The following is a 67,069-nucleotide window of genomic DNA, read 5'->3' as shown; positions in this document are numbered from 1 at the left end:
TGACAGCAGCCCGCTCTCGATGCTGACAGCTGGAGCTGCCGAGTTGCTTTTCATGCTGGGCAGGTGTCAGCTCGTTTTTGCAAATCCCAGCGAGAGATTTCCTTTTTCACAGCGATGTGTTGACGCAGCCCGTTCGTGACCCTTCATTACTCCGCAGTGTTTGGCTTTTTGCAGTTACTGCTGGACGGGCAGTTTCCTCCCCATATTTGTGCAGTTGTTTACTTCTGTGTCATCGTGTTATACTCATTCTGCATCTTATTGATCTTTTTTCCTAGATAGCTGCAAGTTCAAATCCTGTCCTCTGCCTCCCTGCATGCAGCCCCTGAAGGTCCCACAAGCATCCTTTGCATTCCAGCATCTAAAATCTTAATGAGCCTTTTTAATTCCTGTCTGGGACAAAGCAAGCAGATGTAATCCATCTCTAGAAGCCTCCGGTTTATTTAGGCTGCAGTTGGATGCACAGTTTGTTATCATTCTCATATTTCATTTTGTTTGGCAGTGTAGCTGCATAAACATCCCCCACGGCATCTCTCCCAGGGCAGAGCTCAGGGCTGGGAGTAAATCAGGGGGACAGCAGGGATGGGGGTGGCACAGACTGCACAGCCAGGGCTACTGCTGGAGCAAATGCATCTCTGAGCACTACAGTTATGTCCCGTGGTGCTTTTCATCCCTTGGTACTGGCACTGGCTTTGCCTTTTACTTGTTCCCCAATGCCTATGCCACAGCTTGACGTGAATCCGCTGGAATTTGAGCAAGTGTTGTTTCTGTCTGTAATTCCCCCTCAAACTTCAGTGGATTAAGGAATTCATGAGTAAGCTAAATTCCCACCACACTTCATACCCCCCCTTCCGCACTGGGAGACTTCTTCGTGCATTCAATATTTTTTCCTGAGTTGCTGACAACTTCTCCAGACTCCGTGTTCTCCTTAGGTTGACCTGCCTCGGGTCTCTCCTACTGCATCTCATCTGCCCCTGCTGACTGTGTTTTTCCCAGTTCCTCCTGTGCTGAGACCCAATGTCTCTCTGCTTTCCCCATCCCTAGTTTCTCATCATTCATCTCACCTTCAGAACAGTGGCAGGAAGGGGGTGCTGAGCTCCGTGGCCCTGCTGCTCATGCAGTGCCATATCCTGTGTTTATCCAAGTATTAGGAATCAACGTTTTGTTTCTGCCTTTCTGCCTTTCCCCATGTGCAGTTTACCCCACACTGTTGTTTCGCTCATATGCATTCTGACCTTCAGTGCGGGCTGAGCTGCCAAACTCCGTGTTTAGGAATTTCCCTCTTCAACCCTGACGCAGAGCAGTGGGTAGGACTGTAGGGCTCGTGAGGCTGGAAGGGTGCGGGAAAAGCAGCGATTCTGGGAAATCACGTGGCACTCCCAGCATTTGGAAACATTTGAGGCTGCCAGCCATGATACAAGCTCACAGTTGTGCATGCTTTAGGGCACTGCGTCAAGGCAAGGCTGTAGCTACTGCAGAAGGCAGAGTATGGCCCGAGTCATTCGTTTGGAAAAGCCACACCCTTCCCCAAAGGAGCCCCTCCATCCATGGGGAAATGACAGGCAGCTGCCATGAGGGAACAGTGCTCTGGTTTTACTCAGATGCTGTCTGATTTTCATTTTTGTGAATACAGAGATGTTCGTGTTAGCTTCAGATGTTTTGCAAGGCTGGACTCCCGAGGATTCAGCATTGCTGAAATTCTCCTTTTGCCTCAGAAATGCTGCAGCTGGATCCCTCTCTCCTGGCTATAAGTGAGGCTGGGAACAAGCTCCTCCAATGGCCTAGGTTCCCCAGGGCTGCCAGGCATTGCTGCATCTAGTGACAACTTCGTGCTGTGCAAAGGGAATTTTCCACCAAAGAAGGTCTGAAATACATGCAGTGAGAAGGGATTCCCTTTCTATTGCCTGTTTTGGGGTAGCCTAACTCTCTGCATTGCAGAAGACACTTTACCCCTCCTGCAAGGCAGCGGACAGTAGCAATAACTGAGCTGCAGTACATCGGGCAGGAGGTGGTTTTGTAGTTGATGGCCAGCCTATAAACCATAACCATCCATCAGTCACCACTGGCATCAGGATCCTCATGTGTGACACTGGCAGTCCCTGGAGGTCTTCCAGAAGGCTCTTATTTTTCTAGGGCAAGACATCAATGTGGGTATGGTCACCATTCAGGATCTACCCATCTTCAGGGGAGGCAACCAGGGAGCAAGCTCACAGCAGAACTCTTGCCTTGGTCAAGGCTGCATATTGCATGACTAACAGAGCAGCTCCTGGCCAAAACCTGCCCTGGGGTGTAACTGAGAGGTACAAGCACTTTAGGTCACATTTGGCCTGCTTTAAAGGAGCTGTTGCTTGAAGAAAACGAGCTGAAGCTGTGAGTTCTGTTTATAATTTTTCCCATTAGTGAAAAATTACTGTAGGTCAATGGCAGCAGCTTTCTTCTCCAAGTGTTACAACATCTCCTGCTGTACCACAGTGTGTCTCCCCTTTGCTTCTGGAAAGGCACAGAACTCCCTAAAGACATCCACATCAAAGGCTGTCCTCCCCCATGTGCCTCCGGTTCCCCTCAATATGCTCAGCTGATGTAAGGGACTTGCAGACAGTAGCAGCAGCCTGTCTTCTTAGAAAACCACAGCTGTTGGCCATAGGGATCTTCACTGAAGTCACAGATTCATTGACATTGGAAAAGACCCCTAAGATCATCTAGTCCAACCATCAGTCTACCACCAACATTGCCCACTAAGCCATGTCTCTCAGTGCCACATCTCCATGTTTCTAGAACACCACCAGGGATGGTGATTCCACCACCTCCCTGAGTGACACGTTCCAGTGACAGAAGGCTCCTTCAGAGAAGTTTTTTTTCTAATATCCAACCTGAATCCAATCCTTCATAACTTATTTGCTGACAACATGTGCAGGAGAGATTTGCCCCTGTGATGGATGTGCTGCCAGTGAGATGGTTCAGTGGAGGGGCCTAGGGCTCCTGGCTGATGAACAGAGTTTGCAGAAGCTGGGTTTGCTGAGCCTGGTAGAACAGAATAAAGCAACCTCTGTGAAGAGTGGTTGCAATGATAACAGAACTGAACGCTTCTCAGTAGTAGCCAATAGTACACCACAGGGAAACGGGCACAGGTTATGTCTCCCTGAGTTCCATGAACAAGGATGTTGTGCAGCCCCAGAGATGTGGTGAACTCTCCACTCAGAGGTTTTCAAGGCTTCATTAGGCAAAAGCACAGGTTGACCTGAGCTAGCATTGCAGATGATCCTGCTTTGCATGGGAAGACAGACTGGAGGCTGCAGAGCCTCCTTCCAGTGGTGCCAGCATCCTGTGAGCCCTACGTCCAGGCTGAGCTCATTACAGCCTGTCTGAGTGCTAATATGCAAAGATCATTATTTCTCACCCACTGGAAAAAAAATAGAAGGAAAAGGCTCTATGGCCTTTGTCTGAAGAGTTGTTTCCATAAGCATGATGTAGCAGGAGAGTCAATGGAGCTGAGAGCAAGGAATCGAAACCACTCCTGTTCTTCTGTAATCTTTAAACATTGACCTATTGTACTAAGGAAAAGGGCAAAGAGAGGGAAAAAAATAATTAAGGGTAGCTAGAATGGCTTGTATCTCCTCAGAATCATGCTTTTGTTTTGTTCACCACCCACCATGGTCTTGCTCCTTGGGAAGTGAGCCCGTGTAAGGGTGGGATTTCCTGCAAGGCCTCGCTTTCTTGTAGCGTTTCACCACGAAGCGATGCTCACTCAGGATGTTTGTTCTTCTTAATACTGGAGCATAAACACATCCCAGCTGCAAACAGGGACACAAGGCAGGGCTCCAGGCTCACAGTAAACTGGAGCACCGTGCAAAAAGATTTGGGAGTTTTTAGTGAGCTAAAGTTGACTTGAATTTGTAAGTGCAGTTGCTTTCTTTGTATTTTCTGTATTTAACATAATGTCAGTTTTTTCTTCCACTGTGTGACAAGTAAGAAGAGCAGAAGATAGTTCTTGAAAAGAACTATGAGGAGACTGATTTGCCAACCTGCCTTCCCAGACTGCCTTGGAGCATGAAGCTGAGTGCAGCAGAGGTTCAGCAGGGCTCGAGGGTGACCTTCACAGAGACATTCATTGCTCCTCCTGAACCTCTGGCACTACATTAAACTCTGTTAAACTAACCACAGAATGCAGACCACATGGAGCAAGATGCTTCAACCCATGATCCCAAGCAGCTGGGCAGCCCAGGATGTGGCACAAGACAGCTGTATTGCTTAGGATGAAGATCTCTCCAGCCCAAAGCTCTCTCTACACCAGTGACAAAAATAGATGCCCAGAGAAAAGAGAAACGATGGGAAGAAACTTGATATACCCCCCAAATACTCTCCCAGACATCTACGGTTGATGGCTTACACGTTTCTTGAGCCAGGGCAGTGTCTGCATTTGAAAGTGGATGGGAATTGCTAAGTTATGGTCTGAAGCAATCATTGAGCACCTGGTGAAGGGACACAGCCAGCCCTGGGAGCACAGGAGAAAGCAATTCATCTGTGTGAACAGGTTCCACCCCTCCCTATGCCTCATTTAAGGGTTGCCTGCCATGAGGGAAGGGTCTCTACCTGTAGATTCCTTTTTTTTTTTTTTTTTTTTTTTTTTTTTTTTTCCCCTCTCCTTCTTCCACTGGCTTTTGAACATCACTTTTCTAGGGGGTAATTCAGAACTTGTTATCTGCTATTGCTTTTGCTATGAAGGAACTCATGATGTTCTGTTCCTGTTTCTCTTTCTCCATCCTTGTCTCTTTCCTTCTGAGCACAGCTCACCTTTTGGCAGATGCAGTACCCTACACCAGAGAGCAGTTGTAGCTTATGATATGCTCTGTGGGAAAGCATGCTGTTTGTTTGGTACTGGGTCTTGTGCCTCCTGTTTTCATCTGATACCTCCACGGTAGAAAAGACAGTTTTTCTCTTTCCTCAGCTGTTTTGTAGACATCCATCTTCATAATTTCTTGTTCCTCTGTTAGTAACTCCTAGTGTTTCTATGGAAGGGGAGCAATGCTGTGGGCTGGATGCCTCCTGTGAGACCAGGCTGCCCAGGGCCCCATTCAGCCTGGCCTTGGGCTGGGCAGTGGTGTCAGGACCTCAGTTTCTTTCTTATACATAATCTAAATCTACCTTCCTTTAGTTTGATGCTATTACTCCTTGGCCTATGGGTTGCTCTTTGGGGGTTACTTAATGGCATAAACAGTTTCTCTGGTTGCTATGGGGAAATGATACAGTTGTGAGTAGGAGGTGGTGCACATGGCTGGGGACATCACTCATGTGGCAGTCATCCTCTGCCCCATGTGCAGATGATCTTGGAGATCTGATGGAACCTGTGGTCTTGAGGGGGAGGGGAGGGAGAGCTAGGGTTAGGATATTGAGCAGGATATGCTCTGCTACAGTCTAGGAAAATTACTTAAAATATCTCTAAAATATCAGATTGCTGGAAGCCTCCCAAAGCAAAGCTGCCACCAAATGGTAGAGTTTCTTTGGGTAGGTTCATGGGGTATGTGTGGAGATTAGCATCTGCCCTGGGGTATGTGGTGCAGTTTGGGCTGTACTATTCCCACCATGCTACCCAGTCTGGCTTGGTTGATGCGCTCTGCTTTGACAAAGGGACAGCAACTCTTCTCTGTTCCTTCTCTGCTAACCAACCCTCAGCCAAAATGACCCCGTACTGAAATGCCTTAATATACTCCATGAGGAGAACTCTGGTAGAATTGTGAGAAAGAAAAGTGTTTCAAGACCTAGTGCCTTCTACGTCCTTGTCCTTTTCCAGGATAGTCTGATGGCTGGCCCATGTGGCAATTAATGCATTGGTTGTGTTGCAGTTTAAGCTTGTGGTGTCTATAAAGACATACTTAGAAAGGAAGCATTTCCTGGATAAGCCTGGGTAGAAACCCATAGAGCATGGACTGAGGCCTTTCCTACTTGATGTTGCTGGCTGGAGGCTGCTCAATCCATAGGACTGAAGTGTCAGTCTCCCCTTCCAGATGTTGCATGGAGTGACACAGACTAGAGCAGTCATAGGCATGGTTTGGTGGTTGGACTGGATGACTTGAGTGGTCTTTCCAACCTTAGTGATTCCATGAAATTATTTAGCACTCTGACTCAGATTGTTTTGCTGGTGTTTAAGCACTGGGAGAACTGGAGTCTTTCATGGTCCTCTGGGTTTCATTCTCAAAGAAGAACCAGTGCACAAATACTATTTGGTATGCTTTGGTGCATAGGGGCACTGAAAAAAGTCTGCAAACCTGGCCCTCAAGAACCTAAATTACTGCAAAATCAGTGATACTGGAGAGCTGGAGCATGTGAGGGAAATCGGGGGGGGTTGAAATGTCAAGAAGCACGTGTGTGCCACAGACAGTCCAGATCAATGCAAAGAGCAGAGAGGAGAAAAGATGTGGTCAAGGGAAAGAGGAACCTTGCTGCTAGGTCCTGTGATGTCAGCTCACTGGTTTTGTTCAAGGTCAGCAGATAGATAACTGTGGGAGAAAAAAGTGAAATGGGTTTGTGCAGCAAATAGGGAAACTCAGAATTAACTGCTGAGTGGTCAGTGACAGTGACACAAGGAGAGTAAAAGAGAAGTAAGGCGTTCTGGGAGAGACGTGGCCTTGCTAGAGGAACAAGATTCTACAAAGCTTTTACATGGCCTCTGATGTCTGCATCTATCACTTCTGTTATTCCTTATTCCTGCTTCTGAGGGTGAAGAATGTCTCGCTGAGGGGGCTGCAGGCAGGGCAACAAGTGCAGAAGGGAATCACACCTAGATTCTTCTTCATAGTTGACCACAGCATGGGAGCGTGGAGCTGTGCTTCCAGGCTCGCTTCACTTTGCTCAGAGATCCTAGTATGCATCTGCTCACTGTCATGGTAGAAGTGGTGTGGGAAGGAGGTGGGAGCTGGGAGGACAGGTCACATCTGTGCTTCACCTCCTGCTCCATAAAGGACAGCACAGATTTTTTTCCCTGGTGCTCAGAGAGGAAGATCTGCTGTGCTGTGGTTCTGGGGGCAAGGGGCCACCCAAACAGATGGCTGTTCCAAGGGAACAAGGCTAAATGCCTCTTCCCTCAGTGAAGCATAATGCAATGTCTGCAGTGGTATTGTTAAGCATCTAGCTTGGCCTGGGGGGAAAAAAAAATAAAAATTGCAAATCACTTCTTCAAGAATTTTTTTGGCTTGGCTCAGTTCCACTTGCATTATGAACTGAGGCGTATCTTAATGTGCCTTGTGCTGGACATGTAAAGTGGACAGTTTTTGTAGAAACACAGCTTATCTACGTGCTTAAATCTGTGCAGAACATGACTTGAAATCACTTCTGTGATTACAGATAGGTATAGCTGTAGCAATATGGGCTGCATTGTGTCAACTCAGTAAGTTTTTGACTGTTCAGGGCTGATTTCTTTTTTCTTAGCTGGTGATAGCTGAATGGGACATGAGATGGCTGAAAGTTCTCTTGCCAGTACTTTACTGTAATGAGGGAAAAATTAAAGCAAACAAACACAAAGCAATTCAAACACAATTCAGCTGTGTGGAGGCAGGCCAATAAAAATAAGCTCTGATGTCCTAATTTTTTGCTAGCTGCCGGCTGACCCCATGGATGCACGCTGCATGCCAGCAGGATGGTGGCATGGCAAATCTGTGTGCCACTCTGTGCTGCTGCACAATTGTCAGCTTCAATCCACTTGAAAAGTGGGGTTCTCCAGGCACTGAGCCAGCCTTGTGAACAGCCACCTTTTCCCCAAAAAGTTACAGACCTGTGTTGAACAACAAGGGAGAAAGAGGACAGAGGAAATATGAGATGGAGGACTTGCAGGCTATGTGCGTTCCTGGGCTGATGAAATTGCCATCTGCCTTGCATCTGTGCTCTGGCACTTTTCATACAGTTCGTGGCAGAGGTGGCTGCAATCAGTCCTCAGCTCTCAGGGACAAAGAGCTGGTTTTGGTACTTGATTTCCCATTAAATACCCCGCGCTCTGTCAGAAATAATGGGGCAGTGCTCCATGCAGTGGTTGGATGCTGCTGCACCACATTCCCTCAGACCAACATCATGTTTCCCTGGTATCTGTCTTCAGTACAGCTTGGTGCAAATGTCACTGTCTTGTTCGGTGCAAATATTGGCACAGGCTACCCAGAGAGGTGGTGGAATCGCTGTCCCTGGAGGTGTTTTAAAACTGTGAAGACAAGGCATGGAAGGACGAGGTTAGTGGGTATAGTGGGGGTGGGTTGAGGTTGGTCCAGATAATCTTAGTGATCTCTTCTAACCTTAATGATTCTGCAAGTGTCCTCTTGCTTGATGGCCTCAGTCACAGCTCAGTGCCATCCTGCCTGGTGCAAGTCAACAGCGCTATTTTCCCATGGCACTGGCTTTGTGCAATGCCTGTTAGTGATTTGCTGTTTTGTAGTCATCTCCCCCTCCTTCCTGCTCTTCCCTTTACTGATCTGATTTACACACACATTGTGTATGGGCATGTATTTGTCTGCAGGAAATAAAAAGTTGTGTTTGATGGCATTCATTCACAGCACTTCTTGCACTCAGATGGATGAAGGAATGACCACGAAGGAGGAGCAGACACAGACTGAGCAGCAAAGCCTCTGCAAAGCAAGAATGCCTCACCCTGAATTCAGCTGCTCACATCAAGAAGTCTGGCCATGCAGCTTGGAAAGGGCCTCTTTTTGGGAAGTTGTGGCTAATTCTTTACTTTTATTTTCTTTACTATGAGAGTGGAAAGGTGCTGGAACAAGCTGCCCAGTGAGGTTGTGGGTGCCCCATCTCTAGAGGTGTTCTAGGCCAGGTTGGATGGGGCCCTGGGCTGCCTGGTCTGGTATTAAATGGGGAGGTTGGTGGCCCTGCATGTGGCAGGGGGTTGGAGATCCTTGAGGTCCCTTCCAGCCCTGGCCATTCTGTGATGCTGTGTAATTGCAGGGATGAGTTTAGGACAGGATGCTTGTGTGTAGGACTGCTCTTGCAGATCAGCCAAGGTGCATCTGTGCTGGGTCCCTTTTGTGGGGCCAAAGTATTCCTAACCAGGCTGTGTGTCTGCTGAGCTAAGCTTTAGCTTGATACATGCTGCTTTACCTCTGAAGGCATTTTGACCTCAGATGGCACAGAAGTTTCACAGATTAAGAAATCCTGGCTGCTAAGTATGTGGGGTTTTTTTTCTTTTTTTTCCCCCTCCCTGTGATCTCTGCCTCAGGTTGTGGAAATACTAAAACACTCCTTGGCATGGTTGGTGCTGTATCCCTTATTCCCCAGGGGAAGGGGAATGATCCCTTCTGCTCAATTTTTTCCAAGTGAGAAGTGAAACTGCATTAAGAACTGCTGACCACGTGGAAACGTGGCACTCAGCCAGCTGAACCTCTGCAAGGTATCATTTGTCAGCAATGGTGCTAGAGCTTTTAGCAATGGCTGCTCTGCCTCCAGATCAATGGAAAACAAGCATTTGCCTTGATTTCATCTCATCACTACCCAATAGAGAGGTGGTGGTAGTGAGCCAGTTGTGGTCTGACCATGTGGGTCATCTCTTGGGCTTTCTATCACAGCTGTGACATCCCTTCTGCACCCAAGTGTGTGCTCCTGGCTCCTGTTGTCAACCATGGAACCCCTGGTGTCTTTGCCCAGGCTGTGCCCACATACAGGCTTGCTGGTGGAGCTGTTGGAAAAATGAAACCCCAAACTCCAACAGCTCTGTGCAGCTTGTTGCTTAGCTCCAAGACCAGCCACACTGACCTCTGGGGGCTGATGTTCAGCCTTGGCCTTTCAGGCATACACTGATATATTTGTTCTTGTCTTACAAAAAGCTTCAGAAGTCAAGGGATTCAGGACTTTGGATGTCCTAAATTCCAGTCCTGAATACAGGAAGTATAGAGGTAAGACTGTAAAATTTTATCATATTTTCTGGTTATTAAATTCACTTGTACATTAAGTGAGAATTATATAACTGGAACATTGAGGTTTCTGAAGGCTCACAAGCCTGGAGTAAAAAGGAGTCTGCACTCTGTTTCTTCCATGATGTGACAAAGCTCCTACAGCACTGTGAACATGCACAGTCCCTGATGTATTAATCGAAGGCATAGTAAACAGGAGAAATAATGACCAGGACCCACAGTGGGAGCCAGTGCATGCACCATGGCAGAGCATGGGAAGAGGAAGGAGGTCTCACTTCAACTTGACTATATCGAATCCCAGATGCTGTGACTTGGCCAAACAAAATACCCTGATGTAGCATCTTTCCATGGAGGAAAAAATGTTCAATGTCTAGAGAAGTGTTCTTTGAAGGTCTGAAACTGGACAAAAGACTAGATATGGAGTGTAAGAGGGGGTAATGTGTACAAGTGTGATGCAAGGATGGTAGACTAAGAAATTACATAAATATCAAGTATTACTTCTCTTACTTAAAAACTATAGATTTTATTGCCTCCATTTCTGTCCCCATTAAGGATTTTTTTTCCCTGTATGCGAAGGGATGTAAACAGATTGCAGAAATCTGCTGTGTGTTGATTTTCCTAATGCTAATTTGCCTATTAGCATGGAAACATTGCTTGCATACTACTGAAAGCAGAAATTTGTTTTTCAAGTCAGCCTATATAGAAATGTATGAAAATAGGAGATTAGTGTCATTTTAGATAATGAACTGAAGTTTGTGGTAGTGAGTTGCTCATGTGAGATAGTAGAAACTTACACTGGAAAGAAGTACTCAGTCAGAAACAGTGCAATTTCATGCAGAATTAATTGACTGGGTTACATGGGGAGATGGGCTGCGTCCCTTGCTGACAGGGGACATGGAGACTGAAGTTCAGAGGGAGGTGGAAGGTGGAGACTATTTTTTTTCCTGTAAATTGTGGTTTCTACCCAAAAAAAGTTGGCTTCAGACATTGTTCTGGATGACAGATGAATCTTGTCTGTCTTTAAAAGCTCCTATTGATTTTGTGCTGTACATGCTGATCTGACAAAATGTTCCCCAAGTAAACGCAATCTGAGCTCCTCAAGAGAGGCTTCTGAGAGAAATCAAATCAAACAAAATTGGAACTTGGGCAGTCCCTGCATTCCCCTGTAATACCTCTGTCTTTATGGTATTATAATGGATCAGAAGGAGATCCTGAGCTGGAAAGTTAAACAAAGACCAACAAAAGACTTTTGAGTGCAGCTATGTGCACTGCAGGTACTTGGAGGCTGCTCTCTCATCCTCACTGTATTTCTGCAGCCTTGTTTCTCTAGGGCACCTCCAATGTTTTCCTTACTGCGGTACAGCAAAGGTTATGTGGATTACTGTTTGTGCCAGGCAGGATTAACAGAGTTACCCAAAAGAGTAACTTTGGTTGTCTTTTCTCTAAAAGAGTGGTAATGCTTTGGCACAGGCTGCCCGGGGAGGTGGATTCACCATTTTTGGAGGTGTTTGAGAACCATGGAAATGTGGCACTGAGGGATGTGATCAGTGGATGTATTGAGATGTGTTGGTACTAAAGGATCCCAAGGTCATTTCCAACCTTTACGGTTCTGTGATTCTGTGTGATCTTCGAAAGCTGCTAAGGTCCCTCTAGGAGCAGGTCTAATCTACCCAGAGCATTCAGGAGTTACACTTGTTTGATTTCCTTCCCTCTCTTCCCCCTTCCCCCATCCCTTTTTCTGTGACTCTTATGGCTCTCTTTGCTCCAGTGAGTGAAATCACAGTGCCAGTCTGTGGATCCTGCCTCTCTTGAATTACCCTGAACCCTGTGGTCCTTTGGAAGTGGAGTGGGTGCCCCTTACTGAGCATCCTGCAATACTTCCAGAAAAACTGCCTGTATTGGGTAGGGTAGCCATGGCACTTTCATCTCCGGATGACATTCCATTCACATCTGCCTCCTCTCCAAGGGATGTCAAGGCCAGTGTGTGGTACTGCAGGACCTCGTCTCAAGCAGGGGAAAAGCAGGAACCTTCTGGATTGAGTGCAATGAAACACTCGTGTCACTGCCCAAATGCTCAACATAGCAAGTGGTAAACTACAACCAATGTTTGCGAGTCTGGATAGCCTCATGCAGGGTACCAAGAGGCAGCATGTATGATTGGGGTTTGGACCGTGCCAAGGACAAGGGATCTTGACCGTGCAGGTAGGCGAAGATGATATAACCTACCATGCTTCTTGTGGCTCTGGTGTAGGGTAGAGGGGATGGTAGTAAAGCCAAAGACCAGAAACTTCATTAAGTAGGATGTAGCACTATTACCTTTGTCCCAATAGTTTATCTAATCTGTACTCTTGGTTGAGCACTGAGGCTGTGCTGCTCTTGCCAGTTGGGCTTAAGGGTTGGCCTCCAGCCTTTGGGGCAGGGCTTGAGAGCTCTTGAAGGCTCCAGGACCAATATTGTTCTACCCGAGAAGTTGTTATTGCTTCCTCCCTTTCAGAGTTCATCTCTCCTCCCCGTCACAGCTGTTCTGATGTTAATGAATACTTTTGAGAGCTCAGCTTTTCTGCTAAATGATAAGTTTTCTTCTATTAGTCCACTAGGAGAGTTATTGCAATTCAAGAGCTCTGTTCTGTTTGGGTGAAAATGACTTTGAGGAATGCACTGCTATTTATCTTCCTCAGTGATGGCCTTTCTGGGTGCTCAGTGTGCCCTGTTGTATCCCATCTGCTGAACAAGGAGTTGAAGTGTAATAGGAACACAGCCCAAGGCCACAACTGAGTGGTATTTGGAGGGGAGCTGGCATGAACTTCAGGGAGTCATGGAGAGGTGAAAGAAGTAAATGGAAATCTCTAAGAGGACAAGAGCAGAAGAGAGATAAAAAATGGATTTATAGGAAAAGCTTCAAGCTGATCAGTTCAAATGGGTTTTTTAAATTTGATTTCTAGAGGAGCAAGCCCTGTGTAGCAAACAGAAATGGTGTCCATCAGCAAGAACACTCACTTCACAATAGCATATTGCCTAAGAAAATGCAATCAGCCCTCCTCCACTAAGTGCACCCGGCCATCCTGATATGCAGCTGTTGTAGTGCATGCGCTCTGATTTTCCTGCAGGTGAGGTGTGCTGCTTTCCTAGCTGTGTGGATTTGTAGCTTTGCTAAAGAGGAAATCTGTGGTTGCTGCAGTGCTGAGTAATTCCTAAATCCCTTGATGTAAGCTGCCCTGTATTCATGTGGCTACAGAGGATCTAGTTTGTATTTTTAAGATACCAGTGTGGGTGATGCAGCCACATCCTCTTTTAAGTTGTGCAGGAAGGCAGCAATTACTCCTGTGGATTTCAACCCAAAGTGTGACAGTGCTTTGTGCAAGTGGGGTTTTGCTGGTGTCACACCCAGGCTGCCAGCATCCAACCTGCTCCCCAGACCATAGAATCAAACATAGCTTCATGGAATATCCCAAGCTGGAAGGGACCCATAGGATCACTGAGTCCAACTCTTGACTGATGTCCTTTCTCAGCCATGCTCATTCCTAGTTAATACTTGCTAAACTAAATGCAAGCTGGTTTTATTTGTATCACCTTGCCTTTTTTCCCCCTCTAAAGTAGGGTCAAAAGCAGTATCAACAGAAGCTGCATGATAAAATCCAGGCACCCTGGCCGTGGACAATTTTATTTAATTAGTTTGTAGGAGTGCTATTTGTCAGTATTAATCTACCATTGTCATCAGAAGACATTTGTGCGAACTTCTGCAAGTACCTGGCCATGTGTAATATGCCACACATGAATAAATGCCACTGTAAATGTTGAGTCATTTGGGAAGGTAAATAAATTGGCTTCCTGGGCTCTGAAAGCCAAAGCTTTTATAGCAGGATGAAGAGAATTGCACGACATGGTTCCATACGGCTTATAAAATGTGTATGAAAGCCATTTTGTCCTACCCATCCTAATTATGATGTATAAATAGACTCACTCTTCAAGCACTGAGTTAGTTGGAATCTTTTTTTTTTCTTTTTTTAAAGGCCAATGTAATCACTTATATGATGCTTTTCTCTAGGCCCTTAACAGATCTCCAAATCAAAATGTAATTATTTATAGCAATAACATGACCTTTCACTCAACTGAGAAAGAAAACATTGCACAATAGGTGACATTTGTCACGAGTGCTCAGTGCTGGTAGAAGTAATTTTAACATTTGACTATAAATTGTATTTGGGGTAAGAGTTCAACTCATGTGAAGCAAGTGTTGAGTTTACATGTATAAGAGAGTTTATCAGTGAGTGAAGTTATGGAAGGAGAGCCATGCACTACCCCTGGCTGCAGATAGAAACATAAGTGCTCTTTCACACGAGATATAAATAGCAAGTGCTAAAAGAGCAGACCTGGGCCAGCAGTGCCAGCTGGGGCCGAACTCTGCCTTCCCTACATATCTTTTGCTAACAGGAGCAGAAAACTGAGATGGAGGAACAGGAGCAGACAGGAGAAGATGCATCTCAAATACAAATCTTTTTATTATTTGACATTGAGGCTGGTAGCACATCAAAGCTGATCTTTTGGACATTGTTGTATTAGATGCCACAGACTCAGTATGCAGAATCATTAAGGCTGGGAGAGACCACTATGATCATCTACTCCAACTGTTGACCATCACCACCACATCCACCAAACTGTGCTCGTAACTGTCGCATCATATGGCAGTTCTGGCTCTGGGGAGCATGGAGAGCAGGGCTATGGGACCAATAAGCACTCTCCATGCCTGGCAGCAGTGGCGATGACCACTGGAGAAGGCTGGGAGCAGTAGCTGTGTTGGCCTTTGGAGGAGTAGGTGGGACTGTATGTGGCAGCACAGCAAACAACAGCCAGAGACAGAATAAATGAGTCAGTTTCCTAGCATGTTTGAATACTGTTTAAATATAAACACTGAAAATGAATATCTCTAACTGAGAAAAAAATAAAATTGGATGCAAAAATACACCAATAGTATGTTGCATATGCATATAAATACATTGTATGGTCTGCAGAGTCATTATGTCTTCCTTCCGGACTGACTTTCTACAGGCTGACACAGAAGTTGAAATAAAAGAAAATTGAAGGGAAAGGTTTTCAAGCAAACGCGGTGTTGTTTTGGCAAGGGATTCATTTCCCAGAAAAATGAGTTGTAAAAACAATGCATAGTTTCAAAATAGACCCATTTGTGTTTTCACATCTAATCTACCCTACAACGTGAGGGGAAAGAGCAAGGGAGGAAATGGTGATGCAAAGAGGGAGCTCAAGATATTTTAATGGCATTTGAGACCAGCTCCACCACCCATTCAAAGCCTATGCTGTTAACAGGGTCAGGAATCCTTTCCTCCAGAGGGAGGGCTTAAGAAATAACTAATGTGCTTTAACTACCAGATTTATTGCAGTGCACTGTTTCAACCTAAGCCCTGTTAGTGGGGTGGGGATGTGCTGAAAGGAGTAACTGTAGCGGGGAAGAAGACTGCCAGGTGCTCTCACCTCACAGAGGTGAAGGAAGCACTGCCTAGACCACCACTGTGAGGGTAGTCATGGCTCTGGGGGCTGATATGCAAACCCCAAAACCCCTGGACAACACTGTTCAAAGGGACAGAGCGTGCAGTTGGGGCCACCCCAAACCACTGGGGGTGCTGCAGCATGGTGGGAGGCAGGAATCAGTTACAAGATGGTTGAGGTTGGGAGGGACCTATGGCTTCATCTGACCCAATCTTCTGCTCAAGCAGGAACACCTACAGCAGGTGGTCCAGGACAATCCAGATGGCTTTTGACTGTCTCCAGAAGGGAGACTCCACAGCAGGAGTTCCAGAATGCATGAGCATGTCTTATCCTGACCCCAAATCTCCCACCAGTCTAACACAGCTGTCTCTGAGTGGCTCAGAGATCTACAGATAGAGAGCAAGCACTCTCACGAGACTTTCCCAAAAATCTCTGCTTTCTGGCTTCAATTTTTCTTTTCTTCTTTTTCCTTAGCAGACAAAAAGCTTCATAAGAGGTATCTGCTTGGTCTGGGGAATCAGTGACATGACTTCACAGCACCCGGTGAGGTAGACAAAGCTCAGAGCACCAGGGCAGTGATGTGATGACATCAAGAAGACCATGGAGGGAGCCGTGTCTGGTGCAAGGAGCATCTCTGGTCCTTTTGCAGGCACAGTCCTTCCATGGGCATCCCTTTCTCATGGCCACGCATGGTGAATGGTGATTCCCACAGGGACACTGAGTACCAGACTGGGACAGAGTATTTTCCGTAGGAAAAGGTGGCAGTGCTGTGCACTGCTGCAGGGGACAGTCTTGGCTTCAACCACACAGGGTGCATTGGCCTAGGACACGTTAACGCTGGAGAAGAGGGGGGTGCTGGGCGGTGCGGATGCTGTGCCATCTGCCAGGTAGCCCAGGATGCTTTTGAGTTCTCCACGTGACAAATTAGCTTTGATGTGCAGGAATGCTTCCAAGTGTCTTTTGCTGCAAAAGAGAAATGTCAGATGTCAGCTCGTCTGCACCAGCCTGTAGAGCTGGGCAGTCCCCAGGTGGTACCAGCATCGAGTAATTCTACACAGGACACAGCACCTCAGGGGAGGTGTGAGGAGTACCCAAGTCAAAGGAGAAGATCTGGCATATTTATATATTCCAAGTTACTGCCTTTCTTAATAGATTCCTTTTTTGTCCAATGGCACTGAGTGGCCATGAACTGACTGCAGCCTTCACCTGCTCTATCCTGGACAAGTTCAGATTTTTCTAAGTTCTGGTTATGGAATATCTAGGGAAAACACAGCTCAGGCTGTGTGCAAAGAGATATCCAGCTAACTGGGCACCATTTACCCTCTTGATTTTTTTATCTGACAGAAGTCAGCACTGCCCAAGGTGTATGAGCCTCACCCATGCTAATATGTGGTTACTGCATGGCTCAATTAAAATTCCACATGTGTATCTGCAAATCTCTTTCAGCTTCTCTTACCGGATATCTGGGTATGCCGTGGCGAGTGTCGCAACTTCAATTTTAATAGCGCCTGTATCTTGAAGCCGGATTATTTCAGCCAGTTTGGGGAGTACTGAATTCAGCCAGGTGGCTTTAGACCCCTGTGGAAAAGGAAGTGGTCAGACCCTGGCACAGCTCTTCCTCCCACTTCTCCAGTCGCCACCAAACCCTTCTCCTGGCACCTCAGATGAACTTGTGCTCCAGTTTCTAGCTGCTCAATTCCCCAAGGCATACCCCAAGGGTGCTTGGTCTCCTGCCCATGCTGAGTGCTGTTGAGACTTGCTCTGTCTCCTCTCAAACATGGGTGGGGTGATAGAGATGGGGCTTGATTTGTATTTCCTTTTCTTTTTTCTAGAGATATGGAAGGATGGAGGTGATCTCAGAAGACAGAGAAGGAAGTTGTGGCCATGCAGAAACACAGCAGTGAAAGCCAGAGCATCCTGGGAGAAGCCCTTGGCAGAAGCCCACTGCCTGCCCTTGCTAGCCCCAAAGGCACAGAAGCAAAGGGAAATCAGGCTCCATGCAAGTTGTACTGCAACCAGAGCAATGCCATGCTTAGCTTAGCCTCCTGCCCTTACTGATATATATCTGCAAAGGAAACAACTGATTACAAGACAAAGGAGGCTGAGATCATTGCTCTGTCTGGGAAGGACAGGGTGGCACTTGCAAAGCTCTCTCTGCCCAAGGCTTTTCCAGAAAGTTAAGCTGTGCTGGAAAGGTCAATGAGGGGCCACAAAAAGAGCATTCTCCTGTTTCTCAGTGTGCTCTACACTGATGTGGATGAAGTGAATGTTCACGTACATTGCTGGTGCAGAAGGCTTCCAGGTCGGCAGCATTCTTGGAGATGCTTTGGGCCAGGTTTTGCTGCTGCGTTGGGCTTTTCATGCTGACCTTCTTCTTCAGCAGCCTCACGATGTAATCTTTCACCAAACGGACATGGATCTTCTCAATGACGGACTGTTGGGAAGGAGAGTGGGATCATCCATCTGTCATTTGCTTGGCATTGAGGGACGTGGTTAGCAGGTGAGGTGGGAACGGGCTGATAGTTGGACTGGAAGGTCTCAGTGGTCTTTTACAACTTTAATGATTTGATGATGTATGTGGATGAAGGACAAAGACGCCTCAAGTGCTACGAAGGCTGTCCCCCCAAGAGTCCACTGCTGTTCAAACATGAGGGGCCACACTGACTGCCAACCTCCCTGTAACCTGCAAAATGACATCCTAGATACCGAGAATTTCTTTGTACTTTAATTAATGAGGTGTGGGAACTTCTGAAAGTTGCTTCCTTCTGGGAAGACTTCAATGCTTAGAAAACATCTCCAAGTGTTAGATAAGAGGTAGCGGTACTCCAGAGAAACAGGAACTCGCCCCCCTCCTCCTGTTCCTCTCTCTAATACACAAAACTTCATAATTTTGTTTTAACTACTAAAAAGACAAAGGCAGGAAATCAAAGATTTTTTATATGGTAAGTTTCACATATACTGAAGCATGAGCATGTGGTTGTGCCTGTTTCTCTTTGACTTACATGGTAAAAAGGGTCCTTCAGTGTCCGTAACTCTGAAATATGATTGCTGGTCGTTTTAATGATCTCATTCATAATTTCATTGCTGCATTCCCACTTATTTTCTGTAAATTTCTTATAAATTGGCTGAAAAATAAAGGAAAAACTACTTAGTTTCTATGCATGTTCAGAATCTCCCCCTGCAGCACTTCTCTTGGATGCGATCAGCACTTTGCACTTCCCATGCATAGCTGTACCTACACACTTTGCCTGGAGTTTGAAGACATCAGCTCAGGTTTTCTGGCAGAGCTGATGCTGAGAAGCAACCTGGCTAAGATCCCTTCTGAAGAGGGGTGTTTTCAGCAGGGAGTATCAGTGCTACCGGACTTTATTGAAGGTAGTCCAATTTTTTAGGTCAAATTCTTTCCAATGCTCATTCTAGTCCCAAATTAACTAATGGTACTCACTGATGATGTGGTGCTGAGGGACATGGCTTAGTGGGCACGGTGGGGATGGGTTGGACTTGATGATCTCAGAGATCTTTTCCAGCCTTAATGGTTCTGTGATAATTTCTATGAATGTCACCATGTTTGAGTCATGGATTTGGGTGGCCGATAGTGCAGTGCCCTCATGTCACCGCTGCTGTCCCACGTGGTGGAACTAGTGCATGGAACAACAAGTGTGGGCTGCGTGCATACCTTCAGCTGGGCAAAGAGCTGCTGAAGCAGGACATCCTCACTGCTGATCTCAATGTCCCTAAGGGTGCTAAGTATCCTCTCTTTGTTGTCATCCTTTTCTGCTATGTTCTTCTCTGTGTAGTCTCTGAAAGGAAATATTGCCAAGGTCAGAATAACCTGTCCCCAGAGAGAGGTTCCCAAGCTTTCCTCTGTCTACTCTGGGGCATCTTCCCTTTATCTCACTATTTCCCACTGTTGGCAGTGAAAGGAACTCTTACCTAAAATTGCAGCAGTTGTTAATATTTGCAATCAGAACAGGTCTGTAGTGTCTGTGCTTCTTGCCCTTCTCCTTGAAGTCTTCAAAAGCATCCTTGTAGCTGGAGGGGAGATGGGAAGACAGCCAGATGAGTGATGGCACCAGGACACTCAGGAAGCACTGCTGCCCTCCGGGGCCTTACCACACCTTCTCAGGAAGGCAGCCAACTCTGTCGACAGTCGGCACGACAGCTCCTCACCCAGTACAGCATTGATGTCCCTGGCTCTCATCTGGCTGTTGTAGACACTCTAGCAAACAAAGCAAAAAAAGAAGAATTGTAGGCAAAGAAAACCCATAAAACATCTGAGAAAGTGGGGAAGGAGTTTTTTTTCCTCTCCTTTTTTTCTTTTTCTGGTGTGGATTGTCCCAGCACCTGTCACACCAGTAGTATGGGTTTGGACTCTCTCATGCCACCCACTTGTGCTATGGCCCTATACATGCAACTTGGCCTTTTGTCTTCCTGCATTGACTACAGTTAGTCTCAGATCTTAAGTACAAACAAGATGCTTTTATTTTTAAATACATATCTGTATTACCTGGATAACAATTATTGCTAGTAGTTCACTCTGAAAATGTCCATTGAGTTTCTCTGGTTCTTTGTCTTCTTTCCATCTTTGGATTTCCTTTTCTAAGCATTTGCTCAGCACATTTTTGATGGTAACCTTCAGAGAACAAAGAACAACAGCATTTACCACAAAATAGATACCACAGTTGCTGCCCTCTGCAAGGGTAGTTTTCTTTACCCAGCTACCCATTGGTTTAGCAGTTTTCGTCTACCATGGCTGAGAAATAAAGGCTCAATATGACCAATATGTCAGCACTAGGTAGGAAGGGCACAGGCAAGTATACATGCCAAAATTTCAGTTTCCCCAGAGATGTGTTACATGTAACCTGTAACACTCAGTGCTACCTACTGAGCTCATTTTGCAATCTTTATCATAAGTACTCCTCATGTCTTACCAAACCTGGAGTGAATCAAGATGTCCCACGCTTCCCCTGAACGGACCCTTCTGCGTGCTTGCTGTGCAGCACAGCTGCTGTGCAATAGCTGGCACCCACCTCTGCTCACTGCCCCATTTGTGCATGTCACAGCCCATCTGCAATCCATTGTGAACTGCAGCAAAACCGGCCAAAAGTGTGTAACTTCTCATTTTCCAGGAACTCCAGCCCAAAGTGCCAAAAGCATTAAGCTATGGGAGGGATGTGAAAGTTGCTCTTTGTGTCCATTAAGGAGCAAGCGATCCAAATATCGGAGCAACTGTTGTTTCCTGCAGACCATGTGATTCTCTATCAAGGAGGCAGATTTTCCCAGACTGGACCTGTGTGCTTTGTGCTCACCCAAGTTCTGGCATGGCTGCAGAAGCCAGAAATAGGGCTGGGAGGATCACCTGCATGCGAGACTGTAAGCTCCTCCTTACGATGATTTAGCAGACAACTGGAAAGTTACCAGCAAAGCCCTGCTATTGAACTTCTTCCCACCTCCCTAGCACCAGTTTTACAAGAACAGAGCAGTAATTTTTGGCCAGTTCCCAGGGCAAAGAGATGGGCAAGCCAGGAGGTAGTGGAAAGTTTACTCTTAAAGTCCCATCCAGTAGCAGCCCACCTACAAGGAGAAAAAAAAACCAAAAAACTTTCCTGCTTCTTCTCTTTTGGAGGGTGTGTGGTTTATGGGGAGAGGTGGGAAGTGGGTACTTAGGATAAGTCAGATCTCCTCCCTATACACAGCATGTAATGAGAAGGAAATGAGCAGATTCTCACCTCTTCACTCTCAAGGTATTTCTTTTCAAGCTCTTTGGTCAGACTTAAAGGCAAAAGGCTTCCAAGCTCAAGTTTTTCCAGCTCCTCTGCTAAAACACGATCTTTTCTCATATCTCTGGAATGAAAAAGCCAAACGATCACATTTTCCAAGACCAGCATAATTCAAGACAGCTGCTGATGCAAATTGCTAACACTCCTTGAGGTTACCAGTGAGAAACCAGATGTAAATGCATCCTGTCCTTAGCACGGGCCACTGCACTGTCTTGAGGATAGGGTCCCCTGAGCAACAGTACAAATGAGTTTGGGGATACAGCCTCTCTCCATGCATACAGCAAGCTATCTAATGAAAGAATTACATTGGGTAATCCCTGGGCAACATCCTCCATGCCCAGGATGCTCAGGTTTTCCTATTTACTGGCTACCTTCTGCTCCAGGCTAGACTCTGGCTAGAGTTCCCAGATTTTCCAAGAATGAGATGAGGGCCACAAGCAAAGCTTTATATATCTGTGTGGACATCCACTGCCTGTGTGGTCTACTGACAATTGGTTACACCCTAGCAGCCCTGAGGATGTGCCTTCAGGTTATTCTGGCGAGCACAATGTTACTGACTCCAAAACCTAACCATGGGTTGGACTGCATCAAAGCAACACCAATCCATGAATCAAGCAAATGTCTGTTTTTGGCAGCCAGAGAACCTGTTGGTGAAAGAGTCACTTACTTTGGGTAAATGTTGTGCACCCAAGAGAGGAGAAGGTAAACATCCTTGTCATCCAGCTGGGACTCAGCAGCTTTCTTTGCCAGAGAGGCAAAATGGTGGTGATAGAGCTCTGCATATGTGCGGAACACATCAAAGTCAGGGGGATAAAGCTGTTTAATGTACTGTGCCACTACCATCAAATCTTCTTTCATTGTCTTCCCCATGTGCAGGAGGTTTTGGCCAACTGCAGAGAGGTTCTCAGTTCTAGGAGTATGACTCGTGTCTTTCATTCGAGTATCTACTGACTCCTTTACTGTGGCTATCCAAAGATCTTTCCATTTTCTAGGCCTAAATTGCATGTTTTGTTCAGGCAGATTTTCTGACATGCAGTTCTGATCTTCTTTCTCCTGTTCTTTCAGTGCATCTACAGCCTGCTGCAGCAGTTCTGGGTTTGTTCTTGCTAGAAGCACAGAGTCTTTCAAGACACTGAAGACTCTGTGTTTCAGGACATCGCAGATGGACTCGATGTCTTGCTGGGTGATGGTCAGTCCTTCCACACTTTTGCCAGACACATTCTTCTCCAGGGCAATCAGATTCTGGACAGCATCACAGAGCTTCTGCTTTTCCACGAGATCCATGACTTGTTTGACTGAGGAGAAAAGAACAGCCTTTCTTTACCCAACAGCAAAAATCTTCATTCCTGTTTTGTATAAAAACCGTGGCTTTCAAACACCATTTTTAAAATGTTGCCATTTGTATAATGCTAAGTCTTGGGCTCCTTTACCACACAAAAACTCTTTCTTTATTTAAAGATTAGGTTATTCCTAGTCTCCTGCTGAGTGGGCATAATGCTAATCTGGATGCTCATCCCTGCTCTGTTACATATCAGCAGATGTTCATGTGCTACCCGTGATTTTTTTCCTAAATTTAGAATTGTGATTTTGTTGTTGTTTCTTGTTTGCTTGGGTTGCTATGCAAGGGCCTGAGAGTCTCTTAAATTTTTTAATAGCCCTGAGGATACACTGTGAGTTTCCCAAGAAAGAAAAAGAATCAGGGAGCAAAAACTGTATATATAAGTACGTAACTGTTCCTCTGAAAGGAGCTGAAGCAGAGGAATAGGCACAAAGCAACATGCCCTGGCACTAGAGCTGCCATCTGCATGTCAGTCAAAGGGCCCATTCAAGATGGTTTGTTTTCCTGCACCATGTGGTTATTTGGGTCAAGGATTGGCCATGCAGACCAATGGACTATTGGGGGTTGGGGATCAAAGCAAGGAAGTCAGAGCAAAGCAGCTAAAATGTCTGCCATGTGGATGCCCAATCTTGAAAGTAAAGTCAAATTCCTATGGGTTTTTTAAGAGTAATTTTGGCACAGAAGTCCGTTTTATGGGGTTATATATTCTAATTAAAGAAATAGCTGATTAGGGCTGATAAACTCTGCAGCACAATGCTGAAGTTGTGAGCACAGTTTAAAAATCAGCCTTATCTTTTTTTAGGTATTATATCTGTGATATTAGGGCAAAAAAATAGGGCAAAAAATGCAAATATTCAGCATCATCTTGAAGACAACTGGGTTGGAACAAAATGTGAATTAACAAACCTAAAAATTTAAAATTTGCTAAACATAATAAAGCAAAGAGCATAACAAAGGGCATAATTGCACAGAGAACAAGAAAAGATGCAAAGGTTTCTGAGGGTGGCAGCAATGTTGGGGATTAAATAAAAAGCAGCCCCCAAATCTGAGTAAATACCCCAATAGCACACAACAGTCTAAAGGGATTTGAAAGGAATAAATCTATCAAAACAACCTGATAAAATCTGAAACTGCTAGAGAAGGAGTCTGATAACATACAGTTCTCCCAAAATGATGAAAGAAATCGCACTTTCATTTCAAGTCCAGAGCTGTCAAAGTGAAGAGGATATTTTGCTTAAGCAGGAAGTAACCTTCAGAAAGAATGAGCTGAGGGAGAAGTCCATCCAATTCATCCCCATTAATGTGACCTCAAGCAGGAAGCAAGGCTTTAGAAAAAGTATAGATGGAAAGATGTAGTTAAATAGGAAGTGCTAGAGGAAATACCATGTGGGTTTTCCAGAAATAGGCTGGATGACACATTTAGCAGGTGAGATAAATACAGTTAAACTATCCTGTCTGAACTGCCACCAGTTGCTCGATATGGTGTAATCTGGGAAATGATGAAACTGGAAAAGTTATATCCCAAAATAAGTTCTCTTAGACACACAAGGATTTTACTGAAAACTCTGGGTGGAGAAGGCCTATGTTATTCATGAATCTCATCTCACTTAATGTTCTCCTTAGTGACTTTACACAAAAGCTGGGAGTGCCCAATCGACATCTGCTGATTACACAAAGGCATTATCGAAACTGAGGGCTGGGTGCATGATACAGGAACAACGGGATTACTTCTACAGTTGATGGGCAGAAACTCAGTAGCACGAAGAATAAGGCACAAATCTAATAGAACATAAGTTGCTTAGCAACAAATAGGATTTTCTGCTGCAAGCTGGATGTGCATCAGCCTGAAATAAAGGAGGAAGAGAGATGTCTGGAGAATTAATAAATTGCTGCTGTGGGATGACGGTAAAAATGCCAGGCTTGATCTCAGGATGTATCTGGTGTGGGATTTCCTGTAAAACAGGAAAATGGTAATTTATTGTTCCAGGTATTAGTGGTAACTCAGCTGGAGTAATTTCTGCAGATATAATTGATTTATTTCAAAAGAGGGCATTGGAAATGGGGCAATGCAGAGGCGAGCTGAGCACTTACCGCTGGGCGGCCTGGGTTTCCTCATTTTCTTAAGTGCAGTCGTAAGTATCCCCTTTATTCCTTTCTTTCCCTTCTCTGGGCTCTCCCCAGCAGAGGCACAGCTCCCATTGCTGGTGATGGAAGATGCCCGCGAGGTTCTGCAGGCTGCCTCTGGCCTTTCATTCATTTTTTCCTGGTCCTTGGACCAAATCTCGTCTCCAGAAGTACAGCTAGGGATGTGCTCAGCTACTGAGGCCAAAGGATTTTCCAGCTGCCCATTTACATCACTGCAACCTGCTGTTCCATTGCGTATTCCAATGGGACCACTTTGGAAAAAAGGTAACATTTTCATCATTTTCCTTCTAACCTGTAAATTCAGAAAAAAAACAAAAACAAAAAAACCAAAAACCAAACAGTCAGGTTGTAACAGTTTGCATAAAAACTGCCACAGCACAACGTGATATACTACCATCAAAAGAAAAGCACGTCTGTAATAAGCCCTCTCTACACAGAATCATAGAATGGCTTTGGTTGGAAGGGACCTCAAGGATCATGAAACTCTAAACCCCTGCCACAGGCAGGGCCACCAGCCTCCATATCTAATACTATAGCAGGCTGCCCAGGGCCCCATCCAACCTGGCCTTGAACACCTCCAGGGACGGAGCATCCACAGCCTCTCTGGGCAGCCTGTTCCAGCACCTCACCACTCTCGTTGTGAAGAACTTCTCCCTGATATCCAACCTAAATCTTCCTTCCTTCAACTTAAAACCATTTCCCCTTGTCCTGCCACTATCTACCCTTGTAAAGCGTTGGGCCATGAGGTAGGGTGGGACAAGTGTCCTGCAGCTGTTCAAAGCAACTTACATCCCCCTTACTTTCATATAGAATCTGGACTGATTCCAGCCTTTCCTGGGAACTGTTTTTTGCCAGTCCCTGCTCATCCAGCTGCCTATCAGCTTGTGAAAACACCCACAAAGCAACTTGCACATCTTGAAACACAGAGTTGCAGCATGAGCCGTGGTTAAAGCAGAAAGAAATCATGGGTGGAGTGGATTTCTCGCCACCTCATTAGGGACTAATTGAACCTGGGCTTAACAAAGCTGCTGGCAGCCAACAGGGTGGCTGCACGGTCCTCTCCTGGCTCAGGGGACACAGGAACATGGCAGCAGGATTGGGGTGGCTGACATTCTCCTGTCACAGTCCCACTCCACCAAGATCCTGAATGCTACTGCATTACAAATCATTAACAAGGCAATCTTCAAATACCCTTGCAAGTTTATGCTGCTGTTATGTATCATGCTGATACAAACAATGGTACTCATTTCTGGGCAAACTGGTTGGAAGTACGTGGCTTTTTTTGTTTTAATTGCAATTCCTCCTTAGTCTCCCCACAGGTTGGAGCACTTTGAAGCACCACATCAGAGGAAGCAAACAAGCGTGCATTGCTGCAATGCTTTTCCTCTCCCTGCTCTGCTGCTTAGTCACCTTCAGAGTCCATAAAGCTTCTAAAGCAAAGGCAGTACAAAGCTGAGAGCTCCTTTGGGAGGCAGAGGATGGAATGCAGGCATGCAGCTGGCTGGCTTTGCATTGAGCGCGTGCCCAGTGACCTTGGGTGCAGCACAATGCAACCCTGAGCTGCTGCTACAGCTATGGACTCCAGGTCCCTATTCCTTCCCTGTGGGAGGAAGGGAGAAAGAACTGCTGTGCTGCACTGGGGCTACTCCGCTCATGGTGTTCCATTAGAAAAAGGAAAAAAAAAAGCAGAAAATGGCTTTTTTTTTTTTTTTTTTAAATTCTAGTAGGAAAAAATCTAATGGTAACAAGTAGGGACATTTCTAATTATTGTTGCTAGCCCGCATTTCTCAATACTGTGTTGGAGTTGGACTAGATGATTTAAAGGTCCCTTCCAACTCAAACAACTGTATGATTCCATGATTTAAGTTAATTCTGCCAAATTCCATCCTTCCTGTTTTTGCAAGCACAGAAATCAACTGATCCTTATCATCCCAAACAAAGCATTTTTTGTTTGTTTGTTTGTTTCTAAAAAAATAAGCCACTTCTCCCCTCTATGTGGCCAAAGGTGACTTTCAGGTAGCAGTCACTTCTGCCTTTTGTTTCAAGGAACAACAATAGAAAAAAAAAGGATTTCAGAATGGTTTTGCTGCTTCTTCAATAGGAAGAGGAATAAATATAATTTATCTTGAGAAATGCTGAAATAAGAATGTGCATGAAGGAATTTGGGTGTGTTTTTTCAGCTTGAACTAATAAAAACCAAGGTAGCTAAGTATCTGAGGAAGGCTGTAAATGCAATAGCTCTTACACTTGACCAGATCGAGCACTCACCCAGACTTTATCAGTCTGGCACTTCTGCTTTGCATTTCTTTGTGCCTCTCCAGCAGTACTGCAATAAGATGAGAGGGAGTGGCCTCAAGTTGCATCAGGGGAAGTTCAGGTTGAATAGTAGGAAATATTTCTTCTCAGTAAGAGTGGCAAGGCACTGGCACAGGCTGCCCAGGGGGGTGGTGGAGTCACTGTCCCTGGAGGTGTTCAAGAAGTGGAGAGATGTGGCACTGAGGGACGTGGGCAGTGGGCAGTACTGATGGTAGATGGACAGTTGGACTGGATCATCTTAGAGATCTTTTCCAACCTTAATGATTCTGTGATTCTATGATCCACTCTTGGCTGCCATGGCAGAGCAGACACACTGCAGGCTCAGCCAAGGGCTATCTGTGCATACTCCTCTCTGCTCACCGTCCTGCTCAGAACTGCAGCTGGCTCCTAATCACTTCAGCAGTCACTTCCCAAGTGATCTGTCATTTCCCAAAGCAGGAAAAGAATCCATAATTGAGTTCTGAGAAATTTAATGGTTTAAGATCATGTCTCTACATTGATCCCAAGTCATCATTACTGTTAATTTTCTATTTACTAATAACTTTTACTATCATCATCATCCTCATTATTGTTACGTGGCGTGAGTCTCCAGCACAACACATTCAATGTTACAGTTTCTAACCAGAAGAGCTGCACAACCCACACAGCATCCTCTGCTATCCCACTGAGGGCTCGTGCCACTGGGATGATGATGGTGCTGACTGCCAACGTGGCTGGACTGGGACCAGCTGGGTGCTGAGCCACCATGTCCATAGATTCATAGAATTTCTTGGGTTGGCCCCTGAAAGGTATCTAGTCCAACTCCTCTGCAATGAATGGGGACATCTACAGCTCCATCAGGTGCTCAGAGCCTTTACAGAAGCCAAGTGTTTAGGATGAGCTCATTGATGAGTAGTGGCAAAGATCTACTGGTTTCTCTGTTCTGAATTTTTTGTTTGACTGCTTTTTCCTGAGCTGCTGCCAGTGTAACAGGCATTTGTTTGGACTTGCTGCCCTTTTCAGCCTCCTGATCACATTCTTGTCTGGTTTTACTGGAAAGCCCCCCCCTCTCCTACAGAAGTTATTCAGCAAAGTTTGTTTCCTGTATTTCCATCAGCCATTCTTTCTGTCCCTTCTCCCTGTGGAAGTGGAAGAGAGGACAGCCTACATGAGAATACTGCAGTGGATCCGACCATTACTCAGACCATGCAGCAATACCTAAATAAGCTGCCAAGAAACCAATGCAAAGAGCCTACTGAGTCACCAGTTCCAACCTTTGCAAATTGAGAAGCCATCCTAAGAAGTATTTCTCTTTTTCCTACCAATTTTTGTTGTCTGGATTGGCACTGAATAAATACACTGTGAAGCTGGGAGCTGGCACTTGGTTCTGCCTGAGAGATGCAATCCATTGATGAACCAGGACAGTACCACCAGGGGTAATGGTGATGAGGGACCCTAGGAAGCAGGAAAATGGCCCAGGCATCTCATCTGGCATGAGGTGCTTTAAATTGCCTCCAAACTACCTCCTGTCCAGGGAACAACACACAGAGAGCCACACAATGCCTCTGTCATTCTTAAATGAGGGTTTGGGTTCCCTAAAGTACAGTAGCACAATTGGAAACAGTCCTGCAACCCTGTGTTGGGAGTGAAAAAATTTCAAGCAGCAAAAGATAAAATTTACACATATATATTGGCACTGGGTAAATAGAAAAGGGAAAATGAGGTGTAATCAGCTCTTTTCACTTCTTGCTTTGGATGCAGGTAGTATCATTTTAAACTGCTGCTGCTGAAAGGCAAACTAGATGTTGCTTTCCAGGATTTTGTTTTTCTATTGCTATTCCTGCTCTCAGGCTTAGAGCTTGCCAGGTTTGCTGGTAGGGATAAACAGACCAATAAGACACATGAATTCCAGTGGCCATTCCAGAGGTCCTGGAGCAATCTCTCTTACCATTGTTTTAAGACTCTTTGGCTTTCCAGGCTTCTTTTTATGGAAAGGGCACTGAAGCTTCAGCAAATTCAAACGATTTCTCCAAAGCTCTCTGTTCCCATTTCATCATTTCCATCAGAACTGGCAAGCCGCAACGTCCCATAGTGGGAGCAGGCAGTGGGATGTTTTGAAGAACAAATATTTTGAAGAATAAATATTTGCTCTTCAAAATATGAATATTTTCAGCTCTGAGTGTGGACATGATGGCAAGTAACCATGGCTTCTACATCAGATCCAGCCATAGAAAGCCATATCTTTAAATTGTAGCAGTCTCAGGAAGAGGTCCTACACTGAGACATGTGAGGATCCTAACCCTGAACCAGCCCTTACCTGGGGCTGAGAAGCTGATGCAATGCATGTGGGGTGGTTGCCCAGGGAATTTCAGGCAGATTTCTCAATGCTGGGGAAAGGTGGGCGCTAAGAGCAGTGGCACTTTTCTGGCTCACACTTCATAGAACCATTGAACGGCTTGTGTTGGATAGGCTGTTAAAGACCATCCACTCCCAATGCCCTGGCATGGGTAGGACATCACCCATCAGCCCAGCTTGCCCAGGGCCCCATCCAACCTGTCCCTGAGCACCTCCAGGGATGGGGATCACATAGCTTTTCTGGGCAGCACTGCCAGGGCCTCACTACCTTCTGAATAGAGAATCTCCTCCAGAGATCTAACCTAAATCTCCTGTGTTTTACTTTGAAATCCTTCTGCCTTGTCCTATCAGTATATGCCCATATAAAAAGTTGGTCTCTCCCCTGTTTATATGCTCTCTTTAAGTACTGGAAGGTCACAGTGATGTCTCCTGCACAGTTACAAAGCTGTGAGCATGGCAATGCAGAAGTTTGTCAGCTCAACACCACGACCCTGGGCATGACAGCTGCCTGGGACAAAACTGTCCTGACACTGAAATCAGGCATTTCAGCACAGTTGTTTTGACTGAATCATAAATCCCTTATATTCCTGGAATCTGTGAGGAAACCACTTCCTTTTGAAAGAAACAAATGCAGGAGGGGGTGGGAAGTGCCACACTGAATCTGGATCCTGGTGCACAGTGGAGTTTGAGGACACTTTGGTGCCCAAGATCTATGTCTGGGTGCGTTAACAAGAACCAGTGCTTACTGCCTGTACCTATGCTCTGACACCTATGCAATGAGCAACAGCAATCAGACACAACTGTCATGATGCTGTTGCCAGACAGGCAGCCCTGTGGTCCCCTAGGATGCATCTGGAGCCATCGCCCTTCTGGCTGCTGCTGGAATAGCTGTTTTCTCTATTCTGGCCCTAACAAAGTAGGGCCACTTGGCCGGGGAGCCCCCCGAGCACTTTCTACCTAACTCCTCTGTCTCGAGTGCAACCAAGAGCCGTGTCCCCGCTAGTCCGGCAATCAGGCAGGAGAGGTGCGGGTCCCGCGGGAGAGGGGAAGGGAGGGAGCCGAGCTGCGGCGAAAGGACGGACAGACAGTAAGACAGACAGTAGGACAGACGGACTTACCCTGCAGCAGCTCTCGGCAGCGGCACTGGCTGCGGGACACCGGAGCAGCCCTACTATAAGGGGAGGGCACGGAGGCGGAGACCCGACCTCCCAGGGAGCCCGCTGCTTGGGAAACTCCGCCCGCGAGGGTTCAGCCTAGAGGGAAACGAGAAATTCCCTGAATGGGGAAGAAGTTCCAGTGGGAGGACGTAGTTAATTCAGGAAAGTGTTGGTAGCGTGTGCCCCAGCATCCTGATGGAGTGCTGAATGGGGCACAGGGGTTGTGTCTGTGATAACTGCTTGGCAATATGCTTAAGTAGTGCCAGGAAGGTTCAGGTGGAATACTAAGACAAATCTTTTCTCTGAAAGAGTGGTGAGGCGTTGGTACAGGCTGTCCAGGGAGGTGGTGGAGTCACCATCCCTGGAGGTGTTCAAGAACTGTGGAAATGTGGCACTGAGGTCAGTGGGCCTGGCGACAGGCTGGGAGTTGGACTGGGTGATCTTAGTGGTCTTTTCCAGCCTTAATGATCCTTTGATTCTAGGGGAAAGCTGGGATGAAGCAGCTGCTCTGTGGGTGGAAAATCAAAATGTGGTGGTCTTGCAATGCCTGACCTCACTGCTGGATTACTGAAGAAATTTCTCTCTCTTCCTGAGAAGCAGGCAGCAGGACCAGCACCTGGTTGTTGTACCTGAGATGATTTCTGCATTCTATCTGATAGCTGTGGTCTAATTAAAATGCCAAAAATGAAACAGACACTTAAAGCTTAGTGTAACCCAAGAGCTTGTATAGTGCTGCTGGTGTTTTCCCCTTGGTGTGCCTGGCTGCTGCCATGCATACTCAGCACTACGTGGTGGCCTGGCTGTGGTGGGCAATGGAAGCCCATCATGGGGGTTCCTCTGGTGGCAGATGTAGTCTGGGGCTGAACTCTGTGCTGGAAGGAAGCTCTGGGCTGAGTGGGCAATGGTGTTGGAGAGCAACTCCTTCTCCTGGTCGGTGCCACTTAGGTATCTTGCTCCCTGTGCCTGCTGCTTTCATCTCTGGGAGTGTCTGCACAAAAGGACCATAGGAAAATGGAAAAAAAAAATAATCCACCTCCACACTGTCTGCCAAAGAGGAAGTAGAAGGGCTGTCCCAGTTGACAAACCCATGATCTTCCGTCAGTGGGAAACACTTATTCATCTCAGGTCAGGCTGAGGGCTGCACTGGGCAGAGGGTTCCCCCCTGGGACTCCTTCAAGCTGGGTCCCCTGCTTGGCAGTGTCATTGCCATGGGATCAAAATGCAGGGTGTCATGTTAGCCTAAAAATCATTGGGAAGACGAAACGGAGCAAGATTTGCTGTCTGCAGGCAGAGGATGCTCTTCTGAATGTCATCCTTCAGCTGCCACATTTACACAAAACAGATCCATCTCTGCACTGGTCCACAGAATCGTTGCACTGCTTGTCTGTGTGTCTGATTTCTCAGACAGGCATCTTGCAGTGACTTACATGATATTTAGAGGCTAACCAAGCTACAAACATTTTAGTACTGCATGGGAATTTTTCCATGTTCTATAACTACTCAGAATGCAATGCATAGGGCTACACTGATGTTCACAGAATCATAGAATGGCCTGGGTTGAAAAGGACCACAATGATCATCTAGTTTCAATGCCCCTGCTGTGTGCAACGTTGCCAACCACTAGGTCAGGCTGCCCAGAGCCACATCCAGCCTGGCCTTGAAATTCTTGATATTCTGGGTTTATAGTATATGATGTTATCTTCAGTTTGTGCTTTTCCTAATATGAATTATATATTGCTCAGCTGCACCTTTCTTTTAAAAACAAGAGCTGCTTCAGCTGCTTGTAACTTAGTTTTGAAGATGACTCCACACATTTGAACAGTGAACTCACGTGGGACTGTTCAGCTTTTCTGTGTTGAGCACTGAAGCCCTTTTCACTAGCAGTTTTAAAACCCAAATTTAGATAGGCAAGAGCCTACAAAAGGGATGCATCTCTGCCAAGAAATAATAATAATAAAAAATTAACTCCTTGCCCTAGAGATTGAATGATTAGTTTTGTCCACGAAAAAAGAAAAGAATCAAACAAAAAGCGTTGATAAGGACATTATTTTGAAGGGAAGTTTGAATTTCCTCTTTCAGCATCCTGAGGAAGCTGCTACCCTTTTCCACCAGTTAGAGGTGTGTCGAGATACAGATCATTGCGATGATCAATGTTTCCTTCCTAGAACCTACTAATTCAACTTGATTATCCATTGAATGTAATTTAAGATTTTGTTTGAGCTTGGTTTAATTACCTTTATTAGCAGTAAGGGGAACTATTAATTGCCCTGTGGGATTTTCCGCCAGCTAAGCTAATTCATCCTAAGTAAATCCAGCTGTGCACATGTCAATATTAGGGCATTAACAGGTCTGAGTGCAGGTGGCTGGTAGTAACTCTGAAGGAGAGCAGGTATCATCTTGTCACCCTCCACTGGGAATGTTGGAACTGTCTATGGGGCTGGTGGGGGCACCCAGTGAGGTTGGCTTGGATAGAGCTACCCCAGGTGGCAGGCACTTTGGAGAGCCAGAAATGCCTTTGCTGTTCTGCTCAGTCTGGGCTATTATGATAGCAGAAAGGAATGTGCAGACAGAGGTAACAGAGATTTGGATGCTTATTTAAATGTGGAGTGAAAGTTTGAGAGGTCACGATGGTAGTATCTATCTAGCTCTGTCCAGGAGTTCATATGGCTTAGGGTAAGCACAGGAGCTGAGGGTTCTTAAGCCTTGATCAGGTCTGGAGCCCAGCTCTGAGTGGAAGGATGTGGAGGCACAGCATGCTTTGAAGAAGCTTGCTGGCTCAGTAGGCATGGCCTTTGCTCAGCAGCTGAGGCAGAGCAGCTGGTAACTGATGGGAAAAGTGGCTCTAGCCCTCAAGACTGCTGTACATTTTAACTCAAACCACCCAGATCATAAAAAGATTGCTTGGATTATGAGCTGAGTGACTGGAGTGCCGTAGCATCTTTCTCTCCAGCATTTGTGGCTGCAAGTAATGGAAGCAAGAATTCTTTTTCTCCATCAGCAACCAAACCCAGATCTGTAGTAATATGCTCAATTACTGAACACAGAGCACAGCAATAAGGAGGTTTTGAGGGCAGGAACAGAAGTGATGGGGGACAGGGAGGTTTAGGTGCCAGTGTTCTGCATGCAGGTTGTGTCACGCAGTGCTAACCACTAAGGGAAAAGTTCCTGCTGTACTCAGACACTGTTTCCTATAAGCAAACAAAACAGATGGTGGATCCAGGACTTCCTTTCTCAGACAAATTCCCCAAAATCACTAGGGTGAAGTTATACTTCCTCTCGGGTTTCCTCTGTGTTGTATTGAACTGCAACTTGGCTGCAGCTATACGGATAACTTAAAGATGAACTAGGGCCCATCTTCAGTGAGTGAGTGGAGATGCCTCCTGGGGAGGACAGTCCTGCTGGAACACCTGAATCCTTGTGGGTTGAAAAGACTGAGAAGTGCTCTAACAAGGGCAGCTAGAGGAATAGGGTTTGAACCACAAGAAGAAATCAGAGGTAAATTTCTCTCACTGTTTAGAGAAAAATCTAGGTTTTGTATCATCCGTCAGATGGCAAGATGTAACCCTGTTGTTCCTATTATTTCATTAACTACTTCCCTGGCCCAACTTTTTTTTTCATTTGTGTCCTGCAATCATTGCAGCTGCAGGTTATCATTAACAGATATGGTTTTAAGCATGGCACCCCTGGATTCCATGCACCATTGGATGGAGTTCTGCTATCTTTTGAAACCTACTTATGGCCTTCACTGAAGAAAACTGCCTGGGCAGGTATTTTTTGCTCAGCCTGAGATTAAAGGGGACCATCAGGTTGGCTAGTTACAGAGATAATGCCTTACAAGCAAAAACCTTCCCCATGTGCTAGGTAGATCAATCAGCTGAATGTAGATATGAGAGCCAGGCAGGGTAACTTCCACCAATATGTGCAGCAGCAACCACTGCTGCAGGGTACCTTCACCCCTAAATGGAGAGTACAGGATGCTTTCACCCAGGTCTGTTTGAGGCTGGCTGGTGCTTGAGGTTTGACCTGTGGCAGAGTTATGATTTGTCAGCTGTGGAAGCGTCAGCCCTTTCTGAGAACTTGATTACCAGTGGCAAGAGCTTCACAAGGTTCTGCTGTCTTCAGCTACATTTGAATTGAATCAACCATACAGAGCTTTCCTGATTTTGATTTCTACTGTTATCAAAGATCCTACATGTCAGAGTAATGAACCAGGAATTCAAATCTGCCTGGAATACCCTAAATCTTTGCTGAAGGAGGGGCTTGTATGCAAGTGTGGCTCTGTCTCCCCACTCTATTTCTGCTCAAGGAAGGGTCCATAGCTGAGGTTGATGACACCTTTGCTGTGATATTTCTGGTGGGGGAGACATCCATAGCTGAGGCTAGCCCGGTATCTGTGGGAGGGAGGCATGCATTTATGAGGCTGCCTTGCCACCCTCCCACAACACAGGCTGGAGGAGGGTTCCATGCTTGACGTTTCTGGGACCAGCTGTCTCTGACATGCTCACAGTCCAGAGGAGATGTGCTGGAAGCATGGTCTGCTTGCTGTGACATCCCTGCCAGCGGGATATTCCTTGTCTGCTATCTCTGTTCATTTGGTAGAGCAGTCCCATAGCCTGGGACAAATTGCCCAAGTCCATGTGAAATGGCACCTTCTCTTTGCAGCTGTTTGAAGATAGGTTGGCATCCTTAATGCATGGCATGGTGAATTAGTGAGGAGCAGCAGACAATAAGAGAGGGTGTAGTTTCTTCAATCTTGTGGTCTTTCTGAAAGCAGCTAAAAGTGCCTTTCCCCAGTGTGGCAGCACAGTTACCTCTGCATGGATGGGAGTGTGTACTTCCTGCTGCCTGGCATCAGTCAGTGGATGAGTGGGCATGTTGTGGGGTCATGTAGGCAGATTCAGATGTGGGATGGGTCACAGCCAACTGCTTATAACATCTCTGCAGCAGCTCTGGGGTGGGAAGCCCAGGGTCACAATTGCTGGTGCTACAGATGGGGTGAGAGATGCTGCTGAGAAGCTTCAGATCCTCTGAGAGATCAGTGCCATGTTTTTTATTGCCCCATTTGTAATGTATCCCAATACTTTCTACTCTAGTTCATTATTTCTTTCCATCATGCTCCTTTACATGACTCTTCTTCTCTTATGACACCTTCTAAACGCATGCGCTGGGAGTGGGATGAACACAACAATCAGTTCTATGTAGACATGAGCAAGTGTGTGCTTGCAAGGTGCATGTTGTTTTCTCACCAGCAGTGCCAGAAACTTCTCAGCAGCAGTAAGAGCTTCAGCTGTGCCAGCAGAGCTGCTTGTCTACCCGCTGCCCATGACTGTGGGAGAAATGTTCTGGTATGTGTTGAGAAGCCAGGCTGGGGTATGGCTGTGCTCACTATTGCTCAGCCTCTCACTCCCCCGCAAAGGGTATGGGCTGTGCTTAATTTTAGATCAGGGAATGAAACACTGATCCCAAAGGTCATTGTGTGGCACTGGATCCTGCCTGGCCTCCATTATATTGTCAGCGTTGTGCTGGGACTTGGTAGGACTGGTCATGGTGCTTTGTCACTGCAGAGTGTCCCACAAGGAACCTATAAGGGTCCCTGAGTCCAACCCCTGGCTCCACATAGGACCATCCAAATTCTATATCTGAGAGCATTGCCCCAACACTCCTTGAATTCCAGCAGCTCGGGGCTGTGCCCTGCGCAGGCTGTTCCATGCTCACAGCCCTCTGATGCAGAGCCTGTCCATAACCCCCAGCAGCCCCTCCCCTGACACAGCTCCATGCCATTCTCTTGGGCCCTGTCACTGTCACAGAGAGGAGAGCTCAGCACCTCCACTCCCTGTGAGGAGCTGCAGCCGTCATGAGGCTTCCCTTCAGCTCCTCTGCTCTGGGCTGAGCAAACCAGGGACCTCAGATTCTCATATGTCTTCCCCTCCAGACCCTCTATGGCCTCTTTTTGCAGAAAGTTCCCATCGCTGCAAGGGGGAAATCATGCAGGGAAAGTAAGTGGGGAAACTGCAGCAGCAGTACCTCTTTCTGAGGGTACAGAAGAACCCCTTGCTTCTTCTGTTCTGAGTTCCTGTTGTGTCCCCAGGGCTCGCTTATTTCTCCTCTGAGTTGCTCTCCTGCTGGGCTCTCCTCGCATGTCCAAGACAATTCAGGTTTGGCAAGGGCCACCGGTGAAAGTTTCCAGGGGAAATCCAGGTATCTGTGATCGGCCTGTGTTTCAATGCCTCTGAGTCAGTAAGGAATTCCTCCTGTACTGTGTAAACCAGCAGTTCTTGCTATCGCATTTACTGGCAGAAAGGCTCTTTATTTCTTCATAAATACAGGCATATTCCTGAGTGAGATCTGAGCATCTCCTGAGGACTGAAATTCCCACTGACCTTTCAAAAAATATTCCTGTTTCCTCAGCACACATCTGAAAAGCTGTGCTAGCTCTTCAGGACGGTAATGTTTGTCTTTGCTCCCATCTGTCCGGCAGAGCTGTAGGCAGGGCAGGGTGCCTATGAGCATAATTGCTCTTGTGGGAGTTGTCCCAGTGCAGACATGGAACCTTCCTCACTGCCTTGGCATCGTCTGCGGTTATCCTAGCATTTGTAATACTCCTTAGTGCAGTAAAGCAGGAAGGCTTAAGTGATGGTAAACTGGAAAATAATATTCCAATGCCCGTGCCAATGTTTTGGGTGCAGTATTGAAGTGTAATGTGTGTGTGTATGCACTTCTCGCTCCTTCAGGCTGTCTGCCTGAGCTAGGAAGAAACTTTCAATTATGAGAGGTGGAAAGGGCTGTTATATATAGTATTAAGTACACTTTTTATTATTATTATGGTTTTTATTTATTAATTTATTTTCCCTATGGGAAAGAACATTTCCCCTGAGGATTCTGCTCAGTCCATCCTAAGCAAGCACTTCCCCAGGAACAAAGCTGTAAGAGCAACAAGTCCATTCCTTTTTCATGACGTGGTTAAGATAATGGAAGCTGAAGCTGTATTCTGCAGCCCAAGGTTAGCTGATTCTAGAGAAACAGCAGTTGTTTTCTCCCAGAGTTACTCTGAGTAAGTCTGGGAGGTTTAATGATATTTCTGTGAGTGTTGCTGCCTGCCTGTAGGCAGTTTTGTTAAACTGTTATTTTTTTCCTGCTCTAGAAGTCTAATAGAGCAAAACTAGGAGCTCATTCAAGTATTCTGGCTCTAGTGTGAGCAAAACAAATCTTTTCTTCATTAATCTGCTCAGGACATACAGACTCTTAAGCTGTTTCTGTATGTAATCACTTATAAAAGGCATTTGGATGGAAATAGAAACACTCAAACAAAAGTCCAGGGCCAGGAGCTGAGGGCATAGTGTGTTCATATTCAAAGGGGAAGGTAAGCAGTAGCATCCTCCCCCCGAAACATGGTAGGACTGCGTGATATGGGCTACTGAATGGTGAATCTTGCCACAGTGTTGAATCAGTGAGCAGAAGTAATTTGGTTAAAATAAAAGAGATTTTTTTTTTCTTCAGATAAAATAGGCCAGAAGGGATGATTTTTGTCAGGTAATGCCACAAAGCTTTATATTTAGTTGTAGGACTCAGGAGCAGTGTTGGAGTAGGAGGGGAAGTAAGACCAGAAGAGTAGGTTGTTCTTTATTCCCATGCATCCCACTGAAGACACATCTTCCTAAGGACAGTCTTTGTTTTGGACAGTGACTGATGGCTACTTAGCAAGAGAGAGCACTGCATGGCTTCAGCCTTGAGATCACCTATGGCAGGCAGCACTGAGGGCTTTGGAGGGCTCTTGGCCCATTGGCCTGAAGGGCTCTCCACCTGAAAGCGTGTGTAAGGCACTTGTGCCTTGTAACCTGGGAAGATGATGGTCCACGTGTGCAAGTGATGTGCTTTTGGGGACATAAACCACTGGCTTTTTTTAGCCTTGCTTCTCTGCTAATGATGATTAATTCTGTTACTGCCTCTTATCTACTCAGTCAATTCTATTCATGGCACAGCTCCTTCAGGAAGTGTTTTCCCACGTTTTGGAAAAAGTGTTGTGCAAGTCGTGAGCTTTCTTACTTCAGAACCGGTTCCCAGCATTTTGTCCCTTGCTCACAATGCCAGACCATTATTACTACTTTGATTTCCTTAACTTTAGCTGTGGGATTACCCATAATGAACACTATCAGAAAGCAGCTGCTGAATATGTGCATGTAAGAGTAACTCCCCCATCTCATTATTTATTGTAAGTGGGCATCTGAAAGTAAAGCAGTGTCAGGGCTGCTTGCAGCCCCATGATCCCTCGCACCGGTGCAGCACTGGGGAGCCATGGGATCGGTGTCACCATGAGTGAGCAGACAGGTGGCATTTATCAGCTAAGTGCTCTCCCCTCTGTGTCCACAGGGTGATGCAAAGCTGCTAAAAGGGACTGGGCACATATGTCCCTTGCGATAGGATGAGAGATAATGCCCTTAATTTGAGTCGGGGGGGTTCAGATTGGATATTAGGCAAAATTTATTCTCAGAGAGAGGTGAGACATTGGAATAGACTGCCCAGGGAGGTGAAAGAGTCACTGTCCCTGGAGGTGTTCAAGAGATGTGGCACTGAAGGATGTGGTCAGTGGGCATGGTGGGGATGGGTTAATTGTTGGACTGGGTAATCTTAGGGCTCTTTTCCAATCTTCATGATTCTATGAATGGCTTTACATGAGTTTACAGTTACAAACATCCAGTTCTACACTGGAAGCATGTCAGGGGGTAATTGCTCTGGACTGACAAAAGTTAATGCAAGGAGTCAAAATTCACTTTTGTTTGGTGTCCTCAAGCAAATAGTCACGTTTTCTGTGGTCATAGGACTACAGGCAGTTCTTCAAAACTTCTCACCGTTCTCCCTTAAAACTTAATCCAGTTTTGCCACAAGTTGGTGTTTACATCAGCATTGATGTTTTCCTAATATTGTCTTATAATTACTGAAGTAAATAGTTTAGATATGCTGTGAGTTGGTTTTTTTTTTTTATGTCATATTTAGCAGCATTACATAGAAATGTTTCAAAGTGATGAAAGCTCAGAGCAGGGTCAAGCAGAGCAGAGCACAGCTGTACCTGCCCATGCTTGCTGTGTGACCACACCAGCACACAGGGAACCCAAGTGACCGGCTTTGTGGCTGTGAATCCCACTGTGACAAGATTTCCTGGAGAAATTTGCAAAATACGTGTTTACTGAGCACTGTGGAGAACTGTGCAACGATTTCTAATGTTAAACCACAAACAAATACAGCTTTACTTTTTTCCCACCCTTGAGATAATAATGTTTTCTTCCCATTCGTGTTTGCTGGGTGGTGTTAGGTCACATTTCCCAGCGCATAGTATGGATGTGATTCTGGAATCCTCCTCTCAATCCATATCCTTATTACATTAACCCAATGGAGAGCTCTGCTGAAGAGCACCGCTCTATAGGGAGTTCAATACTGGAATGCTGCTGCACTAAAGGGCATCTGGAATATGTCAGGGAATTGGTTCAGACCCCCAGCTTGGGGCAGCCTCCTGTGCTTTTGCTGCGTTGTCTTGTTTTATCCCCTCCTTACTTGCTGGGAGCCCAGTTGAGGCTGGTTGAGTGTAGGGCCTCGTCCAGGGAGGACAACTTGAGCACCCCAAAGCCTGTCTTGGATGACAAACTGCAGCCCATGGGTCACTCTGGCTGCCAGTTCTGGTGTCTGGAACAAGAAGACTAAAAGCATTACTTTTTACCCCAAACCAGAAGCAAACAGAATTGCAAAACAGTGAAGAGCTCCAAAACAAAAATCTCTCATCATTCATGCGGCACTGTGAAATGTGCCAGATCTCCCCCCAAAGCTAAACCTGGCCAGAACTTGTCTATTCTGTCTACTTTGATACTTTTAAGGAAGCCTTACGCACACTGGGCATAGCCAGGGCAGGAGTGAACTGTGTTTGCCATGGCAGATAATACAGCTGTGCTCTGAGGTAGGACGAAGACTGATGGTGAAAATCACAGGTTGCAACAGGCAGAGGAAGTTATTGGGGTTAAACTGAGTTTGTTGGCACTTTCTACAAGAGAAATGTGTTTCACAATAAAAGCCCTAGGAGACTTCTGTTTTATTAGAATGCAAAATATGCTCCTAATGAAAAGGGGATGGTTCACAGAGCAGGGCTGAATAGAAGCAGCTTATTTCAGAAAGCATAGCATCCTAGCATCCTTCTGCCCAGACACTCCCTTGAGTTAGTAGATCTGCCTTAGAATTTTTTCATGTGTTGATTGCAGATTAAGGGTACACTGAATCTCCTATCCATCAGAGTACCCCCTTGGTTTATCACCAGCTAGTCACATAGGCTGAATTATTCAGGTGAAAACAGAAGCACAGGAAAAGGAAGAGGCTCAGCACTGATCTAAGCTGCAGACAAACTGGTGTACAGGGCTATGCCTTGTCCACGTTTATCACATTAATTGGTAGACCATAAGCATGTCTCTGCACAGTCTTGGATTAATTCCCACAGGAGACAACCTACAGGATAAATTGGATTAAGTAAAATCAGATTAGTACAGTCGTGGGTTACTGAATGTTTCTTTCAGCCTGCCCTACAGACGCTGCACATAACACTTCAGGTCCTTCACAGATAAAGCAGTCAATGGGGTGATGCTGATGCTAGATGCTGGAAGAGGGTCTCATCCCATTCCTGTCTACCTCACATAAAGTTTCATATAGCAATCAGACTATACCAGGTTAAAATACATCCAAGCATGCAAAAGTGTGGTCCTTCTCCCCTGGGTCATGAGGACTTGCAGACTCTGCTGAAACACCAGAGGGACGAAGGCTGTGGGGCTTGTCCTGATGGGCAGTAGTCTGTGTACTGTGTGTCTGAAGAGAGGGTTTGGTTACCCTCCCAGGCTACCTCCCTCAGTCAGGTGTATCAGAGCACAATGTCACTGACCTTGCACCATGTCAGCTCACTCAGCTGGTTCACTAGGGAGAAAATAAGGTCTGGGCAGTTCCACATCACTGCCCAAGGTCTGCTCTGGGGTTGCTCAGGGACGCTAATTGTGAAGGAGGTTGTTACTCTTCTGCTGTGTAATTATACACCACACAGTCCAAGCCTTAATATAGCCCTGCATATACTCCTTTTGGTTCTCTTTACTGAAAAGAGACTCAGCCTTGGATCAAATATGCCTCCCAGCAGTGAAACCCATATGTTGATCATGGGGTGGATGCTGGTGCCCAGGGGCACTTGCAGCAGGTAAGGTGCTTGGTGTGTCTGTTGCCTTCAGTTTCTGCATCCCCAGGTCCCTTTTCCCACAGCAGTTAAACGTTGTGTTTGTTGAGGAGAGGTAGCAGCTTTTTGATTATGCTGTAGAGGCAGCATAGGAGGAGGGAGGCTGCTGGCTTCTGTGCTGGTTGTGTTTTAGAAGCAGTTGACGATTGCCGGCACTTCGATTTCAGCAAAGAGCGTGTTGCCATCCTCGTTGTCAGAACTCTGCAGTTCACGATGAAAGCCTTGCTGAAAAATCATCCTTCTGCTGGTGAAGCCCAGGCCCCGGACTGTGAGGATGGCCATGATGTGCTCCTTCCTGCAGAAAGCAAGCAATACCAAAGATGGGCAAATAGCCCAGACGTCAGTGACCAACGTGTCATGGCAAGGTGCCAGGGAGGTGTGCCTTTGCCGTGTCAGAGAACTGAATGTGGTGTGACAGGGTGACCAAGATGGGGTCTGCATCCTCCAGAGGTACCAGTAAGCATTGGCTTAGGGACTCATGCTTAAGGGAATTCCTTCTGTCTCCTCCCACACGACGTCTTTTGCAAGTTTTCCCAAGAGGCTGCAGACCTTTTATTTAATGATTATTTTGAGTTAAGTAATGGAAGTGCTAATATTTAGGAAGCTGGCAGGCATTAATTAGATTACATCTAGGAAAGTGAACTTGGAAACATACCCTGTTCTAGTAATCTCAGTATGTACCTCTCTGAGAGCTCAGGGGAAGAATTAATGAAGGCACAAGCAGGAAGCCATGCAGGACTAGCTGGTTCCGCCCAGTTTTCCAAAGTTAACTGTTCAAAATATTACTCAATAATGGAATGCCAGGAAATAGGTCAACCAAGAGGACAAGCCTTTAAACTTGGCTTGAGTCTAAGGATAATGATGAAAAAATGCCACAGATCTCAGCCTTGTAAATGATTTTTCTGCATGGAAAATTGTTTTTAAATAGATAATTCTGATCAGCTCTCATTTACATTCCTATCCTTCCCAGAATGAGTACTGCCTCCTTTTCAGCATACTGGCATTAAGGCATTTCTTTGTGGAACAGATGTGTTCACCAAGGAAATTACTTAGGAACAGATGTCCTTTTTCAGATCCCTGTCCTGGATTTTCTAAACCAGGTAAGATCAAGAGAAGTCTTTTTTTTTTTTTTTTTTTTTTTTTTTTTTTTTTTTTTTTTTTTTTTTCCTTCTCCCCCAAATATTTGAGGATCCTCTTCAGTATTTTGAGCAATTTGTTAAACTTATAGTTTAAATTGACTGCACTAATGTTATCCAGCAGGAACAGCATAACCCAGTACCAGCACTTTGGGTCTTCAGAAATGATTGTTAAAGTGGATTTTCCTGCAAGCAGTTCTACTGATGATTCTAGATTTTTGTCAACTATTGTTGGAAAAACTATAGAAGAAGAGATAAATAGCTTCTGTTATGCAGTTGCCCATCCATGGATGGAGCTAGTAAATTAATTTGTTTACTTTACCAGTAGTATTAAATTTTGCAGATGCTGCTTTGGAACAGCAAATGGAAAGTACAAAAGAAAGAATCTGCAATTTGTTCCAAGTGGTTGTGTTGAGCCCCTTTCAGAAACTGCAGATGAACTGTGTCAGTGTCTTTGGCAACTGGAGGCCTGGTCTTGGGAAAGAACAGGAGACAAACCCGCACCGGCAAATGGATGAGCTGTGCAAATGCTGCCAAAAGCAACCTGGAGCTTTAAAGTGCAACAAAATTGACTTGGAGTGATACAATGAAAAGGTGTTTGAGGTTACTTGTGTGTATCATGACATCCATCAGACAGGGGAAAAGGAAAGTATGCAGCCACCAGAAAGAAAATTAACCTGGGATTCCTCTTGAATGCTGGCAGCTTGGCATCTGAGGAGAAAGGTGCTGAAAAACTTGGCTGAAGTATGGGGTGAGAAGGTGCTGTTGGGATGGAGCCCAGCTCTCAGCTGTTGTGCATTACTGCAGCTTCTGCCATTTCTCCTACCTGATGTCCGGGTAATCCTGAGTCAGTTCCTTGACGTACTCCTTGATCCTGTCTTTTCTCTTCTCTCCAATGATATTGGCGATGTGACTTATAGCAGGAAGGAGCCAGCTGGAGTCTGAGCCCTGTGAGCAAGAAGTTGCAGCAGGACATTTGTGGGAATGTTTTTGTCACCATTGAGAGGAACCTGCCTGGCCAGGGAACAACCCCAGTGGGGTTTAGCACCTGTACTTGACATTCTGCAAAACCCATTGAGTTGAACTTTGGCTTTCCTGAAAATCTCAGCCCAATATTTTCTAGCCACAAAACACATAAACTACTCTATTCCGTTCTACCCTACCCTACCCTACCCTACCCTACCCTACCCTACCCTACCCTACCCTACCCTACCCTACCCTACCCTACCCTACCCTATCCCATCCCATCCCATCCCATCCCATACCATAATTCCTTCTCCCCATCATATTCCACATGCAGGCTGTGCTGGGATGGATTCTCACTGGTATCACCTCCATAAGCAGCACCCAAGGCAGGGATCCTTCAGAGGAAAGTGGCATCCCATGGCCCAACAAAACATGAACAATGATGCCTATGGTCCTATAGCATGAGAACCACTCTGAGAAGTTTAGAGATCTGTGAGCTACGCTCAGAGTAACCTCCAGGATAGAAATCCACACTGTTAACCTGGACTGAGCACCTTGTTTGTTCTGTTTAAAGCACTTTAACAAGCTTCCCTTCTCTGAAAGCCTCCAGTATTGGTTCCCTGGGGTCAAATAAGGATATTGCACCTATGGGAATGGGGCAGCCAGGGGATGCCAGGACAGAGCTGACGTACATGATCAATGAGAGCATTGTTAAGGATTTTGGCTTCCTGGTTTATCCTTTCGCTCACTTGCTGCCGTTTCTCTCCATTCATTTTCTTCTTGGGTTTGATGATCTGCACAATATATTCCCTTACCACGTACTTATGAACATGGCATAGAAGTTCCTGTTTTAAGAAAAAACAAATATAATGTATTTTCCACGGTTCCTTTGCAAGGTCATGGCAATAAGGGAGAGAGGGTAGGGGAATCCTCAGTTCTTTAACTGCAGCTGAGGGTGTACAGGAAATGCTCACAGCCCCGTGCTTGACACAGGGCTGAGGAAATACCAGTGGGAATGCCACAGAAATACTCTTTACACTAAAATAGCCATGACTATACGTTGGCAGCTTGGCTCCTCAGTAATAACAGGAGATATTTAAGATTGTTTTAGAAGTAGGTTTTGATGGTGATTGCAGATTTTAAATATAAAGCTGTTGCTATGTACCCATTTATTTCACAACTGCATAGATGTGAAGGGAGCATATAAAGGCATACGAGTTTGTGATTCATGCAGTTTACAGTGTTCAGTGCTGATGCTCACCATGCATTTTATTCCTCTTTAAAGAAATCAGTTCCCATATTTAACCTACAGAAAGGAAAGATGTTGCATGTTCTCACACGGATGCTGGATGACAGCTGAACGCCCCTATTCCAGCAGTGCCCATGGTTCTAAACAGCCCCTGCTGCTGAAAAAAGGCTGCAGGTTGGGCCACAACCTGCAAGAGAAAGCAGTGCCCCACAGAATCATTATGCCTGGTGTGGGAGCAGTCACATACCTGTCCCAGGGGCTGCCTTGTGTGCTGCAGGTGCTCTGAGAACTGCGAGACTGCTGCCGCCAGTGAGTTTGGCTTTTCACTTGCCAAAATCCAGTCCTTGGTTAGGATTTTCTTGAGGAGTGGCTGAAAAAAGACCAACTCAATAGTGTCACTGGGAATATTCAGACTAGTTGGATCCCTAACTAGACAGGAACCATTGGGAAATGCTTTAAGTTGTTATCTGGACACTCATCCTATGTTCTTATTTCAGGCTCAAGGATTGCTTCAAGCAATCCAAAGCCCAAATGGTTTCTTGATGCCAACTATCTCCTTGCTCATTAATGTTTCCATTAACTTAACAATCTGCCTGGCTTTTCACGGGGAGTGAGCCACAGCTGTGTCTCCACAAGGAAGTACAGCAGGCCCTTGCTCAATGGGCTGTAGGGGCTGTCTGCACTCCCTGTCCCTGTCTCTGCAAGGTCCCACTGAGATTTTCCTTCTGCTCACTGCTCTGATGTGGCAGTGGGAGGATGGTAGCTGAGAGCATCCTGCACTTAATGCACTGTGGTCAGCTGTGTGTATCACCTGTCCTGGATACAAGGTGCACTGACCAAATATGCCCAGAATGCTCTTCCCCTTGCCCTGGAATTAATTAGACTCCATACTGAAACAGGGAAATATCTGCTAAAGGATTCTGGTGGTACCCAAAAGAGATTCCCCTATGGGACAAGTTTAAAAAATCCCTTCTCTAGCACATCCCCATTGTCCTTTTCTCCACTTAGCACTCAGGATCTCTGTCTTAAGTCTGTTGTCTGTGTTGCTGGCCATCTCATTCCCAATTATGTCCACCCCGCTGTGCTCCCAGCCTGCTGAAGGGCTGTTTAGAAACGCTGTGCCTCGGCAGCTCTCAGTTCTCACGGCATTTCAGCTTTCTTGCTCAATGCCTTGGCTTGGCTCCTTCCTCGTTTGCCCCTAGGGCTCCGAAACAAATGCTGTAGTCACTGGAAAGTCCCCTTGGTCAAGAAGGCTTGCCTTTGGTCAGAGGCTTCTTGTTGAGTGTCTGCCTTGGTTTCTGAAAGTTTATGCTTGTTAATTTAGAAAGTGATTTAGAATGAGTGAAAAGTAATGTCACTAAAGGCTGAATTTTCCCCATCTCTCCCATTATTCCAAGCAGAGCCAGTGGCTCCCAACAGCTGAGAAAGCCGATCTAAAGCACCTAGGATGCACAATCTATATCACAGCATTGTGCCTTTTGGGTCTCTTAACATGAGTTTGCCCAGAGAAGCAGACACCAGAGCTCTATCATCTTCATGGTGAAAGAATCAATCTCTCTTCACCATGGGAACAGACTGGAAAAATCACTTTAACCAGGAAATATCCTGTTCTGTCTCAAGAGGCTATGATGTATCTTTTAGGCAGAGGCTGATAATGAACCATGATAGTAGATCTCTGAATAAATGAGAGTAAAACAAAGTTTTGACAAATTGAGACTTTTTGTTAGGAAAAAAAACCCTGTCAGTGCTGCCCTGCTGAATTCCCAGTACTTCACCCTGGGTAAAGTTCCCCTCACTGCTTTGACCGAGAAGCTGGAAACCACTGAATACCCTTTTATTTTGATTCTATACCATTGTCATAGTGAAAAACTCCACAGATTCTGGAAGTGTCCCTCTGGGTAATGGAAGATCTGTACATTGGGCATGACGCATTTTGCAGGGACCACAGTGCAGCACAACTGGGTCTAGTTGATGTGTCAAGTAGAGGGCAATGGCCCTCAGCTTCTGCATTGGTCCTGCCCATACAGTTTACGTTTAGGGAATTATGTGGCTGAGACTTACCTGTGTTTTTGTTCTTAATTTATTTAAAAACACATTTCTGAAGTTCTTTGTCAGAGCTGCCAAAATCTTTTGCAGTTCTTCAGTGTTGACTTGGAACACTGTTTCTAAGCCTGACCTAAAGGGAGAGGAACACCAGGGGGGTTAGTGTGTAGGTATAAACCAAACATTTCAGTCAGATCAGTATCTTGGGCATTTTTTCAACTTCTGTTACTCCAGTACTTCCTTTTGGAAACTCTTAAGGGGTCAAAACACTGAGTTGTTTTACGCAATCCAATTTAATCACAAATGAGTAAGTGCGCATTAAAAAACACCTATTTCCTCATCAGGTATAACAGTTCAAACATGCAGAACAATTACTCAAGCATGTTGCTTTTTCACTTCAGCCACATTTAAGTGAAATGATCTCCAGATACCCCCTGCTATAGGCAGGGACACCTCCTTTTAGACCAGGTTGCTCACAGCCCCATCCATCCTGGCCTTGAACACTTCCAGGGAAGAGCATTCCCAGCCTCACTGGGCAACATGTTCCGGTGTCTCACCACTCTCACAGTAAAGAATTTCTTCGTAATATCTAGTCTAAATCTGCTCTCTTCCAGTTTAAAGCCATTTCCCCTTGTCCTCTACGTGCCTCATACATATTACATGCCCTTGTAAAAAGTCCCTCTCCAGCTTTCCTCTAGGCCCCTTCAGGTACTGGAAGGCTGCTGTAAGGTCTTCCTGGAACCTTCTTTTCTCTAGGCTGAAGAGCATGAACTCTCTCAGCCTGTTCCCATACGGAAGGTGCTGCTGCCTCCTGATCATCTTCATGACCCACCCCTGGACCTGCTGCAACAGTTCCATGTCCTTCTTGTGTTGGGGACCCCAGAACTGGATGCAGTACTCCAGCTGGGGTCTCACGAGAGCAGAGGGGCAGAATCACCTTCTTCAGGCTGCTGGTCACACTTCTCTTGATACAACCCAGGATATGGTTGCCCTTCTGGGCCATAGGAACCAAGGCGGCATCACCAAAATAATTGTGATCCCGTGCACACCCTTTATGTGCCACATTCATTTCTGAGCCTCAGAGCACACCAGGTTGTTTCTATGTCTGAGACTGCCCAGACAGGGATTTCACAGAAAAACAACCAAAATGAGAGGAATAGGAGCCCCATCACTGAGCTCCCAGCAGATGGGCTGTTTGGGACCCCAGGTTCTGACGCTGGGGCACACGCAGTCCAGCAACTGCCAGCACCTGCCAACCCCGTGCTCGTCGTTGGCTTCTCCTCTTCCTGCCAGGAGGGGGAACTGGAGGGAACGGGGAGAGGCAGCGAAGAGCATCGCTGGGGACGCCGTGCCACCTAGAGCCCGCCCGGCGATAGTGTCGGTTTGTTTGCAGGTTGTGCTTTCGCAGGATTTCCTCCAGCCTAGCGCCGAACTTAGCAGGCAGGCTGGGTTTGTGTTACTAATTATATATAATAAAATATATATACATACAAAAAGGCAATCTTCCTCTTGGCTAGAATGGCAGGCTGAAAATGAGTCTAACAGGCAAGCGCCACATTCATTCCCACTTCTCTCTCCACCCTTCTGCCCAAGTGAGCTGACTTTGCATCTGCATCTCTTAGGGAACATCCCCCCCGTGAGGTGGACAGCGGACGAGAGGCAGAGTTCCCAGCTCCCATGCCCAGGCTGAGAGGAGGGCATTAGGCTAGGGCACCCCAGCGCACCTCCCCCAAATCCAATGCATCCCTGCATCTCCAGCCTGTCCTGCAGGCTCTCTCTCCATCCCTCGCCTCCCCTAAAAGGAGAGGGGATGAGGACTTACAAGAGGTCATGGAAGCTGTTGATGTAGGCAGCAAAGTAGGGTGCAAATATGGGGCTGTCATGGACTGCATTCCACTCCAGGAACTCCTCCCCGAACCTGCAGGAGAAATGCAGAGGATGCTGTCGGCAATGGGAACAGAGCAAGCGGCACAGCATTGCTCACATTGCGTGCGTGGGATGTCAGAAGACACTGGTTGCTGGCCCAACCTCTCTGCTTATATGGACTTTTTTTTTTTTTCTTTTTTTTTTTTTCCAGTTGTCTTAAAATTCATGTGCATTAGAGGGGAATACATAGCAGGTAATTACTGGTTAGGGGTATGCTTGCCTGAATGTGTAAGCAGCACAGATTTGAGAAATTCCAAGGATGTCTGCACATGAGAGATTCTGAGTGAAATCCCTGACTTTCTCTTGCTCTGAGGGAGGCTGGGATATGCAAACTTGTCGACCTGCGCAGCCATACCTTTGGCTTTTGGAGCAGTGCAGGTTATGTCCTCCTAAGCACATTTTACAACAGAAGCTGAAGCTGTACAAAGCAAGATACCATTGCTAGGAACCCAGCTCCTTGGCTCTGACACCCAGGACCCCACTGTGCAGGAGGCTGCAGGCTGGGGCAGGTTTTGCGTGGGCTTGCCCAGGCTCTATTCCTTTGGCAGCCCAAAGCAAGCTGCTTGGAGCAGCCTCAACACTCGCTCCTTGTGTTTGTCTAAGAAAAAGCTTAAGTTTCAGTGAGCCTTTCATCTAGGAGCCTTTACTGTCCTGGCTTGCGCTTTACATCAATAAGTACTGCATTGCTTCTATAAAGCCAAATAGCTGGTTTGAACTGCTCTGCTCGCTCAAGATATCATAAACAAGTTGGGACATGAGAGTTTGAAAGAGAAAGTGTTGCCTATAGCATATTCTGAACACCTGCCATGCCCCGAGTTCACGATCTAAGCAGGCAGAGCTTGCTCTCCCCCACATGCACCTCAGCAAAGCATCTATTAGCAAACTACCCACTCAGCGCCTGCCAGAGGAGTGAAGCTCTAAAGGTTAATGCAAAATTATTTTTAGTCTCACTCAGAGTTGATTCATGCTGAACGTCCTTTCTTTCCCACTATGCTATGGCCTCTTCAAAATGCGGCCCTCCCAGCATGGAGGGGCATGCAGAGTGGTGCTGGGGGGTTGGGGTGTTTCATCTGCCAGCCCAAATCTTCCCTGGGGAAATCCCCAGGGCATCTCAAAGTCTGGAGACATAACTCAGGGACTACACCCAAGAAGAAAACTGTTATTTCAAATGTAGCTCACTTGTCATTCTGAACCTGAGATAATTTGCCCAAGATCCCATCAGCTGTGTTTGCCTATAGCCATGGGATGCAGGAAAATCACAAAATCACAGAATGGATGAGGTTGGCAGGGACCTCTGTGTACATCTGGTCCAACCTCTGCTCAAGCAGAATCACTCAGAGCAGGGTGTCCAGGACCACATCCAGACCTTTTGGTCTGAGGAGGAGAGATCAAAGCTTCTCTGGGGAGCCTATGCCTTCATTTAGTCAAAAACCCTCTTGGCAGGAGCTCCCCCGTATGAGGGACAATTAGGGGATATTTCGGGCAAGCAGCCTTTGGGGTTGGGATTCTTTAGATGCTGCTTGCTGGTGGCTGCTGCTGCCAATGATCTGTGTCCAATGCAGCAAAGGTCCTGGGCAGATGGGACTACAGTCCTTTTCCAGGCTCCTTCCTGGAGCATCGGCCTCAAATCTTGGGACTTACAATAGTCCCATCTAAGTCTATTTATGACACCCTCCAAGTTGTTTGCAGCTTGCTCATTGTCAGGCTCCCAAGTGCAGACTTACACCTGCTCCAAGCCAGAATTCAGCCCAGTGCATGAACTTTTTCCCTTGGTGTTTACCAACTAATTTGAAAGGAATGCACTGCCCAGAGCGAGTATGACCTTGGTATGAATTCATGCAGCTCAGCCAGGCACAGCTCAAGAGTTTTTGTTTTCAGCTTTTCACTGATGGCTTCAGATAACTTCATGTGCTCCCCGATGATCTAGAAAATGGCAAGGAAAAGCTCCAGTGAATGGGACAAACATAACACAGCACAACTTGGGGAGCTAAGCCATGCCCCCTCTGTGCTCCAGCCCTTCCTGATTCCCACTGCACTGGCTTCGCTTGACTCAACAGAGTTTGGCTGCATCCCACCCGTCTGCTGGTCCAGCTCAGATCTCCCTACCTGGTGATCAACCAACATGCAATAGTATTCCGTAGAAATGAGTCACGGTAGCAGTCAACTCTTTGATTTTCTTTCTTTCTTTCTCTTCCTATTTCTCTCTCTCTCTCTTTTTAATTATTATTATTTAATTGAAATGACTAAACCCTATTTAAAATGAGGAAAATGAATCCAACCCCCTCCTGGATTTATTACTCTATGGGCCCTAGAGCTAGCAGGAGCCTTTGTGTTTTTTTTTTTGTGCTGTTTAAATTGAAGTGGCTGTCCCTGCCTACAAACCTGTGTGGCAGCCGCAGCCCTGGGACAAAGTTGCTCTTTCAGTAAAGGGGTTTTTCCAACAACCCTTTTCTTTCTGCCTTTCTTTTTCCCCTCTTTCTCTTTCCTAATCAAAGAGATTTTAAGACTTTAAAATCAGTTGCCTATTATGTTGCTGACACAATTGACAGCAGGTTTAATTTGCAGCTAGAAGGCAAGCGGCAGAGCTAAAAGTTGTAATAAATGGCATTTTCTGCTCTAATGTATTCAGTGAGCGCGTGACTCACATCCATTATGGCAGCACCGGGAGCCACCACCATGCACCCCGTGCTGTGCTCATGCTCATTAAGTACCGTCTGAATGTCAAAGGAAAGCGAGGACTGGTACAGGTTATCCTTCACTTCTGGGGGAACTTCCTTCTCCCACTTTTCCGTCACTTCCAGCATCAGGATGTTTCCAAAATAGCTCTTGATTTTATCCTAAATGGTAAATATGGGAAGGAAGAATGCATATTAGCAGATAGAGCCAAGTATGGGTGAAGCAGCTGGTGGGTATAAGGGGATAAGCAGGGCTGTGGCTTGTCCCGCCAGGGCAGTGGTGATGGAGGGGACCAACATGGCGCAACTCTCAAGCGCTGCACTCCCCAGGGCACCTCCCTCCCTCCCTCTGGCTCCCCTCAGTGGCTGCTTTGCAATGAAGGCTCCCAGCACAGAGCTGACATACGATGTTTTACGTATCAGCATATGTGAGCTATGCAAAAAATAGGGAGTCTTGGTACAGAACCTTTCAGTCTACACAGGATCTCAGGAAAAACCTGGAGATGCCTGCGACACTGTACTCCCAAACTGAGATGAGTGACTCCTCTGGCAGGAAGATTTATACTATTACTTTGCAGGAAAGGTATTTAAACCTCCAGATCATTTACTTAGCCTGCGGTGTTTGCTTGGAAAAAATCCCAACTGCCTGCCCTAGTGGTAGCTCAGTCAGCTGCTTTACCACTGAGTGGTAGCTCACTGCAAAGTCCTCTAGCACATGTTAGGCACAAGGTCAGGCTGAAGGATCAGACCAGCTCTTTCTGGCTCACAGCACTTGCGTAAGTGCTCGGCCCTGACTGATAAATCAGCCTTGTTGCTGGTGAAACAAAAGGGCCCTTACCAAAACAACAGAGCAATACTGATTTCATTCAGTTGGTACCTTGAGCTCACCTTGAGAAAATTCTGAAATGAAACCTATTTCAGAAATGGTTTTTATGAAAGGAAAATGTCTGAGTCCACCAAACAATAGTACAAGAGTATCAGCCAAGGATGGCAGAAGGATATCTGCCGTGGGGGCTTCCTGCAAGGAGCTGAAGCACAGAGAAGTCCTCTGCTGGGGACATGCCCAAAGTTGCACGTGGCTCAGCATGGTTCAGCCGTGCTGTAGGAGCTCACATGCTCTGAATCCAGCAGCTAACATTTCTTTATGTTTATCTTTGCAGTGCCTTCCCTGCAAAGTAGCACGGCAGTGTGCCCCTGCCATACTCTGTGGGTCTGGTACCATCATAGTGGGTCTACACCTGCCATTACCCACATCCAGGCCTGGATTTAGGTGGCCTTCTTTGGCCCCAGCATTACTGAGGACACTTGCTGTTAACTAAAGGGTTGTTCTCAAGTGGTGCTGAGAGGACTCAACACCATGGTAAATCATAAAGGGGAGTTATAAGAAGGAAGGAGACAGACTGTTTAGCGGGGTCTGTTGTGATAGAACAAGGTGAAATTATTTCAAACTAAAAGAGGGGAGATTTGGACTGGATATAAGGAAGAAATTTTCTACATTAAGAGTGATGAAACTCTGGAATAGGTTGTTCAGAGAGGTGATAGATGCCCTGTCCCTGGAGACAGCCAAGCTTAGCACCTGATGAAGCTGCAGTTGTCCCTGTTCACTGCAGGGGGTTGGACTGGATGCCCTTTAAGGGTCCCTTGCAGCTCAAACAATTCTATGATTCTGTAATAATACAGCAATGAGAAACCTCTGCCTGAAAGGCCAGAGTCCCAATTCCCTCCCAAGAGGCACATGGATACAAGGGAAAGGACCTTACCTTTACAGAAGTGATGTAATCATCATTCAGTCTATCCCAGTCTGCTGTTGTTAGCAGCAGGGACAGATTTTTTGTCTCAACTTCTGGTTTGAGATCAGAGTGACCAAGAAAGAGTTCACTGGAAAGATCCAAAGGAACAAATTATTGGAACAAATTATTACCATGCTTTGGAGCATGAGTAAACCAATGGAATATTCATGTGGCATGAGCTGCGTAATTATTAAGCTGTGAGAAATATACTTAAAGCTTAAATTGCGATGCTTGTTTTCAAGCTTTAACGAGAAAATCTTTCTTTGCTATTCAAAATCCTAATTATTCAAAATCAAAATGATCTAAAGTTGCAGCCCACCTTAGAAATCATGAGACTTCTGAGTTGTTTGGACATGAAAAGTGCTATGAGAATTTACATTTTTAAATAAACAACATGAAGCTGATTCATTTGCTTATGGTCCCTTATAGCTTATAAAGCTGATTCTATGAAATGCCTTTCAAGGCAGTTCCTGCAGCAGTGTGCTGAGTGCTGATGTCCCTAGCTAGTGCCACATCACGGCAAACATCTGCCAGTTCTTTATCGGTGGGTTGCATATAGGAAAGGGAGATGGCAGGACAGGGTTGGCTCTGAGGGACAGCGTTTGGGAAGCCCACACGTGCCTGCAACACGGGCAGTCCCAGCACTACGTGTCCTCTGCACACGGTGGCAGTGGGTGGACATCGAGCTACAGCAGATGAGTGCAAAGTGAGGCAGGGGACACGTGTCTCTTCTGCTCACTTTCCTCCGCAGTGCTGAGGAGGCGTGGCAGCTGGGGCAGGGGAAGGGAGGCAGTGCCTGCCTTCCACTCTGCACGGCAAGAAACCTGTTATTAGCCTGTGCAACTGAGCGTGTTGCCCCTGTGATCTGCCCGCAGACCACACTGCATCTTTCACTGTGATGACTGTGGAGAAGAAGAGGAAAATATTCACGAACTTGCTTGATGCAGGGCATAAGTTGCAAGCAATCACCTGTTAGCAAGGAAGAAAGATGCAAAGGCATTATTCTGTATGCTGCCTGTTCACTTGCTTGACCACCGAAAAGGGTTCCTGTAGCCAAACCACTGAGCACAGAGCTGGGTTTGGATCCAAGGCAAATGAGGACTGTACTGTGCAAGGTCAAACCACTGCAGAATGATGGCTCAGCAGAAAAATCTCAGCCTGCTGATAGCAAACTGGAGTCAATATTCCTGTGGTCACGGTTCAGGTTTCCCGGAGAGGGACTTCAGTACACTGGGGCATTGGCACTCTTTAACTCCCAGAGCACTGCATGGTATTATGATGTGGAATACTGATGAAAACCATGAAACCATGACGCTGGCCCAGCTGCTGCAAGAATCTGCTGCTTGTTCACAAGGACACAATGGAAATAGCAATAACTTTCTGCTATGACCGAGAGGGTTGGCTCAAATGTGCACCGAAGAAGCATATTCCCTTTTCTCTCTTTTTTCATTTGTTTGAGCTGTAGCATTAACAATGAGCTTGGGCCAGGTAATTCCTGCTAATTTGGGATGGGTCCAAAAGAGGATGAAGTTCTTTTAGTATGAGAAAGTGAAATGGAAACAATCCAACACAGCAAAGCGATTGCAAGCAGTGCTCTATAAACAGCTGCAAGCTCTCAATATATTTTTTACATCAAGTTAGAGAAATATGGTGAGGACACTGTACTGGGCTGCAGAACTTGGCTGCTGACACTCACTTCTTCCCCTGACTCCTGCAAGCATTACTCCCACAGCATTCCTGTCCAAAGAGTTGGTCATCCAATGCCATGCTGCTGAAAGGGTTACACACACGTTGTCAGGCTCACCTCACCATAAACAAGATTTTAGGAACAAATGGGAGGTTTACAGAAGAAATCTGTTGGCCACCTGTGGTGCAAATGTTCCCAAGCCAAAAGTTACTGTAGAGCAGGAGTGCTCTAAGCAGGCTAATGCTGCTTGCCCTGCTCTGCCTCACATTTCATTTCAGCCACTGTTAGGCACAGTTCTGGTATTCCTACCTTCATTCCTTTTTCATTAGTCTAGGATGAGCCAGTCGGTTTGTGTTTGTTCCACCCTGGGCATCTATTTAGTTCCTGGAGACCATCTAGAAGTATATATTGTGGTAGATATGATTTTGTTCTGACATGGTTGTTCTTGAATACTTACTAACAAACTCATCTCCTGTGGATGGTGCCTCACTCCTCCTTCCCACCATACTGTGTATTCCTGCTGGATTTTAGTCTTTGAGGCTGAGGTGATGGGCTGTGGTTTAAGCTGGTGAACAACTGAAGACATGCAATGCCAAGACTTCCCATGGGTACCTATCTTAGATTTCTCCTTTTGCTTCAAAAGAAGGCAATGCTGAAAAGCACAGCTACTGTGAAGAACTCCTGCCTTTAGTCCTCAAACCCAGTCTACCCTAAGGATGTTGTTTGATATGTCCATGCAGCTCCCAGCATATTTTGGGCATTGCTGAATTATGGAAAGCTTTTAGAGGTCCTAAAATCATGGACTTCCCATCCAATCAACCAAGAGCCCTGAGCCACAGCCTTGGAGACATTCAAGGTTATGCTGGACCTGACTGAGCTGTAGGTGTCCCAGTTCATTGCAGGGGAGTTGAACTACATGACTTTAAGGGTCTCTTCCAACTCAAATGATTCTATGATTCTCTGTTTTAATGTGTTTAACTCCTCATAGTGTTATCTTGGCAACTCCTCAAGCTGGCTATGACCCCTGAGTATATAATAAGGATTATTTCCAAATGAACGGTGGTTTTAATTAAACAGGAAGAAGGCAGAGTTCCACCACAGGTCCTTTCCTGTGCCTGGAAAAGTCACTGAGCAGCTGCTGGACCTGGCAAAACATTTCCAGAAAGTGAGGAGGTTTATCAGAGCTGCAAGGCAGCTCTTGAAGAGTGAGCTTCCTGATGTGTGAGAACAGTAGCTTGGAGAGGGAGGAGGAACCGAGGAAACAGATCTGTGAGAAACAGTGAGTGCTTTATACTCAAACCTTTGTGCCCACCTGTCAGTAGTCTAGTTATCTGTCTCTACTAAATAAGCAATTATGTCTCTGCTTGCTTAGAAAACCAAAAATAACTGTGTGTTTTGAAGTTTCCTGGCAGCTTGTCACTCTGGAAGGAGGCTGAGATGTGTGGTGAAGGCAGCAGCTTACCTGTGGTAGGTGTTGGCCACCCAGTCAAGCAAGGAGTAGAGCTCACTGAACTCCAGCGGTCTCTGGGAAAGATCTTGCAAGTGTGAGGCAATGGCATTGTGAAAAGCCTCCACATACACTTCACACACCCGGTACTCCTCTGGGTAGCACTTTTTTACTGATGACTTGATTTTCAGTAAGTCTTCGAGCAGGTATTTCTGGAGAAAACTTAAGTGGAGATCAAGCCAGGCTTTCTCTTCTTCCTTTGATGCCATGGGTATGCTCAGAACTCTCTTTCTAGTGCCCTCGTTAACAGCTTCCCTCCACTCCTCCCTCCACTTTCTGGGTGCTCCAAGCAAGTCTGACCCAGGATCAGCAGCATTGCCTGTATTAGCATGAGCTGCCTCTTCACGGGCAATTAATGTCACCAGGGAGGTCAGTGTGGACTCCTCCACTGTGTGGTTCTCCAGTGTTCCCACCACGATGGACTGGATCATGCTCGTGATAGAGCTGTAAAGTAAATCCACATCCTTGGCTTTTCTCAAAAATTCCTGGGGGTTGTCCTTGTATTTGTCTGCGTCCCGTTCTGCTATCGTCTCATCTTCCATGTACTTGATGCTTGCAAATGCTTCCAGAAGTTGCTTTTTCTGAATAAGTTCATTGATTTCCATTACTGAATAAAGAAGAGGAGAAATAGGTCGGGACAAAGCAGGTGCTAGATGCTGGACAGGCCAATAGAAAGATAAGATATCCCACAGGAAGATGTGCAGGACTGCTCTGAGCAGCCGCTTACTGCAAAGTCAGAACCTTATCTTTAAACTGCTTGTTTCAGACACTGGAAATCCAAAAAAAAATTGATCATAGCCCTGCAGGTGAACCTCAAGCAGTGGCTAACAAGGCTGTGCTGGGATCTCATGCTGCATAGACTGCCTCTGGCTCTGCTAATTTGAAGCCAAAGTGGGACTGGCAGCAGGAACAGCTCTTTATATATACTCCCAGCAGGATTCCTGTTAGCAGAGATGCTCTTATTTCCCACACTATCAAGACTCTGGCCTAGGGGATGTTCCTGATATTTTGGGAATGTTCCAGTTAAAATGCAACCTTGGGCTAAACCAGGGCTCCCTCCTGTCCTGATCTTTTGTGTCTTCCACAGTGTATAAGTTTTCCTGAATCACAGAATGGCCAGGGTTGGAAGGGACCTCAAGGATCATGAATCTCCAACCGCCCCACCACAAGCAGGGCCACCAACCTCCCCATTTAATACTAGACCAGGCTGCCCAAGGCCCCATCCAACCTGGCCTTGAACACCTCCAGGGATGGGGCATCCACAACCTCTTTGGGCAGCTGTTCCAGCACCTCACCATGCTCATAGTAAAGAACTGAGAGATATCCCTGACTGCCATCATGGCTAAACTGGCTCATGCATTTCTGAGGGCTGAGCTTTGGGTGTCCAAACTTTTGGCTTGCCTGAGCTGCACTGAGTGAACAGGAATTTTCTTGTGCCATATTTAAAATACATAATAAAGTTAGCGTGTATAAGTAACAAAATTTATTTTTTAATATGTTTTTGTTGTTGTTGTTGTTAAAATATAAAAAACAGCAATAAAAGCATAAAACTAGTGAGGTGTTTAACCTTGTTTTTTTTTGTGAAAATAATGCATCAGGCTGATGTGCCCACAGTTCTCAGTGAGCTCTCAAGGTGCTCATCAGAGATTTTTGATGTAATATTACTTTTCCTATGCTTCATCCTTAGCAATAATTGTTCACAAATATACATGCTGTGATGACATGATTAAGCCATAGCTGTGCAGTGAGGGATATATTTCTCTGATAAGATAGAAAAGTCTGGTAAAGAGAGATGACCAAATTTTCATTTGAGTTGAATGTCTGATTGCATCTCTGATTGCATCTCTATGGATTCCATTTGAAAATTTACAGGTAATGTATTTATACTAACTGAAAATGGAATCACAAGTATACAGAAAATGATACTCTGGGGGGAAATCTTGAAACTTATTCTCAGACTTCCTTGTACAAACAGAAAGCATGGCTGCATATTTTCCACTGTTCACAGGACTGTGGTTGGCCAGTGTATCAAAATGCCTAAAATTATTTGCCATAATTTAAGTTTTATTTCAAATGCTGTTATGGCTTCAAACATAGGATGGATAAGTTGATTTTCACCTTGAAGATGCACATTTAACTGATTTAAATGAGTGGTCAAATCCACCTGAAATTTGTGAGCCATTTTTAATCTTCATGTTCTGCCACAGATTTTCCTTTTGATTCCATAAAGGGCTTGATTTCACTTTTGGAAATCACAAAGTCTTTTTTAGCGTTTTCCTCTAATTTAGCCACCTTCCTTCAGAAAAGTAAATGATGACCCAATAATCAGCATCAATAGTTTTAAGGATCTCTTAGAATTGGTGATGATTCAGCCCTTTGGACTTCATGAAATTCACAGCTTTGATGACAATTTGCATCACGTTATCCAAAAACTTGAACATAGGATGTTTTGTAGTAACATACGGATGAACTTATTTATGATATGGGTGACAGAGCACTGAAACAGTCTGCCCACAGAAGTTTTGGAGTCTCCTCTGGAGATATTCAAGACCTGTCTGGACGCCTACGTGTGTGACCTATTGTAGTGAGCCTGCTTTAGCAGAGGGGTTGGACTTCATGAGCTCTTGAGGTCCTTTCCAACCCCTGCAATTCTGTGATTCTGTGATCTCTTGTTAAAGCTTTCACTTCTAAATTTTCTTGATGTCTGATGCAGTGATATTTCATCAGACATGAGCTGGCAGTGGTAGTTACGTCATCTTCTATTAATTTTAAAAGTCTCTCTTTTTTGCCAACCATCACTGGGGCACTATCAGTAGCTATACCAGATATGTTGACAAAGGTTAAAGAAAATCACTTTAATGGTGGCTGTCCTGTGCCTAACTCAGCAAACAGCCTCAGAAAAATGCCCCTCATCCACTCCAGACGCTTAGAAGGAAATGGAAAAACAATAAAGTATGTTTGGAATGTGGAGCTCACACTCCTGGGGCCCTGCAGGTTCCGGTGACCTGGTCATTCACCATAGGTACAGTCAGGTGCCTGGCATTGCCTCTCGCCAGCAACGTGTGATTTCCCAGCACTGCTGGTCCTGTGGCTTGGGGAGGTGCATGCATTGGGAGAGGCATCCCAAAATGCAGGTGCTTTCTCCTGGAGCTCAGGCCTTGTCTGGGTTTTCCACACCTCCTCCCTACAAGGAGGGAAAGCATCAAATACTGTTACCATCAAAGTGCCTGAGGTCTACTGAGTTTCCCACATCGTTCTCCAAACTAAGCTTGGTTAAGAACCGCAGCTTATTTGCCACCAATGCTGTGGGCTGTGGAACTCCAAGAGCACTGCTGAGGTGCTATGAGAAGCTCTCGCCACATCCAGCATTGTAACAGGTGCTCTGAACAGGAGATCCAGCTGTGATGCTGGGCACAGGGTGAATTTTAAAGAGCAGGAGGGAAAAGGTATTATTTAGATGTGAGGGGCTACTGCCTCTGCTGCGCACATATATGAAGCGATAGGGAAAAATTAGCACTCAAAGAAGAGATGAAGGACTGGCCTATAACCAATAATTTATGCCCCATGGTTCTTCTGCACACAGATTTTATAACAAATGCACCAAATAACCTGTGCAGCGTGGAAGTAGCTGTATGAAGGTAGAAATACACTAAACAACTAAACTACTGATGCAGCATATAATGCACAGAAGGTGGATGAGTGCCTTTAAGTAGCTACAGCTACTTCTGGGCTCAGAAGGCTGGAACATTGTGCCAATTAACTTACTGTCTTCTAGAAAAATTAATATAAAACCTGTGTTTGCACAAGATCTTGCAGTGACAGACTAAAGGAATACATTCTGTTCTGTTTATCAAAGTGAGAAAACACCATTTAATCATTATCAAGGATAATTATTCAGGGAGGTGATATTGGGTGCAAAATGTATCTTTAATTCAGGAATACAAGATCAGCCAGCTGGTAACTGGAGGAAGACAACTGAAAGGCAATTAACCATTGTGTAGCTTAATGGTGCACGTGATGGAGTCTCCACCACTTCCCATATTCATCTCAGGATGGGATGCATTTCTGACAGAGCTGCTTTTGTTTAGGCCAATCATGAGTTGTTGGGCACAGACCTGGTTTTACTTCTGCAGTTCCTTGTCTTGTGTATTGCAGGACTTGAGAAGGCTCTCTGGTAAGATTTCCCGTCACTCCTCCTCTGTGACCTTCTGAGAACAAACTGGCAAAGCTTATGAGCCTTGGCCCAGATCCAGCTCACCAACCTCACAATATTTCCATGCAAAGCAGAAAAAAACCTTGTGGCAAAGTGAGGCGTGGTACAGCAGGGAAAGAACTTCAGCCCTTCCTTCTGATCCCTGTGACATTTGATGCAGCAAACCAAGGATTTCTATCTAATAATTTAGGCTAAGGAAGGATCAAGTCCTGGATGCACTGTTGTACCTCAGCGTTGAATAAATGGAGGGGAGCGCTGCACAAACCCAGAACAAAGTCATTGTAGTTCTCACCTGGGGTGCTGAACTTTTGCTAAGACAGGTCTATGGCTCATTTATCTAACACTGAGGAAGCATATAAGAGTAACACTTATTTCTGAAGTACTCTGTGGTCAGCAACAGTGGAAACTTTTTGGATCTGTGAATGTTGTTGACTCATTGCATTTCTCATGGCCAGCCACATCTGCCTATCACCCTTTTCTTTTTATTTTACAACCTCACTTAATGGGGCCATTTATCAAAGCTTCACAATAACCTTCCAAGTGCAGTCTAAAAGATGCATAGCAGAAATTGTCCACAAGAGCAATGCAGGCAACAGAATGAATAGGAATAGCCCACATTGCATTTTCAGATGCTGTCATACAAACACCTCCCAAACTGCGCTCAGCAGATTGGTGACTGATATGGATGGTGTGTGCTGCATCCATTGGTCCATGAACCGACAGATGTGTTGATCATAAGAAGGTGATCAATATGGTTAGACTATGGTAGTGGAGAGTACATAGCAGCCTGTCCAGTGACAGATGGCCTGCCAGGCTGAGCCAGCTAACACAATGAGTTTGTGCAAAGGATGACAGTTGTCTCTACCCCATAATGGGATGCTAGTTTTCTTAGCATCTCTATTGGGCCAAAGACTTGATAAGTTAAATTGCTTGAAGGCTGCATGTATTTCACTACTTACCTGAAAGAGGCTTTCCTTCAGTGGGCTCTGTTTCTGTTTTATCAACAATCTCTTCCAAACCATCAAGTATTTCAGTTTTGTTCTCCTCAGAGCTCTTGGGGAATTGAAAAGAAAGTAGTCTTCTTCTCCAGGTGCCAGTGCCTTCCTGTTCTTTCTCGTTCTTTCGTTTTGATTTCCGAATGCTTAGCATGGTTTTAAAACCTCTTTCAATAAATCCCATGTTCTCATCATTCCAAGTTGGGCTGCCTAGCTCTGAAGCAACTTCCATCTTTTCTTTCTCCACATCATTTGTTGCAGGGTCTGGTTCTAAAGCTGATCTCCTTAGATACACCTTTGTATTTGTACTCATCCTGTTTTTCAATGAAGGGCTTTCCAAAAAGGTTGCTGGCAATCACTGAAATGAATGAAAACACAGAGTGAGATGAGAGGATTCTAAAGAGCTGCTACTGCTTTTCCAAAGGACTAAAAATCTGGTCTACTTTTTTCTGTGCCTAATCCAAGGACGGAGAATGTTGTTTCAGCCTGACATAACCAAAATGGTTTCTCTAAGCTCCTTGTGCATGTACTGCTCTGCTTTTAGTCCTGGAAAGCTCTAACTCCTAAAATCAGGCAAAAGGCAGCTAGTTGCCCAGCACCAACGAATTGCTGGATGTCAAGGATGCCAAAGCCTGTTAAACATAACATTTTCATCTGGCAACAAGGCTTGTTTTTACCTCCTTTCTTCTAGGTGCATTTCCAGCCATGTAGGCTGAATGTCAGCAAGGTATTCTCACTTTCTGATGCAGACATGGCAACTGCAGGTCACGCTCTGCTCCTGCCCTGCTCAGTCCCCAGCTGGCTGCTGCTGAATGCCCACACTGAGTGGTCCCTGCAGCCTTCCTGACCCTCCCTGGCTGTCAGCTCACCAGCCAGCATGACCCAGTCACAGAGATCTATGCATTGCAGGGGTCTGAGGATGGGCAATGGCACATTTCCCCACAGCAGGCTTGAGGCAGCTCGGCAATCAGTTTAAATCTTTACACAGGAAATTCCTTGAGGTCATCCCGGCCTGACTTAGTTCTGTCCAGCTCACAGGAGACAAAGATTGAAACATGGTTATGGCCAACAGACAGGTTAGGACCCCGCAATTACATTTCAGCCTTCCCTATCTGAGCCTGGCTGTATTCCCACTCCCCTGCGTACAATTATTTTACAGGTTATGAGCTGCAAGTACTGCACAGTCCCATGGGTGGGCTGAGCTCATGGTACAGCAGGGCCTGGACCCTGCCCAACTCTTTCCCAGAAGAAATACTTAACCAGTGGGGTTAGAGGGAGAGGAGGGCACCGCATTCCCAGGGGGTCAGCAGGGAAGGGACCGAAGGCTCGAAACCTGCCTTGCAGGCTGGCTACGGTGGTGTGAAACAAGGAGACAAGGCAGGAGGAACCCATAGGCAAGGAGAAGGAGGGATACGCACCCGGGCACTGATCCTGTCTGCTGAGATAACCCAGCTGGTGTCCAGAAGAATGGAGAGCAGCTTCATGCGGGAGACCAGAGAGGTGTGGTGGTGGTGGTGGTGGTCAGGCTGCTGGCAGGGCAGGCACTGGGATGAGTCACCTGGCCCACTCACAGCAGCGCCAGCGCTGGCTGAGGGGCTGTTGCATGCATGGGACCTCCTGCCATCCTCCTCTGTCTGCTGGAAAAGCACAGGTGGAAGTGGAAGAAGGGTTAGGACCTTCCTGCCGAGCACCTCTAGCAGCTTTACCTGAGCTGTTTTTCGCTTTCGCTATGACTTGTGCAGTTAAAAGAAATGAAAAGGAGGAAGAGAAATGCTGGACGAGCTCCAGATATGGGTTAATATTTCCTCTAGGATGGGAGTGGTGAGGCAGGCTCTGTGCTGGGGGTGAAATGACGGGCTCAGGCAGCTGGAATCGATGGGGCAGCAGAGAGAGAAGCAACCTGGAACCTGGTCCTGCCATGTGTGGGATGAAGTCCCCAGGGGTGAAGACTCAGGTGTAGCCCAGTGCTGATGCATGGGCATGGCTTCTTTCCATTTCACCTTGTGCTGCCCCACTTCTAGAGGTCACAAGTGGCCCAATCTGAATAATAATTGACAGGTGCAGGTGAAGGACCAGGAGAACTATGCCTGCAGCTATGCATTTGTACCTTCAGCCTTTCATTCCTTTCCTTGCTTTGGTAACTAATATCAATGGGGTTGTTAGCCCTGGATTCTTCCATCCCAGCAGCTTTTGGGCATGCTGAAAGGAGCTCAAAGCAAAGCAACAAGGATGTAAAGCTATTAGCGTGTCCAGAGGAGGGCTACAAAGATGGAGAAGTGTCTGGAGAGCAAGGTGTGTGAGGAGCAGCAGTCCCTGGGTTTGCTCAGCCCAGAGCAGGGGAGCTGAGGAGAGGCCTCATGGCGGCTGCAGCTCCTCACAGGGAGTGGAGGTGCTGAGCTCTGCTCTGTGCGATAGTGACAGGGCCTGAGAGAACTGCATGGAGCTGTGTCAGGGGAGGGGCAGCTGGGGGTGAGGGACAGGCTCTGCATCAGAGGGTTGTGAGCATGGAACAGCCTATGCAGAGCATGGCCCCGAGTTGCTGGAGTTCAAGGAGTGTTGGGACAGTGCTCTCAGATTTAGGATTTGGTTTTGGGTGGTCCTATGTGGAGCCAGGGGTTGGACTCAGCGATCCTAATGAGTCCATTCCAACTTCTATGATATTCTATGATTCTATGAACATTCTGGTGTCTGGAAGGCTTTAATGATGTTGAACAATGCAGGGCAGGCTGTGGCAGTATGCCTTTGTTTGGGACAAAACACAGCATCATTTGGGTGCAGGAAATCCTGCCTGGAATCCCCCTCATCTACACAGTCCAGCACTGAGCTTCTCATTTGAGCCATATTTCAGACAGAGGCAGCCTTGTCAGACTGGGGAAGGTTGCAGTAAGCAGCACTTCTGCACTTGGCAGAGCAACAACGGGGACAAAGGGAAAGTGCTCTTTAATCAACACGTGACAAGGTGTGGAAAGCCCCTTCTTACACAAAGTCCAAATAAACATATTTCTGTTCAGGTTGGTTATCTCCTCTGCCAGACATTTACAGGATATTTCTTTGCACAGGCAGGTTGGCTCTGGCTGGGGTCCTATGCCACCAACTCACAGACCCTGCTTGTGGGATCAGACCCTCTTGGGAGCTACCAGCTCTTCCAAACCAAAGCCAGCAGCAGGACCTCCCAGGCTGCTAATAAACACAGCCTGTGGATCCCAGCACCCTGTAGTTTAGGTTCCCCCAGTCCCCACCAGATGCTGACTACAAGGCAGCAGAAATTCGTGAGTCTGCCATGGAAGTTCATGAGAATTTAAAAATGTACGGTGCCCCAGAGTTATTTACCATTTTACTTCAATTTTGCTAAAGGGTCCTAACCCTCCAGCTATCTGTGAGAGGTTATTTTCTTTAAAAAGGAAACCTGAAGGTCTCCTTGTTCCAGCAAGGAACCTTTTTTTTTCCTTCAAAGGGAAAAAAGCGCCAATTGTCATGAAGTTCCAAAAAATAGTGAAGCTGGGTAATGGTATAATACATGTAATCCTTCCTGCTCTCTATTGTCCCTGTAGAGTGAAGCCTTCAAGAAATCCTTCTTGTTTACAAGCCACCAGTAGCAGCCCTTCGTTATCGGGAGCATGTTTTCTGGGCAGAACCAAGGTGTCACTGTTGAGCATTCAGAGGACTTTGTGCTAAAAACCTTGTGGTCCTTAGTTCAGTGGGCAGCACGTAGACACCACCTTATCCCCAGTGAGCTGTGGGACATCTCAGCCAGTCCATGAGGCTCTTCCTAAATAAACCCATGCTCTTTGTTCAAAGTGAACAAAGAAAGAAAAGCAAATCCTGCAGGAAAAGCCCTGTTCTTTTCCCCAACAGTGCCTAGGGCTATCTCTGGCTCAGTCTTTGCTGATCCATCTCCTGGTACAGCAGCAGTCATGAAGCACTCTGGCTGTGCCAGCCTTCACGCTGAGCCGGCACGCTCGGTTCTGTTGTTCAGACCTGCCATCAACAGGAACACATGTTCCTGAAAAGATCTTGCCATCTGGAGGAAGCACTGGGAAATTACCTTCCATCAAGCAGCACCAGCCTCATTTCCTTCTCGGCCTCCCGGCACAGTCGTGAGAACAAATGAATCACCAGCACAACCTGGGGGCTTACAGAAGGCTGGTAGACAAGACGAGGCTGGGACCTTCCCACCAGGAAACTCAGCCAGGGAGGAGAAAACAGAAAAGATGGAAAAAGATGGATTGGGAATTAAGAGACAACCTGACAAATCCAGGTGACAGTACAAATACTGCAGGACTGTGGTCAGGGATTCTGTGGCAAGCACCTGCTGCAATCCAGTAGCCAATTCTTGCAAGCTATAATCAATGAGAGATTTGCAGCCTGGCTTTAATGGAAAGCCAAGCTCATTCTTAGCTCCTTCACTACAAGAACTTGACTTTTTTTTTTCCTTTTATGTGTCTCCTAATTCATAACACAGTGGTGTCAGTGTTTTCACTCTATCTTACTAAGATAAGACTGATTAGTGATAGATTTTAATGGCAAGGAGGTACTAGTGTCCAGATGCCAGGCTGACAGGGATGCAGACATGGTAGGGGCTAGATGTAGGCATGATATACAGATCTGGGAGCGATGTACAAACTCTGTGTCCCTAAATACCTGCATATTTCTGCAAATGTTGGCAGAGGGTGGGAGCCAGCCCAAGACTAGGGCAGAACGAAGGTTCTTTGTGTGCATTCTGAAGGGCTTTATACACATAGCCTGAGCTTCCACTTCACAGGCTTTCAAACACTTATGGCTTTCCCCTCACAAAACATGGTGCCATTGCAAAAAGTGACAGCCCAGCTGCCCCGGGGGTTTCCATGGCGACCCAGCCTCATTCCCCATCTGATTTGTTCAGTTTAGAGAAGAGTGATCTTTCTTTTTTCCTTCTCACAGCGAATCGACCCTCAAGCCCACTCCATTTCTCCTCAGTTCCCATGGCCGTGGTGTGTGCTCATGCATCCCTGCTCCCCCTGCACTCACATGCTCATGCCTTGGCTGTGCTGCCCCATCCCAGAGTCAGCCCATGCCAAGTGGGTCAGTCCCTGACAGCTCATTCTTGGGGCCTGGTACAGAGCTGAGAAGATGCTCCTGGAGATATCTGATCTCAAAAATGATTGCTGCTAACATCAATTCCTTTTCCA

The 67,069-nt window shown here is 46.1% G+C and overlaps 2 protein-coding genes across 2 annotated transcripts; both read right to left on the bottom strand.

Moving 5' to 3' along the window:
• Positions 1-16,216: 16,216 nt before the first annotated feature.
• TNFAIP2 (TNF alpha induced protein 2) lies at positions 16,217-24,939 on the bottom strand (the record flags this gene model as incomplete). The annotated part of the gene is made up of 11 exons (XM_079537389.1): positions 16,217-16,358; positions 16,852-16,973; positions 17,674-17,829; positions 18,398-18,520; positions 19,072-19,195; positions 19,329-19,427; positions 19,514-19,614; positions 19,903-20,028; positions 21,125-21,239; positions 21,843-22,470; positions 24,606-24,939. 11 exons carry the CDS (start codon positions 24,937-24,939, stop codon positions 16,217-16,219), a joined length of 2,070 nt encoding a protein of 689 aa, XP_079393515.1.
• Positions 24,940-41,843: 16,904 nt separating this feature from the next.
• Positions 41,844-62,214, bottom strand: EXOC3L4 (exocyst complex component 3 like 4; the record flags this gene model as incomplete). The annotated part of the gene is made up of 11 exons (XM_079536704.1): positions 41,844-42,009; positions 43,677-43,798; positions 44,509-44,661; positions 45,313-45,435; positions 47,127-47,241; positions 48,931-49,026; positions 50,857-50,957; positions 51,746-51,871; positions 53,470-53,587; positions 56,649-57,300; positions 61,866-62,214. The coding sequence occupies 11 exons, from the start codon at positions 62,212-62,214 to the stop codon at positions 41,844-41,846; spliced, it is 2,121 nt and encodes a 706-aa protein (XP_079392830.1).
• Between the last annotated feature and the right edge of the window lie 4,855 nt (positions 62,215-67,069).

The sequence above is a fragment of the Tetrao urogallus genome (genome assembly GCF_951394365.1).
Source record: "Tetrao urogallus genome assembly, chromosome: 6".
NCBI lineage: Eukaryota > Metazoa > Chordata > Aves > Galliformes > Phasianidae > Tetrao > Tetrao urogallus.
The sequence above is the reverse complement of the archived record's forward strand: the minus strand, read 5'-3'. Positions and strand labels throughout refer to the sequence as shown.